At 38.0% G+C, this 72,089-nt stretch overlaps 1 protein-coding gene and 1 pseudogene across 5 annotated transcripts in view; one reads left to right on the top strand and one right to left on the bottom strand.

Annotated features, from left to right (window-relative positions):
- Positions 1–23,366: 23,366 nt before the first annotated feature.
- Positions 23,367–53,166, bottom strand: LOC126077128 (UDP-glucuronosyltransferase 2B31-like; annotated as a pseudogene).
- A 12,153-nt stretch (positions 53,167–65,319) lies between these two features.
- LOC126077110 (UDP-glucuronosyltransferase 2B31-like) overlaps positions 65,320–72,089 on the top strand; it is a 10,415-nt gene continuing 3,645 nt past the window's right edge. The window contains exons 1-3 of one of the 5 annotated variants that reach the window (XM_049886117.1): positions 65,323–65,655; positions 66,001–66,046; positions 67,325–67,473. In XM_049886117.1, coding sequence (XP_049742074.1) covers positions 65,323–65,655; positions 66,001–66,046; positions 67,325–67,473 — 528 coding nt within the window. Of the gene's footprint in view, positions 66,051–67,324; positions 67,474–72,089 lie in introns of all 5 variants that reach the window. The other 4 variants (XM_049886118.1, XM_049886114.1, XM_049886115.1 and 1 more) reach the window with 4 other exon arrangements.

Below are 72,089 nucleotides of genomic sequence, written 5' to 3' on the forward strand. Positions count from 1 at the left end.
TGATCCTTGTCTTTTGTTTTATTTATCTGGTGGATTACATTAATTGTTTTTCTAATGTTGAACCATCCAAATCCCACTTGGTCATGGTGAATTATTTTTTTGATATGTTGTTGAATTCTACTGGCTAGAATTTTGTTGAGGATTTTTGCCTCTACATTCATGAGGGATATAGATCTATAATTTTCTCCTCTTGTGGGGTCTTTACCTGGTTTTGGTATCAGGGATATGGTGGCTTCATAGAATGAGTTAGGTAGTATTCCATCCTTTTCTATGCTTTGAAATACCTTTAGTAGTAGTGGTGTTAACTCTTCTCTGAAAGTTTGGTAGAACTCTCCAGTGAAGCTGTCTGGACCAGGGCTTTTTGGGGGGGGAGTTTTTTGATTACCTTTACAATCTCTTCTTTTGTTATGGGTCTATTTAGTTGTTCTACCTCTGTTTGTGTTAGTTTAGGTAGGTAGTGTGTTTTTAGGAATTCATTCACTTCTTCAAGGTTTTCAAATTTGAGTAGAGTTTTTCGTAGAAATCTGATATGATTCTTTTAATTTCAGTTGGGTCTGTTGTAATATCACACCTCTCATTTCTTATTCGGGTTATTTGCTTCCTCTCCTGTTTTTCCTTTGTCAATTTTGCCAGTGGTTTATCAATTTTGTTGATTTTTTTTCAAAAAACCGGCTGTTGTTCTTGTTAATTCTTTCAAGTGTTTTTCTGTTTTCTATTTCATTTAGTTCAGCTCTAATTTTTATTATTTCGTTTCTTCTGGTGCCTGTGGGTTTCTTTTGTTGTTCTCTTTTATTTGTTCAAGTTGTAGGGATAATTCTTTGATTTTGGCCTTTTCTCCTTTTTGGATGTGTGCATTTATTGATATAAATTGGCCTCTGAGCACCGCTTTTGCTGTGTCCCAAAGGTTCTGATAGGAAGTGTTTTCATTCTCATTGGATTCTCTGAATTTCTTTATTCCATCCTTAATGTCTTCTCTAATCCAGTCTTTTTTGAGCAGGGTATTGTTCAGTTTCCAAGTGTTTGATTTCTTTTCCCTGCTTTTCCTGTGATTGATTTCCACTTTTATGGCCTTATGGTCAGAGAAGATGCTTTGTAATATTTCAGTGTTTTGGATTCTGCTAAGGCTTGCTTTATGACCTAATCCGTGGTCTATTCTAGAGAATGTTCCATGTGCACTAGAAAAGAAAGTACACTTGGTTGCTGTTGGGTGGAGTGTTCTGTATATGTCTATGAGGTCAAGTTGGTTAACTGCAGCATTTAGCTCTTCTGTGTCTTTATTGAGTTTCTTTCTGGATGTCCTGTCCTGTCCTTCACCAAAAGTGGTGTGTTGAAGTCTCCTTCTATAATTGTGGAGCTATCTCACTGTTAATGCTGAGAGTGTTTGTTTTATGTATCTTGTGGCCCTGTAATTGGTTGAATAAATATTTAATATTTTTTTTATTATTATATTTTCTGGGTGTACTGTCCCTTTAATCATTATATAGTGTCCTCCTAATCCGTTGTGGTGGATTTAATTTTTAAAGTCTATTTGTCAGCAATTAATATTGCCACTCCTGCTCTTTTTTGATTGTTGTTTGCTTGATATATCTTTTTCCATCCTTTGAGTTTTAGTTTGTTTCTGTCTCTAAGTCTAAGGTGTGTCTCTTTTAGGCAGCATATAGACTGATCTTGTTTTTTAATCCATTCTGCCACTCTCTGTCTCTTTATCGGTGCATTTAGTCAGTTTACATTCAGCGTAATTATGTATAGGTATGAATTTAGTGCTATCATTTTGATGTCTTTTTTTTGTGTTGACAGTTTCTTTTTCCCACTTGATTTTATGTGCTGAGTAGATTTTCTTTATATATTGTCCTTTCATCATATTTGTTGTCATTGATTTTATTTCTGCTGAGTCTGTATTTTTCCCTTGTATTTTATTTTGATGAGTAGAATACTTTGTCTCCTTTGTGCTTACCTTATTATTTACCCCTATTTTTCTAAATTTAAAACTAACTTTTATTTCTTTGTATCACTATATCTTCCTCTCCATTTGGAAGGTGTATGATTACATTTCTTAGTTCCTCTTTATTATTTTAATGTTGTCTTCTTTTATATACTAACATCGCTGTTACCCTGCTTGAGGCTTTTTTTTTTTTTAATCTTTCCTTGTGTTTTTTGTATTTCCCTGTCTGGGTTGATTTCTGGTTGCTCTGCCTAGGGCTCTAGCCTTGGGTTGATACCTGATATTATTGATTTTCTAACCAAAGAACTCCCTTAAGTATTTCTTGTAGTTTTGGTATGGTTTTTATGAATTCCCTCAACTTTTGTTTATCTGGAAATGTCTTAATTTCACCCTCATATTTCAGAGACACTTTTGCTGGATATATGATTCTTGGCAGGCAATTTTTTTCCTTCAATTTTTTTAAATATGTCATAGCATTGCCTTCTTGCCTGCATGGTTTCTGCCGAGTAGTCCAGGCTTATTCTATTGGCTCCCCTTTGTAGGTGACTTTTCATTTATCCCTCTCTGCTCTTATAATTCTCTCTTTATCTTTGGTTTTTGCAAGTTTGAGTATAATATGTCTTGGTGATTTTCCTTTAAGATCTTCCTTATGTGGAGTTCAGTGAGCATCTTGGATAGATATATTCTCATCTTTCACAATATCAGGGAAATTCTCTGCAACAAATCTTCAGCAATTCTCTCTCTGTTTTCTGTTATCCTTCCCTGTTCTGGTACATCAATCAGTTGTAATTTATTTCTCTTGGTAGAGTCCCATATAATTCTTAAGTTTTCTTCATTTTTTTAAATTCTTTTATCTGATTTTTCTTCAAATATATTAGTGCCAAGCGATTTATCTTCGAGTTCAGAAATTCTAGCTTCTGCTTGCTCAATTCTGCTCCTCTGACTTTCTATTGAGTTGTAATTTTATTGTTAATCCCCTGAATTTCTAATTGCTGTCTGTCTATGGACTTTTCCAGCTTATTAAACTTTCATTATGTTCCTGAATAATCTTTCTAATTTCTTCAATGCTTTATCTGTGTGTTCCTTGGCTTGTTCTGTGTATTGCCTCATTTCCATCCTGATGTCTTGAAGGGTTCTGTATATTAAACTTTTGTATTTTGCATCTGGTAATTCCAGGAATACTCTTTCATCTAGAAGATATCTGGATTCTTTGTTTTGAGAGCCCATTGAGGTGATACTGGTCTGTTTCTTTATGTGACTTGATACTGACTGTTGTCTCCGAGTCATCTATAAGTTATTGTATTAGTTTATGCTTGCTTACTGTGTCGTAGCTGCTTGCTTTGTTTTGTTTTGGTATACCCTTACAGGTTGCTTGAGTGAGCTAGCTTGATTATTTTTGCCATTGGAGCTCTGGCGTCCTGTCTCCAGCTGGCTAGACCTGTTATCAGGTATATCAGCCTAGGAGTTCACTCATTTCCCCTGTATGAATTCAGCTTAGGTTTCTAGGTAGCTGATAATCAAGTGTGTGGTACAGGCTCTGTCGTACAGTCTTAGAGGGGCAGGGGTGATTGGCATACAGACCGGCATCTGATTGTAGCAGGGGGTCCTGCTCTGAACAAGGCAGGGGGCTGAGAACCAACCCCCAAGTGTCTCTGAGGGAAATATGTCCCAGTTCCCTAGAGCATACTGGGGGGTGAGTTCTGTGGAGGGACCATGGGCACCCAAAGTTTTTGGTTGTAAGGACTGGGAGGTACCAGTTATCTATGGAGCCCTGTTGTGGGTGGCTGGGTGACCTGAGTGGAGCTACCAGTCCTTAGGTCCCTGATGTGGGTAGCTGGGGACCTTGTTTAATAGGTAAAGCAATGCCAAACGTTAAACACCCACCCTTCCAACACACAGATGAAATGGTTGGAGTCTGCAACAAGGGCCTATTCTCCCAAAATACCCCCACACAGATCCATGCAGAAGGGAAAGGTGCTCAAGGTCCAGAGACAGTTTATGCCTGGACAGGAGCCACTTCTCTCCTGAGCTTCCCTAGCTATTGGAGATAGCAAATTATCTTTTCCCCCCATTTGCAAATTTTTTCCTTCCCCAAGGCTGGGAGGATGGCTCTAAATGCTCACCAGGGTCTATCTCAGACCCAGGGATTCAGCCACTCAAGGTGGCTTGGGGGTGGGGAGGGCGCAGTAAAGTATATGCAAGTACTTAGTTCTTCCAATAGCGCCATTCTCCTCAGGTTCCAGAGGTGTGAATAGGCTGTGTGGCTCGCTGCTTCTCCCCAAGAAAACTGCAGCTGAACGCTAGTACCAGCCCACTGCTGCAGCCACCACTCCAGGAGCGGTGCCTGAGGGCTCCCTGTGATTCAGGTCCATTAACTCCTCTCCACTTCTGAATGGTTTCTTCCTCCCCCTGTCCCTCAGTTCATTGTCTAAGCTTGCCTTTGATGCTCAGGGTTCCCAGCTTGTCACAAATATAATGGTTTTACTTGTTTTTAAGGGTCTTTGTTGTAAACAGAGCTTGCTGGAAGCATCTGTCTGTTCTGCCACCTTGGCTCCACCTCTGAAATGTGTCTTAATTTAAAGGAAGGTTTGAAGTTCTATTTATTTCCAAAGTTTCCACAAAAGGCTTTCCTTGGTTTGTAACTGAGCCAGTTACTGCCCTTGTATTCTACAGCTTCATGTCCCCCAAAATACCCTTTGTATTTAGGTCTCTGTGTACTCAGTGTGCTCAAGTCCAATTTTTCTTAAGATGAGGTCACAGTGTCCTAGAAATAACATTAGTTATGTAGATTTCAATATTTTATTCTCCTTATTTCTCCCCATTTTCAATGTCAGAAATATTGTCTTAATTATTTGTACATTCTGGTACAACAGTGAGTTCCCCAAAAGATGGTTTTCAAAAGGATCTATAGGTGGCTTACGGCTATTCCATGATCTATGCTTTTACAAACAAGTGGGAAAATATTGAGCAATTCCGAGGCAGCCAGATGAAATCATGATAGCCACTTATCCCAAATGAGGTGAGTTTACTGGACTGACAAATGCAGGCCTGACTTCCTCTATTGTTCCCTGGTAATGGAAACCTCCATCACCGTCATTCTAAGGGAAGTAAATATTCAGTGGAGTCATCTACTTCTAGTATACTGAAGTGGACATTTGGGACAAACAAAAAGAGGTTCTGTAGAATTCAGTGTTAATTAGAATGTATTAAGATGGTGAGCTTCCAATTGGAATTTTTCCCTGCATATGTGGATGATGGTTATAAAAAAAGTTTCTTCTGCCACAGGTACCACCTAGATTAGGGAAATTGTGGACATGATTCTAAATGATGGAGGTGTTGAAAAATGTAATCAAGATATTATCTCTGCTAACGTTCCACGCATGAAGAAAGCAAAAACTCATTAAAAAGATAAGAAAGAAAGAAAAGACCAAAATGGGTGTCAGAAAAGGCTCTGAAACTTGCTCTTGAACATCAAGCAGCTAAAGCAAAAGGAAGAAATAATGAGGTAAAAACTCAAGAGAAGATTTCAAAGGGTTGCTCCGGAAGACAAGGTAAAGTATTATAATGACATGTGCAAAGAGCTGGAGATAGAAAACCAAAAGGGAAGAACACGTTCAGCATCTCTCAAGCTGAAAGAGCTGAAGAAAAAATTCAAGCCCTATCAGCTGCTGTATGCAGAAGAGATGAGAGGGCAGAGGGGTCAGAAGCTGGCAGAATGGACACAAAAATAGAGAGTGAATGGGAGGATTGTGCTGTCTCTTTAGAGGGACAGCAACAAGGACCATATAGCAAGATGTATACAAGTTTTTGTGTGAGAGACTGACTTGTTTTGTAAACTTTCACTTAAAACACAATAAAAATTAAAAAAAAAAAAAAAGAATGTTGCTGATGTAACTTGCATGAACTTCCTACTTATAAATGCCTTACCCTCAAGGACCACTCTTGGTACCTACAGCACTGTCTTCTTTCCTTGTGCAACAAAATAGAAGTACCTTTCCACTCTTGAAAAAAATTCAACCTTGAGTTGCCATAGTGAAGGATTCTATGGGCAAAACATTAAATAATGCAGGAAGCATGAAAAAAAGATGGACGAAACACAGAGATTCATTATACCAAAAAGAATTGGTGGACGTTCAACCATTTCAAGAGGTGTTAATGCCAGCCTTGTTGGGGTGAGATGGTATCACTTTGTAGTTTTGACTTGTATTTCTCTAATGGCTAATTGTCTTAGTCATCTAGTGCTGCTATAACAGAAATACCACAAGTGGATGGTTTTAACAAAAAGTTTATTCTCTGACAGTGCAGTAGACTAGAAGTCCAAATTCAGGTTGCCAACTAGGGGAAGGCTTTCTCTCTCTTTTGGCTCCGGAGGAAGGTCCCTGTCACCAATCTCGCCTTGGCCTGAGAGCATCTCAGTGCAGGAACCTCAGGCCCAAAGGACGTGCTCTGCTCCTGGCACTGCTTTCTTGGTGGTATGAGGTTCCCTTATCTCTCTGCTCACTTCTCTCTTTATGTCTCAAAATTGATTGGCTTAAGCCATATCTAATCTTGTAGACCTCATCAATATAACTGTTGCTAATCCATCTTATTACATCATAGTGATGGGATTTACAACACGTAGAAAAATCACATCAGAAGACAAAATGACAAAGAAGAGAATCATGACCCAGCCAAGTTGACCAATATTTTGGGGGGACACAATTCAATCCATGACACTAATGGTCATGTGCATTTCCTCATGTATGTGATAGCCACCTGAGTGTCTTCTTTGAAGTGTCTGTTCACATCCTTTGCCCATTTTTAATTGGGTTATTTGTCTTTTTGTTGTTGAGTTTGTGCAGTGTCATGTAGATTTTAGAGATCAAATGCTGCTCAGAATTGTCAAAGCCAAAATCTTTTTCCGAGTCTGTAGGTTGCCTTTTTACTCTTTTGGTGAAGTCTTTGGATGAGCATAGGTGTTTGATTTTTAGGCACTCTCAGTTATCTAGTCTCTCTTCTGGTGTTTGTGTATTGTTAGTAATGTTTAATGTACTGTTTATGCCATGTATTAGGGCTCCTAGCATTGTCCCTATTTATTCTTCCATGATCTTTATAATTTTAGCTTGTATGTTTAGGTTTTTGATCCATTTTGAGTTAGTTTTTGTGCATGGTGTGAGGTATGCACACCATGGTATGCACACCAGGCCACAGGTGACAGGAAGGAGGAGAGATTAAGAAGGGAGGAGAAAGCAGAGGCACAGGGGACTTACTGAGGAGGGCAAAAATGTGGGTTTGTACTCCTCTTCCCAGCAGTCATGGTTGCCGGGGTCGGACAGTTGCAGCTGGTGTTCACCAGAGGGGTAAGAGTTGTAGGAACATTCTCCTGGAGGAGTCTGAGCTCTTCGTTGAGGTGCAGCCAGTAAATGTGGTCTTACTTAGCCCTGGATGTGTCTGCACTGTACCTTTTCCCCTACAGGGAGTTCTGTAGAGGTGCCTTTCTGTGTGCAGGATTCTTGGTTTTATTCCGAGACAACCATACTGAGACATGCCTCTTGGCCAGGAAAGTCCACTCTGTATCTCTATTTCTTCCCTGGTATCTCTTTCTTCTCCTCAGTGACTTCTGAACTTATACTTTATCCCTTCATTTAAGGTTCAGGGTTCCAGGATTGACATCTGTATCTGTTTTACTCGGTGCTTTGGGTCTCTATTGCAGTGGGATGTCTTAGCACGTCTGACTAGTATGTCATCTTGGCTCTACCTCAAAAACTGTGGTTTTTGAGTGGGACTCAGAACAAGAGAAGGCTCTGCAACAGGTTCAGGCTGCCATGCAAGCCACCCTGCCCCTTAGGTCACATGATCTGGCTGATCCAGTGGGAATTGATGAGTTAGTGGCAGATAGAGATACATTTTGTAGTTTTTCAGGCCTCTATTGGTGAATCACAGTGCAGACCCTTAGGATTTTGGAGCAAATCCCCACCATCCTCTGCAGAAAACTGTTCTCCTTTTTAGAAATAGCTTTTAGCTTTTTACAGTGCCTTAGTACAACCTGAATGCCTAACCATGGGCTACGAAGTCACCACGCTGTCTATCATCAATTGGGTGTTGTCTGACCCAGGAACTGCCTATCATGAACTGGGTATTGTCTCACCCATGAAGTGATAATGTCGGATGTGTACAGGAGCACTCCATCATGAAATGGAAGTGGTATACATGAGACTGGGCTCTAGCAGGACCTGAAGGCACAAGAAAGTTGCATTAAGAAGTGGCTTAAATTCTCATGGTCCCCATTTCTGTCACGTTACCTTCCTTCCCCTCCCCCCAGTCTGCAAGAAAGGACTGATGGGGAGTTCATTATGATCAGTTGACTGAGGAAGAGAATACTTGTACCTGGTTTACAGATAGTTCTACATGATATGCAAGGACCACTGAAATATGTCTAGTGGCAGCACTGGAGCCCCTATCTGGGACCTCCCTGAAGGACGGTGGTGAAGGGAAATCCTTCCAATGGCAAGAACTTCGAATACTGCACCTGGTTGTTCACTTTGCTTGGAAGGAGACATGGCCAGACCTGAGATTGTGTGCTGATTTCATGGGCAATGGCCAAAGATTAGAATGGTCAGAGACTTGGGAAGAACATGATTGGAAAATTAGTGGCAAACAGCTATGGAAAAGAAATATTTGGATAGACCTCTCTGAAAGAGCCAAAGAAGTGAAAATATTTGTATCTTATATGAATGATCACCAAAGGGTTACCTCGCAGAGGATGACTTTAACAATCAATTGGATTAGATCATGCCTTCTGGGGAAACCAGTTGTTCACTTTCCCCAGCCACTCCTATCATTGCCCATAAGCTAATGTACAATGTGGTTATGGTGGCTGGGATGGAGGTTGTGCATGGGCTCAGCAACATGTGTATCCACTCACCAAGATACTTGGCTACAACCAATGCTGAGTCCCCAATCTACCAGCAGCAGAAACCAACACTGAGTCCCTGATAAGGCACTATTTCTTGAGGCAATCAGCCCACAATCTGGTGGCATGTTCGTTATATTAGACCTCTTCCATCTTGAAAAGGGCAGCGTTTCTTTCCTACTGGGATAGACACTTACTCCGGATACAGAATTGCCTTTTCTGTATGCAATGATTCTGCCAAACTGTGTGTGGACTCACAGAATGTCTTAACCACCATCATGGTATCCCATACAGCATTGCTTTGGATCAAGGGACTCATTTCACAGCAAATGAAGTGTGGCTCATTGAATTCACTAGTCTTACCATGTTCACTATTATTCTGAAGCAGCTGGCTTCATAGAAGGATATAAAGACCTCTTAAGGACACAATTATGGTGCTAAGTAGTTGGTAACACTTTGCAGGTTTGTGCCATTGCTCTCTGAGGGGCTGTATATGCTCTAAACCAGTGTTCAATATACAGTGTTCTTTCTTCCATAACCAAGACTTACAAGTCCAGGAATGCAGGGGTGGAAATGGAAGTGTCACCACTCATTATTATCCCAAGTGACCCACTCACAGGATATTTGCTTCTTGTCCCAGTGACCTTATGTGCTACAGGTCCAGTGGTCGTCATCCCAAAGGTAGAAATGCTCCTAGTAGGAAACACAAAACTGATTCCATTTAGCTAGAAGAATGCCACCTGGCTACTTTGGGCTTCTCATGCCTCTGGATCAACAAGCAAAGAAGGGAGATACTATTTCGGGTGGTGTGAATGATCCTGATTTCCAAGAGGAGAAGGAATAAGTATTACACAATGGTGGTAAAAAGGAATACGTCTGGAATACAGGAGATCACTTAGGCTGTCTCTTAGTGCTAATATGCACTGCTATTGAAGGCAATGGAAAGATACAGCCACCCAATTCTGACATGACTAATAATGGTCCAGACTGTCCAGGAATGAAGGTGTGGCTCACCCCTCCAGGCATGTGGAAGTTATTGAACAATACCAGTAATATCACACGCAAGTAAAAATTTGATGAAAATAATTCAAAAACAGCTGCAGCAGTATATCCACAGGTAAGTGCCAAAATTCAAACCAGATTCAGAAGAGTATGTGTAGACCAAGGAATATCATTGTTGATGTCAGATGGATCCTGGGTGAAAGCAGAGACTATCAGAAAGATGTTTACCTGTGTTTTATTGACTATGCAAAGGCATTCGACTGTGTGGATCATAACAAATTATGGAAAACATTGAGAAGAATGAGAATTCCAGAACAATTAATCATACTCATGCTGAACCTGTACATAGATCAAGAGGTAATCATTCAAACAGAACAAGGGGATACTACACAGCTTAGTTAGGAAAGTTGTGTGTCAGGGTTTTATCCTTTCACCATACATACTCAATCTGTATGCTGAGAAAATAATTTGAGGAACTGGACTATATGAAGAAGAACATGGCATCAGGATAGGAGGAAGACTCTAAAAACCTTTGATATGCAGATGACACAAGCCTCCTTGCTGAAAATGAAGAGGACTTGAAGAACCTAGTGATTTAAATCAAAGACTATAGCCTCAAGTATGCGTCACACCTCTACATAAAGAAAATAATCCTCACAACTGTACCAGTAAGCGTCATTATGATAAATGTAAAATATGAAGTTGTCAAGGACTTCAGTCTACTTGGATTCACAATCAATACCCAAAGAAGGAAAAAAAAAAAATTTTTTTTTTTTTTTTTAGCAGTCAACAAATCAAAGGACGCATTGCATTAGGCAAATTTGCTGCAAGAGACCTCTTTAAAGTGTTAAAATGCAAAGTTGTCGCCTTGAAGACTAATGCACACCTGAACCAAGCCATGGTGTTGTCAATCGCCTCATACGCATGTGAAAGCTAGATGATGAATACGGAAGACTGAAGTAGAATTGAATTATGGTGTTGCTGGAGAATATTGGAATATACTATGAACTGCCAAGTGAACGAACAAATCTGTCTTGGAAGAAATATACCTAGAGTGCTCCTTAGAAGCAAGGATGGCTAGACTTTGTCTTAAATACTTAAGACAATTATCAGGAGGGATCAGTTCCTGGAGAAGGCCATCATGTTTGGTAAAGTAGGTCAGTGAAAAAGAGGTACACCCTTGATTATATTGACATGGTGGCTACAACAATGGGCTTAAGCATAACAATTGTGAGGTTGGCTCAGGACCAGACAGTGTTTTGTTCTTTTGTGTACAGGTTAACTAAAGTAAGTTGGAATAGGCTTGATGGCACCTAACAACAACCCCACAACATGCACAGCATTTTGTTTACTCTAGGTATATAGTGGTGAAAGAAATGTGCATCATGCCTGTCCTTGTGTGCTTACAACTTAATGGAATAGCATTAACCTCATTAGGAGTGTTCTGAAGAAAAATTTACCTGATACCTGTAGCTGTTTGCATACCTGACGAAAAACCCAAACTCATTGTAGCCGAGTGGATTCCTACTCATAGTGACCCCCACAGAGCAGAATAGAACTGCCTCTATAGAGTTTCCAAAAAATGGCTGGTGGATTCAAACTGCTGACATTTTGGTTAGCAACCTGACCTCTTAACCACTGCACCCCCCAGTCTCCAAGGATAGCATACCCATTGCCCCTTGCTGTGGAGTCAATTCCGATTTATAGTGGCCCTGTAGGACAGAATAGAAGTGCCCCATAGAGTTTCCAGGGATCACCTGGAGTATTTGAACTCCTGATATTTTCGTTAGCAGCCATAGCACTTAACATCTATGCCACCAGGGTTTCTAAAAGTTAGCAGAGTGTCTGCTGATACATGTAAAAATATCTCTGAATTTAAAGTAAGCTTAATTAAGTTCTGGTTTTTCCTAATTATTATTTCCTTTCTTTAAGAAAATGGAATGTTCTTAGAGTATATATACATCAAAAAAAAAAAGAAAACAAACCAAACCCGTTGCCGTGGAGTCAATTCTGCCTCATAGCGACCCTATAGGACAGAGTAGAACTGCCCCATACAGTTTCCAAGGAGTACCTGGTGGATTCGAACTGACAGCCTTTGGGCTAGCAGCCCTAGCACCTAACCATTAGGCAAGTGTGGTTTCCATATATACGTATACACACATATATATGTATTTGATTCCCCTGCACCTTAAAAAAAAAAAATTTTTTGTGCATGTTAGGTGAAGGTTCATAGAGCGAATTTGCTTCCCATTTGATAGTTTGTACATAAGTGTTCCATGACATTGATTTCATTCCCCACAATGTGTCAGCCCCCTCCCCATTTCCGTCCATGTTTCCCCGTTTCTTTTTGTTTTGATGTTCAACCCTTCCTGCCTTTTCATCTTTGCTTTTGATCTCCCATAGATCCTTCTAAGGAGCTCTTCCCTCTTGGGTATTATTGTTTACTTTACAGGCTTAACTATGATTTGGCTGATAGGTGGTCTCTGGGAACGGTTTCAGTTCTAGTTCAAAAGGGTGTCCATCTCAGAGGCATAGTCTCTGGGATTCCTGCAGTCTCGGTTGGACCAGTAATCTGGTCTTTTTTGTAAATGTGATTTTTTTACAATTTTTTTCCACTTCTTTCCGGAACCCTGTGTTATAGTCCCTGTCAGAACAGTAGGTGGTGGTAGGCAGGCACCATCTCCCTCTTCTGGTCTCAGGGTCCTGTAGGTTGTGGTTCGTGTGGTCCATTAGTCTTTTAGATTAATTGCTCTCTTGAGTCTCAGGTTTTCTTCCCTCTCCTTCTCTCAGGACAGTAAGAGACCAATGGTTGTATCTAAGATGGCTACTCACAAGCTTTTAAGACCTCAAAAGCTTCTCACCAAAGCAGAATGCAGAACTTTGTCTTCATGAGTTATGTTATGCCAATTGACATAGATGTCCCCTGAGCCTATATTTCTTCACCTTTCAGCCTAGGGACTTCATCCCACAACATGTTTGGTTATGTCTAAGAAGGTGCCCCAACTGTGGCCCTTGTGTGTTCTACAGTTATGTATGTAGAAATAAAAAAAAAAAATTTTTTTTTTTTTTTATGTAGAAATAAAATCCACCACCAAACCTATATCTGCAGGTAGATGTGTTCCCTTATAACCTCCCACACCTCTTGACGTATCTATCTACCTAAATATCAATTTGTAAATTAGTATTCGTTAATACTATTGCTGCAGGATTCTCTATGCTATAGTAATTACCAGTTACTGTTGTTGCTCTTTGTACCTGCATTCCTCTCAGTGTCCTCCTATGCCTTAGTCATATTTTTCTGACTTCCTCCATACTGTGTATTGCCTTTTCCCTCACCAATGCTATTACGTTTCATTTATCTGTCTGGTAATTTTCCCTCCCTGTCTGTCCCATTCCGGGTAACCATCAAAGAATTTGTTTGTTTTTCTTCTGTGTAAACGTTTTCTTGTTTCTTTACAATAGTGGTCTCATACAATATTTGTCCTTTTGTGATTGACTTATTTCACTTAGCATAAAAATTAAAATAAGAAAAACCCCATTGCTGTCAAGTCGATTCCGACTCATAGCAACCCTATAATCCCCTCCAAATACAACCATGTTGTGAGATGTTTTATAGATTTGTCATTATTCTTTATTGGTTTGTAGTATTCCATTGTTGTGTACATACCACAGCTTGTTAATTCATTCACGTTGATGTGTGCTTATTTGTTTCCATCTTTTTACTATTGTGAATAATGTTGCGGTGAACATGGGTATACATCTATCTCTTCGTGTAATGGCTCTTATTTCTCCTGGGTATATTCCTAGGAGTGGAATTGCTGGATCATATGGTATTTCTTATTTCTAGCTTCTTGAGGAAGCACCATAATATTTTCCATAGTGGTTATACCATTTTATATTCCCACCACCAGTGTATAAGATTTCCAATATCCCCACAATCTCTTCAACATTTGTCAATTTCTGTTTTTTGATTAGTGTCAGTAACATTGGGGTGACATGTTTTCTCACTGTAGTATTGATTTGTATCTCTTTCGAGGGTTGATATGATATGAGTTGGAACCGACTCCAAGGCAACAGGTTAGGTTATTTTTTGTTTTAATGGCTAACGGTTGGGAGCATTTCTTCATGTGCTTGTCAGCAGCCTGAATGCATTCTTTGGTGAAGTGTCTGTTCCTATTCTTTACCCATTTTTTAATTGGATTGTTTGTCTTTTTGTCTTTGAGTTGTTGAAGTTTTCTATAAATTTTAGAGATTTGATTCTGGTCAGATATGTCATAGCAAACATTTATTTCTCCAGTTTGTGGGTACTCTTTTTACTCTTTTGGAGAAGTCTCTTGACAAGTGTGTTTAATTTTTAGGACGTCTCATTTATCTAGTTCATCTTCTGCTTTTTGTGCATTTTTAGTTACGTTTTGTATTTTCTTTATGCCATATATTAGGGTCCTTAGCGTTATCCCTACTGTTTCTTTCATGATCTTTATAGTTTTAGGTTTTATAGTTAGGGTTTTGATCCACTTTGAGTTAGTTTTTGTGTATAGTGTGAGGTATGGGTATTGTTTTATTTTTTTACAAATGGACATCCAATTTTGCCAGCACCGTTTGTTAGAGATTGTCTTTTCCCTGTTAATGGACTTTGACCCTTTGTCAAAGATCAGTTGTCCATAGGTAGATGGATTTACATCTGGGTTCTAAATTCTATTTCGTTTGTCTCTTGTTGTACAAGTACCAGGCTTTCATGACTACCATGACTGTATAGTAGCTTCTGAGATCACGTAGTGTGAGGATTCTTACTTTGTTCTTCTTCAATAATGCTTTAGTTCTCTGGAGTGTCCTTCCTTTCCATATAAAATCAGTGATTAGTTTTTCCATCTCATTAAAAAATGCTGTTGGAATTTGGATTGGGATTGCATTAGAGCTGTACTTCATTTAGGGTAGTATTGTCATTTTCATAATGTTGTGTCTTGCTGTCCATGAGCATGGTATGTTTTTCCATTTTTGTTTGTCCCTTGGTTTCTTGGAGTAGTATTTTGTAGTTTTCATTGTATAGGTCTTTTATATCTTGGTTAGATTTATTCCTAAGTATTTTATCTTTGAGGGGCTATAGTTAATTTTGGAAACCCTGGTGGCGTAGTGGTTAATAGCTACAACTGCTAACCAAAAGGTCAGCAGCTCGAATCCTCCAGACACTCCTTGGAAACCCTATGGGGCAGTTCTACTCTGTCCTTTAGGGTCGCTATGGGTCAGAATTGACTAGACAGCAGTGGGTTATTATAGTTAATGGTGCTGTTTTTCTAACACCTTTTATGAAATTTTCTTTGTTGGTATAGAAGTACTCATGCAACTTTTGTATATTGATCTTGCTCTGTTAGAAGGAATTCCTCTTGGTCAATGTACAGGTTCCTCATGAGCACAATTAAATGTTCTGGATTTCCCATTGTTTCCAATGTTACCATTAATTTGTTATGATCCACACAGCCAAATGCATTTGCATAGTCAATAAAACACATGTAAACAACTTTCTGGTATTCTCTGCTTTTAGCCAGGATCCAACTGACATCAGCAATGATATCTCTTGTTCCAAGTCCTCTTCTGAATCTGGTTTGAATTTCTGATAGTTTCCTGTCCATGTACTGCTGCAGCTGTTTTTGAATGATCTTCAGCAAAATTTTACCTGTGTGTTGTGTTAATGATATTGGTCTAAAATTTCAGCAGTCTGTTGGATCACCTTTCTTTTAAATGGGTAAAAATATGGATCTCTTCTAGCCTGTTGTCCAGGTAGCTGTCTTTCAAATTTCCTGACAGTGCTGCATCTGTTTGCTGAAACATCTCAAATGGTAGTCCATCAATTTCTGAAGCCTTGTTTTTTGCCAACGTCTTCAGCGCAGCTTGGGCCTCTTCCTTGAGTACCATTGGTTCTTGATCATATGCTACCTCTTGAAATGGGTAAATGTTCACCAATTCTTTTTGGTATGGTAACTTTGTGTATTCCTTCCACCTTCTTTTGCTGTTTCCTGTGTCATTTAATATTTTCCCTGTGGAGTCCTTCAGTATACAACTCAAAGCTTTGATTTTTTCTTCAGTTCCTTCAACTTGAGAAATGCCTAGGTGTTTTCTCAAATTTCATTCCTATTTCCAGGTCTTTGCACATTTCATAGTAATACTTTACTTTATCTTCTCGAGCCACTACTTGAAATCTTTTGCTCAGCTCTTTTACGTCATCACTTCTTCATTTTGCTTCAGGTACTGTATATTCAGGAGCAAATTTCAGAGTCCCTTTTGACATTCCTTAGGCCTTTTCTTTCTTTCTTGTCTTTTTAATGACCTCTTACTTTCTTCATGTATAATGTCCTTGATGTCATTCCACAACTTCTCTCGTCCTCAGTCACTAGTATTCAATACATCAAATTTATTCTTGAGATGGTCCCTAAATTCAGGTGGGATAAGCTCATGTTCATAATTTGAATCTCATAGAGTTCTAATTTTCTTCAATTTGAACTTGCATATGAGCAATTGATGGTCTCTTCCACAGTCGGTCCTTGGCTGACTGGTGATATTGAGCTTTTCTACTGTCTCTTTCCACAGTGTAGTTGGTTTGATTCCTGTGTATTCCATCTGGCATGGTTCATATGTATAGTCACTGTTTTTGTTGAAAAACCGTATTTGCAATGAAGAAGTTGTTGGTCTTTCAAAACTCTGTCATGTGATCTTTGGCTTTGTTTCTATCGCCCAAGCCATATTTTCCAACTACTGATCCTTCTTCTTTTTTTCCAACTTTCGCATTCCAATCACCATAATTATCAATGCATCTTGCTTACATGTTTGATCAATTTCAAATGGAACAAGTTGGTAAATATCTTCAATTTGTTCTTATTTGACCTTCATGTTTGATACATGAATTTGAACAAGGGTCATATTAACTGGTCTTCCTTGTAGGTGTATGGATATTATACTATCACTGACAGTGTTGTACTTCAGGATATATCTTGAAATGTCCTTTTTGACCGTGAGTGCAACACTATTGCTCTTCAATTTGTCATTCCTGGCATACTAGGCGGTACGATTGTTTCATTCAAAATGGCCAATCCAACCAGTCCATTTCAGCTCACGAAGTCCTGGGATATTGGTCTTTATGCATTTCACTTCATTTTTGAGGTCTTCCAATTTTCCTAGGTTCACACTTCCCACATTCCATGTTCCAGTTATTAACGGATATTTGTAGCTCTTTTTTCACATTTTGCAAAATGCCACATCAGCAAATGAAGGTCCTGAAGGTTTGAATTCATCCTTGTCATTAAGGCCAACTCTACTTTGAGGGGACAGCTCTTCCCTAGGTGTGTTTTGAGCTCCTTCCAGCCTGAGGGGTTCATCTGCCAGCATTATATCAGATAATGTTCTGCTGCTATTCGTAAGGTTTTCACTGGCCACTTTTTTCAGAAGTAGCCTGCCAGGTCCTTCTTCCAAGTCTATTTTAGTCTAGAAGCTCTGCTGAAACCTATTCACTTAGAATGACCCTGCCGGTATTTGTAATATGGGTGGCAAAGCATCCAGAATCACAGCAACTAGCAAGCCACCACAGTATGACAAATTGACAGACACATGGTGACCTTACCAATTTGGATGCCCATTATTTCTTTTCCTTACCTTATTGCTCTAGCTAGGACTTGCAGCACAATGTGTAACAAGAGTGGTAATAAAAGGCATCCTTGTCTGATTCCTATTCTCAAGGAGAATGTTTTCAGCCACTTATAGTATATTTTAAGGTATTGGTGATAGTCAAAGTATTAATTTCCAAGAAATAAAAACTCAAGTTTAAGAAGTTACATTGAAAGGTAATATAAGAAACTTAGGAGTTAGTGAGTTTATATTAAGAAGCCCTGGTGGTTCAGTGGGTTAAGTGTTTGGCTGCTAACCAAAAGATGGGTTGTTCAAACTCGCCAGTTGCTCTGTGTGAGAAAGGTGTGGCAGCCTGCTTCAGTAAAGATTGCTATTGTTTTAGGTGCTCTTGAGTTGTTTCTGACTCACAGCAACCCAGTATACTACAGAACAAAACACTTCTTGGTTCTGCACCATCCTCACAATGGTTGTTAAGCTTGAGCCCATCATTTTAATCACTGTGTCCATCTATCTCCCAGAGGGTCTTCCTCTCTTTGGTGACCTTCCACTTAATGAGTATGATGTCTTTCTCCAGGGACTGGTCCCTTCTGTTAATATTCAAAGTATGTCAGACCAAATCTTGCCAGTCTTGCATTTAAGGAGCATGCTGGCTGTGCTTCTTCCAAGATAGATTTGTTTGTTCTTCTGACAGTCCACAGTACATTCAATATTCTTCACCAACACATCATAATTCAGAGGCATCATTCTTCTTCAGTCTTCCTTATTCATTGTCCTGCTTTTGCATGCATAAGACACTATTGAAATACCATGGTTCTGGGGTTTTGGTAAGGTGCACCTTGGTCTTCAAAGTGACATCTTTGCTTTTTAACACTTAAAAGAGGTCTTCTGCAGCAGGGTTGCTCAATGCAATATGCTATTTGATGTCTTCACTGCTGCTTCCATGGGTGTTGGTTGTGGATCTAAGTGAAATGAAATCCTTGACAACGTCAATGTTTTCTCCATTTACCATGATGTTGCTTATTGTTCAGTAAAGATTACACTCTTGAAAACTATGGGTTGGTTCTACCCTGTCTTGTAGGGTAGCTATGATTCAGGATCAACCTGACAGCATTGGAGGGGATCTATGTTAATGGGGGAGTGTCTTAGGTATCTGGTGCTGCTATAACAGAAATGCCACAAGTGGATGACTTAAACAAAGAAAAATTAATTTTTTCACAGTCTTGTAGGCTAAAAGTCCAACTTTAGGATGTCAGCTCCAGGGTAGGGCTTTATCTCTCTGTCATCTCTGGACAAAGGCCCTTCTAATCAATCTTCCCCTGGACTCGGAGATTTCCCACACAGGAACTCCAGGTACAAGCAATGCTCTCTGCTCCTATCAGTGCTTTTTTGGTAGCATGAAGTACCCAAGTCTCTCTGGTTGTTCGCCTCTTTTATATCCCGAAAGATACTGGCTGAAGGCACAATACTATCCTGCAGATAGAGTCCTGCCTCATCAACAAAACTGCTGCCCATCCCTCCTCATTAACATCATAGAGGCAGGATTTACAAAACAGAGGGAAATCATATCAGATGACATAATGTTGCACAGTCACAGTACCGGAAATCATGGCCCAGCCAAATTGATACATACACATTTGGGAGACACAATTCAATCCATGACAGGAAGGAACAAAGTGGAAAAGGAGAGTGAGAATAGTTGCACAACTTGAAGAAAGTGATCAGTGTCACCGAATTGTAGCTGTAGGAACTGTTGAAATGGTGCACAGTTGTGTCTATTTCAAACAACAACAAAAAAATATATTTTGGAAAAAGTGAATATGTACATGCAGATATTTAATTTTACATAAACAAAGTATCATAATTATATAAAATGCACTTTTTAAAAAATTACCTACTCTTTTGGCTTACCTCCAATTTCTTCCCCCCCATCCAACCAGCATGCAGCAGCACCTTCCAGTGACTGGTGTTCATTACCTCATGTGCATCCTTTCATTTCTTTCTCCATGGACAAAGACATATGTATATGTAAGGGAGGTTATCATGATTTAACTAAAGTGTATGATGTGATCAACATCAGAATCAAAACTAAAATGATTGAATAAGCCTGATGTCAGAGGGAGATATGTGTTTTCAACCAAAAATACACACATACTAATTGATCTGTTTAAGCACATGTATGAATTACTTAAAATTTGCTGAGGTTTGTTCTTTTTCCTAGTGACTTATTATCATGAAAGTCAGGAACGTGACAACAGTGTTTAATTTTCAGACTTACTATTCGGTATCATATTGAAAGTACTGGCCAATTCAAAAGTCAAGAAAAATATGAGAAAAGAATAAAATCAAGAACACAGGAGAAGAATTTGTCATCACTTGCAGATAATATGGTTGCCTATTGAGAAAATTTAAAAGTAGCAACTGAAAAATTATAATACTCTATCAAAAGTTTTGTAAGAAGTTCAAATACAATAATATTGGAAGTCAATGGATTTCCTACATGTCAGCAAAAATTAATCACAAAATATTATAGATTTTTTCACAATAGCAACAGACATCCTAAAATAACCAATCTTAATGAGAAATATTTAAATCCTATAGAAAAAAAATTAACATATACAAAAAGGTGCTCAACCAAGTTAATAATGAGGGATTTGGCAATTGAATCTAGCGATACATTTTCATATACTTTGAACTGGAAAAACTAATACCACCATACAAAAAACCCACTGCTGTCCTGTGAATTCCAACTCATAGTATCCTCTAAGACAGAGTAGAACTGCTCCATAGAGCTTCCAGAGAGCAGCTGGTGGATTCAAACTGCCAACCTTTTCATTGGCAGCTGAACTCTTAACCACTATGCCACCAGGGCTCCACCCACCATAGGGATGGCACCAAACCATTGGTCACTCTAGCTCTGGTTTGCTAGGTGTACAAACAGAGTGGTGATGGGATGGTATGAACAGAATGTACTCTCATGGACCAAGACTGATCTAGCTACTAATGTCACCCAAACGCCAACCTATTATTATTCTGATTATACATTTGGGGACCACAGGTGGGACTGAAGACCCATGAACCTACTATCAGTTGACCTTTGTCAGGAATCTATTACTTGATCTCTATATACCCCACTTTCACACACTTTGTTTTCAAAGGGAAGCTATGCTTCTCACTCATCTGAAACTCACCATAATGCTGTGACCAAAGGCACAAATGTTTCTAAGATGACTGAACATGAGAAAAATTTAAATATTGTCTGCTGTGCCAGTTTTGGGGTTATTCTGTCTCAGCTCCAAATTCATCTTTATGTTGTTTAATTTGGACCCTCGAAACATTTCTCTTTGCCAGCTTATTGAATGTTAAGCTTTAGCAAGAGAAAGCACTGGAATGACATATTCTGCCAAGTTCCCTCCCTTCTTTATTATTGTTATTGAATGATTACTGATATTATTGTTGGCTTTTAAGAATAAATATGAAACTTGTGATTAGTAAGTTTGTATGACATATCCTTTAATATTGCATTTTAGATAGAAATTATCAGAAACTCTTGATCATACTGTCATTCTCCAACATAGACTCAGTTTCCTGTATTCTCTTGAAGATTAAGTGCATAATCATTGATTTTTGTCTCTAACCACTGTGATGCTTGCATATTCCTGTCTTTAAACAACAGATTTGAAATAAATAATACTAGCCCAGAGATGGTAAAAGTGATGAAAGTTACCTTCATTCTGTGATTCTAGGTGACTACTTGAAGTTTGTATTTGCATTAAAATTGTTTTGACTGCTGAGAAATTTGAAAGCTGTTGGAACAATCCTGAGGAAACAACTGCATGGAAAATATTGTAATTTGTGGTATTTAATATACTGTGGGATTTTTATGACTTTCTGCCAAATGTACCTTCATGTTTATGGCTTTTCCTAACTATATGTATGCTGCCTTATGCGAAAAAAACTGTCAAAATTAAGATGGATAAAAGGACACTTTAATCATCCTTGAGTAGATATAGGGTGATATAGATGGTATGTGGTCTAAGAAGTGCAAAGACAATCAATGTGGGCAGAGTCATTAACAAATGTGCACAAGTTACTTCTTGAAAGCAGAAATAGATAGGAATTTAGCACAGGTAGTATGCGTTGAGCTACATTATTGTCTCAGACTAATGTGTAGGGATAAGGTATCCTCCCACTTAAAAACAAAAAAGAAACCAGCATTAATGTAATGAAAAATCATTAGCCCATTACTTTTTTCACTTTTGTAATCTGATACTTATTTTTTTCTTTGTAATGGCATGATTCAAGTTTAATAAAAGAGATAAGTTTAATAAAAGGAAATATTCATTGGCCATTATTATCATAATCAATTTCATTTTCTGTCCACTATTTTATCATAATTAATTTCACTTACTATTGTTACGAAAAATATCTTTGTTATATAGAAACCAAAACCCAAACCAAACTAGTTGCTGCAGAGTAGAATACAACTCATTGAGGCCCCAAATATGCAGAGTACTCCACAGAGTTTTCAAGGCTGTGGTCTTTCAGAAACATATTGCCAAATCCTTCCTCCGGGGGACATCTGCATGGGTTCAAGCCACAAACTTTTAGTTAGTGCTCAAGTGCTTAACTGTTTGTGCCATCCAGGGAACCCTAGCTTGTCATAGAAGAATTTTATAAAAATTTCCAGGTATCAAAAATGCTAAATATGCCTTTTTTCCACCCAAATGTTTAAAATTCTCTTATATGGCAGAAGAAATCACAAAGAAAAAATTTTTTTTTTCTTCTCTGTGGTTTGTTCTGCCTCCAAAGGCTCTGATTATCGATATTCAAAGACAAGTTTGGAGACCTTTTTTGCCATTTCAAATACTTTCTACTACAAAGGTTGTAAAAATTGTTGCACGTAACAAAATGTGGCTCTTTATTCTATCTGCAATTTACTTTTTCAATGCATTTGAGGGAAGAATCTATATAAAAGATTTGTATAGAGTTCTGGTTTTTGTCTCCTAAGTGTCCTGGTTATTAAAGTATGTGAATTGACAAATTAAGGCCAAAAATAAAAGACCTTATGACAGGATCTTTTAACATTATAATACAGAGGCATTGGACTAAACATTTTGGCCCCACCTATGATTCCCAATAAACTGAACTACTCTCTCCTCTTATTTTGTGCCTTACTATCCAACTACACAGGGTCATTCAATAAAGGGAGAACAATTACTCAAATTATTTAAGACTGGTGGGGAAAATATCTTCAGACTTTCTAACTAAAGACATTACAAAATTGCACAATTTTGGGTAGGAAGCCAGTTGAAACCACTCAGGGCTTCTGAAAGAAAGAAAATTTCATGAAGAAATGTTTTATGGTTCATGAAGGATACATGTATTTCATATGAATGCACAGTATATATGTAGAAAATATTTCTGAAAATTCAAGGTGAAAACATCAGGCTTCCTGATCTTTTCAAATCAATAAGTTGAGGCTCAAGTGAGTTTTAGTTTGTGTTCCAGGTATGAAATTATATATAGGACATCGCCAAAGTAGAATTTTTTCTGGATTTAAAAAATGAAAATAATACCTTGAATATAATCTAACTGATGAATGGAACTGTCCATTTCAAGAGGAACATTGAGGAGGAATTCATCAAAGAACACACAGGATTATTTCTCCGTAGGGAAGAATGTTTTAGCTAACATCTTAACAATTGCTCAACGGTAAAATTTCTGAGGAATGCCAAAAAGGCTCAGCTTTGGCAAAATGTGGGGAAGAATCTTTCCACGAGTTGAACCGCAATGGTTGAATTAAATGTAATGCTCTCACTTATCATCCCTATTAGTCTTAGGACTTAAAGAGGCCTACTCCTTCTTTTTCTTCTTTTCTGTCTTAAAAAAACTTTTGATAACCAAACAAGCAACATTTTATGACAAGAAAAGTAACAATTGCCACACTGCCAGTTGAATCCCAGCCACATCTAAAGAGTGGTACTGGCACCAAATGAGGCTGAGGGCGGCTGGACAAAGATGCTTGGCTCCTTTGTGGCATATGAAAAAGTCGATCCAGAAGACACCTCGGTCCAGGGGCTTAACAGGCTGATCATGATGAATGGTTGATAACCTCATAGCATTTTCTTTATAGCTGAAGAAAAGTCAAATAGGCATCAAATTAGAGAATAAATCAGAAAAGATAAATAAGTGAAATATTCATGCCGGTGGTAAAAATGTGTGCCACATTAGACTGGAAGAAATATATATTATTTTCCTCTGAGATGATTTTAGGCATTTTAGTTTACAGGCTAGAATTTGCTAAGTATATAAGATTTCAATGTGTCAAGAAATATAGAAGTTTGGGGAGGATATGTATTTTTGGGAAAGAGATTTGAAAGAGCTAAGTTTAAAGCAAAAAATGAAAAAGAAAAGAAAAGCCAAAGACCATCATTTGAGAGTGGAGGGTTTTAATCGTCCAGTAAAAAATTGTTAACGGACCAGGTGTACAAGATTAAAAATAACACCATTATCCAGAAATAGGAGGCAGACCTATCATGAGGTCCAGGCATGTGTCCAGGAAGGGCTGATCAGGAGTTAGTGTTGGCCAGGAATTGGTATTGACCTTATGTCAATGTTTGAATAGTTAAATAAGTGAAAGTGGGTTGTCTTGGTTTGAATCTTGATTCTGACACTCACTTGCTCCCTGTTTTGTTCAAGTTATTTACTCTCTCTGTGCCTCAGTTGTCTCTTTGTTTAAATGGAATAGGTGGGAACAGCGCCTCTTTTATCTGATTATTGTGAAGAATAATAGATTCTTAGAATACTTAGAACTGTTTCTACCATGTAGTAGAATCTCAGTAAATGTTTGCTATTACTATTTTTGTTTTTCTTGTTAGTATTGTTATTTTACATGTTGGATAGTGCTCAACATCTCACTTCGATGCACTGCAGTTGTAGTCGGTTGTTTCTCTGTTGAAAATCATTATGATCAAGGGAGAAGTGTGAATAAACGCATATGGTTTCTGAATCCCAAAGTTCTATGACATGACACTGTAGAAACAGCAATAGAGGTAACTTGCAAAAGCCACCCACCTGTATGCTTTAGGGAACAGGGATGTGCTTTCCTCAGAGATGCTGGGGAGATGGTTCTCAGCCCCCTGCCTTGTTCAGAGCTTGACCCCCAGCTTCAACCAGATACTGGTGCCTACACCAAACACCCTTGCCCCTCTAAGACTGTAGGACAGAGCCTGTACCACACACTTGATGACCAGCTACCTGCACACCTGAGCTGAATCCACACAAGAAAAGTGAATGGACTCATAAGCTCACATACCTGATAACAGCTCTAGCCATCTGGTGACAGGATGTCACAGCTCTAAAGATGAAAATAAGCTCGTTCACTCAGGCAACCCATTTGGGCATATCAAAACAAAACAAAGTAAGAAACTATGATACAGAAAGCAAATATAAAATAAACTAATACAATAACTTCTGGATGGCTCAGAGACAACAGTCAATATCAAATCACATAAAGAAACAGACCATGATTGCTTCAACAAGCTCTCAAAAAAGAGGATCAAAGGATCTCCTGGATGAAGGTGCCTTCCTGGAATTACTGGATGCAGAATTCAATAGTTTAATATACAGAACTCTTCAAGACATTGGGAAGGAGATCACGCAATACACAGAACAAGCCAAGGAACATACAGATAGAACAGTTGAAACAATTAAAAATGTTATTCGAGAACATAATGAAAAAGTTAATGAGGTACAAGAATCCATGGAGAGATAGCAGTGAGAAATTCAGAAGATTAACTATAAAATTACAGAATTAGACAATTCAATAGAAAGTCACAGGAGCAGAATCAAGCAAGTGGAAGGCAGAATTTCTGAACTTGAAGATAAAACACTTGCCGCTAATATATTTGAAGAAAAATCAGAAAAAAGAATTTAAAAAATGAAGAAACCTTAAGAATCATGTGGGACTCTATCAATAGAAATAACCTAAGAGTGATTGGAGTACCAGAACAGGAAGGGATAACAGAAAATACAGAGAGAATTGTTGAAGATATGCTGGCAGAAAACTTCCCTGGTATCATGAAAGATGAGAACATATCTATCCAAGATGCTCGTTGAACTCCACATGAGGTAGATGTTAAAAGAAAGTCACCAAGACATATTATAATCAAACTTTCCAAAACCAAGCATAAAGAGAGAATTTTAAGACTAGCTGGGGTAAACGAAAAGTCATCTGCAAAAGAGATTCAGTAAAAATAAGCTTGGACTACTTGGTGGAAACCGTGTAGGCAAGAAGACAATGGGATGACTTATACAAAAAAGTGAAGGAAAAAATTGAGAGCCAAGAATCTTATATCCAGCAAAACTGGCTCTCAAATATGAAGGTGAAATTAGGACATTTCCAGATAAACAGAATATTAGGGAATTCGTGATAATGAAACCAAAACTATAAAACATACTAAAGGGAGTTCTTTGGTTAGAAAATCAATAAAATCAGGTATCCAAGATTCAAACACTGGACAGTACAATCAGACATTAACCCAGACAGGGAAATTACAATTTAAATCAAGAAAATAAAGTGTTCAAAACAGGGAAACAACAATGTCACTATGAGAAAGAAGACAACATTAAAATAATAAAGAAGGACTAAGAAATGTAGTCATAGATCTCTAATATGGAGATGAAGACAAGGCCATATAAAGAAATAACAATTCAGTTGAAACTTAGAAAAATGGGGTAAATATTAAGGTAACCACATAGGAGACGAGCTATCCTACTCATAAAAATAAAATATAAGAAAAATATAGAGACTCAGCAGAAAGAAAAAAAAATGAGTAAGAGAAAAAGACAATACACAAAGATAAACTACTCAGCACAAAAAATTAAGTGGGAAAAACAAACTGTCAACAACACCCAAAAGAAGACATCAAAATGACAGCATGAAACTCATACCTATCCATAATTATGCTGAATGTTAATGGACTAAATGCACTGATAAAGAGACAGAGAGTGGGAGAATGGATTAAAAAAATGATCCGTCTATATGCTGCCTACAAGAGACATACCTTAGACTTAGAGGCACAAACAAACTAAAACTCAAAGGATGTAAAAAATATATCAAACAAACAACAATCAAAAAAGAGCAGGAGTGGCAATATTAATTTCTGACAAAATAGACTTTAAGTTTAAATCCACCACAAAGGATAAGGAAGGACACTATATAATGATTAAAGGGACAATATACCAGGAGAATATAACCATATTAAATATTTATGAACCCAATGCCATGGTTGCAAGATACCTAAAACAAACTCTAACAACATCAAAAAGTGAGACAGACACCTCCACAATTATAGTAGGAAGCGTCAACACATCATTTTCGGTAAAGGACAGGACATCCAGATAGAAGCTCAATAAAGACACGGAAGATCTAAATGACATGATCAAACATCTCGACCTTGTAGACATGTACAGAACACTCCACCCAACAGCAGCCAAAGTATACTTTCTTTTCTAGTACACATGGAGCATTTTGTAGAATAGACCACATATTAGGTCATAAAGCAAGCCTTAGCAGAGTACAAAACTTTGAAATATTACAAAGCATCTTCTCTGACTATAAGGCCATAAAAGTATAAAGCAAAAACCGAAAAAGTAGGGAAAAGAAATCAAACACTTGGAGACTGAACAATACTCTGCTCAAAAAAGACTGGATTATACAAGACATTAAGGATGGGATAAAGAAATTCATAGAATCCAATGAGAATGAAAATACTTCCTATCAGAACCTTTGGGACACAGTGAAAGCAATGCTCAGAGGTGAATTTATATCAATAAATGTACACATACAAAAAGAAGAAAGGGCCAAAAGCAAAGAATTATCCCTACAACTTGAGCAAATAGAAAAAGAGCAACAAAAGAAACCCTCAGGCACCAAAAGAGAACAAATCATAAAAATTAGAGAACTTAATGAAATAGAAAAGAGAAATAAAATTGAAAGAGTTAACAAGACCAAAAGGTGGTTCTTTGAAAAAGATTAACAAAATTGGTAAACCATTTGCCAAACTGACAAAAGAAAAAACAGGAGAGGGAGCAAATAACCTGAATAAGAAATGAGATGGGTGATGTTAAAACAGACCTAACTGAAATTAAAAGAATCATATCAGATTACTACAAAAAAACTGTACTCTAATGAATTGTAAACCTAGAAGAAACGGACGAATTCCTAGAAACACACTACCTACCTAAAGTAACACAAACAGAGGTAGAACAACTAAATAGATGCATAACAAAAGAAGAAATGGAAAAGTTAATCAAAAAACTCTCAACAAAAAAAGCCCTGGCCCTGATGGCATCCCTGCAGAATTCTACCAAACATTCAGAGAAAAATAAACACTACTACTACTAAAGGTATTTCAGAACATAAAAAAGAACAGAATACTCCCAAACTCAGCATATAAAGCCAGCATATCCTTGATAGCAAAACCCGGTAAAGACAACAAAAAAAAAAAAAAAAAAAGAAAGAAAGAAAATTATAGATCTATATCCATTATGAATTTAGATGCACAAATCCTAAATGGAGAGAGTTAGAAAGCATTCCTCTTGAGAAAGAGAACCAGACAAGGATGCCCTTTATCACCGTTCTTAAACAACATTGTCCTGGAGGTCAAAGCCAGAGCAATTAGGCCAGATAAAGAAATAAAGGGCATCCAGAATGGTAAGGAAGGAGTAAAAGCATCTTTATTTAGAGATAACATGATGTTGTACACAGAAAACCCTAAAGAATCCTCCAGAAAACTATTGAACCTAAGAGTTGAGCAGTGTATCAAGATGCACGATAAACATACAAAAAATAAGTTGGATTCCTCTACACCAACAAAAAGAACAGCAAAGAGGAAATCACCAAATCAATATCATTTACAGTAGCACCCAAAAAGATAAAATACTTAGGAATAAATCTTAGCAGAGTTGTAAAAGATGAATACAAAGAAAACTACAAGACACTACTAAAAGAAACCTGCGTAAGTGGAAAAACATACCTTGCTCATGGATAGGAAGACTTAACATTGTAAAAATTTCTATTCTACTAAAAACCATCTATAAATACAATAAATCCCAATCCAAATTCCAACGACATTTTTTACTGAGTTGGGGAAACAAATCACCAACTTCATATGGAAGGGAAAGAGGCCCTGGATAAGTAAATCATTACTGAAAAAGAAGAAGAAAGTGGGAAGCCTCACTCTACCTGATTTTAGTACCTATAATACCACCACAGTAGTCAAAACAGCCTGGTACTGGTACAACAACAGATACATAGACCAAGGGAACAAAACCGAGAATCCAGACATAAATCCATTTACCTACGAGCAGCTGATCTTTGGCAAAGGCCCCAAAACAGTTAAATGGGGAAAAAGACAGTCTTTTTAACAAATAGTGCTGGCATAGCTGGATATCCATCTGCAAAAAAATAAAACAAGACCCATACCTCACACCATGCACAAAAACTAACTCAAAATGGATCAAAGACCTAAATATAAATCGAAAACAATAAAGATCATGAAAGAAAAAAAGCGACAACATTAGGAGCCCTAAAGCATGGCATAAACAGTATACAAAACATTACTAACAATGCAGAAGAGAAACCAGATAACTGGGAATTCCTAAAAATCAAACACCTATGCTCACCCAAACACATCACCAAAAGAGTAAAAAGATTACCCACAGAATGGGAAAAAGTTTTTAGCTATGAAATTTCCAATTAGCATCTGATCTCTAAAATCTACATGATACTGCAAAAACTCAACTATGAAAAGACAACCCAATTAAAAAATGGGCAATGGATATGACAGACCATTCAGCAAAGAAGACATTCGGGTAGCTAACACATACATGAGGAAATATCATTAGCCATTAGAGAAATGCACATCAAAACTGCAGTGAGGGAGGGGACCAAAATGGCTGACTAGGGAGACGCTACCTCGGATCCCTCTTGCAACAAAGACTCGGAAAAACAATTGAATCGATCACATACATGACAATCTACGAACCCTGACCATCAAACACAGATCTAAAGAGTTGATCTGAGTGACAGGGGAGTGAAAAGCTGTGCCCTGAACCAGCGACTGCTTCTGGAACCCACGACCCACCCCACAGCCTTCAGCCCCCGCAGTTCCCTGGTGCTGAGTGGTGGAGCTGATTGCAGCTTGCTGAGACGGGCAGGCAGGGGACACAGCCCTAACCCCTAGCCCCCTGGGGTAACCTCCGTAGAGACTCAGCCAGCGCAAGCAGGCTGCACACTGACGGGGCTAACGCGAGAACGAACAACCACGGGGAAGCAGCGACTGTTTTCGGAGCCTGGAACCAGTGTCCCGGTCAGAAAATCTTGGCACCAGACTTTGGACTGGGTGCAGGGGAACTGAGCATTGTATCCTGAAAAGGTGCAAACACGGGGCGCGGCCCTAGCCCCCTGAAGTGAGCTCGGGGGAAGCCCGGTCAGTCCACGCAGGCCGTGCAGGGACACGGCTGACAGGAGGAGAAGTCTCTGGGAGGCAGTGACTGGTTTTGGAGCCGGGAGTGCGGTGTCCCAACCGGGGAACCTTGGCTCTGGGCCTTGTACTGGGAGCAGAGGAACTGACCACGGCTTCTGAGACAGCACAAGCACAGGATGCGGACCTGACCCGAGGGGTCGATCTCTACCCAGCCAGTGCACACAGTCGACATGCCCCTCGGGAATCTCAGATAAAACAGTCATCCCAAGCAAGATAAGTAACTTTGTCTATATTCCTGGGTGCTACTCTCTCCTATCTATCTGATCCCTCCCCTCCCCTTCCCAGGCGGCTTCATTAACATTGGAGTTTCCTGGGACAGAGAGTGAAGTGCTCTGTGGTTTTTTTTTCTTTGTTTGTTGGTTTTGTCTTTTCCTAACCCATTCTCCTGGCCTGAGAGAAGCAGCTACAAAAAACCCAGGGATCAAGAATCCTTCCCTGACTTCCCGAAATTGGACTAAAAATACAGAACCAGCTCCAGCCAAGCATTTGTGATCCACAGTCTTGGGCTTTCATCCCTACAGGGAACAAGGTGGCTACTACTATGCAAAGGCAATTCTGATAGGGATCTGACTGTAATTGTTTTAGCAGATTACTGGAAAGACAAGTTTCCCAGGTCTGATATCTGTACCTATTAAACAGAGCCCTCAGTGGCCCACAAGGGGGAACTGAGGGCTGAAGCTCCACCCAAGCCACCTAACCTTCTGCTGTAGGGGTCAGAGGGTAGTGACATCTACAATCTGTAGAGGTACATGCATTGGGTGCCTAAGGTACAGCTGCAGAGCCCACCCACCAAATAGAGACACACCTACCTCACCGGCACTTGGGGGAAGCCTGTCAGCATCCTGCCCCCCCTGGAATGTGATCCCCTGCTGCTACTAGAATCTGGTCCACACAGCTATCACCAATACTCCTCTAAGCGAATAGGTGACTGTCTACCCCACACACTTGGTGACCCAAAATCAGATTCTACTCAAGAATAGTTAATGGACTCTTAGGCTTATATTTCTGGTAACAGCCCAAACCAGCTGGTAAGAGGACATAAGTGATTCAAAGCCTACAACAATCCAGTCTAATCTAGTAGCCCATCTAAGTATAATGAAAGAAAACAAAACAAGATAAGACTCAGTGAGCAAATATAAAATAAATCATTACAATATCTTATAGATGGCTTGGAGACAACGGTCGATATCAAACCACATAAAGAAGTAGACCATGATTGCTTCTACACCTTCCCAAATTAATGAATCAAAATCTTTGCCAAATGAAGATACAATCCTGGAATTGCCAGATGCAGAACATTAAAAACTAATTTACAGAATGCTTCAAGACATCAGGGATGACCTCAAAAATGAAATAAGACAATCTACAGAAAAAGCCAAGGAACACACTGATAAAGCAGTTGAAGAAATCAAAAAGATTATTCAAGAACATGGTGGAAAAATTAATAAGCTGCAAGAATCCATAGAGAGACAGCATTCAGAAATCCAAAAGATTAACAGTAAAATTATAGAATTAGACACCTCAATAGGAAGTCAGAGGAGCAGAATCAAGCAACTGGAATGCAGAGTGGGGGAGGTGGAGGATAAGGCAATTGACACCAATATAGCTGAAGAAAAATCAGATAAAATAATTAAAAAAAAAATGAAGAAAACCTATGAATCATGTGGGACTCTATCAAGAATAACTTGCATGTGATTGGAGTTCCAGAACAAGGAGAGATAACAGAAAACACAGAGAGAACTGCTGAAGATCTGTTGGCCGAAAACTTCCCTGACATCATGAAAGACAAAAGGATATCTATCCAAGATGCTCATCGAACCCCGTATCAGATCGATCCAAAAAGAAAATCACCAAGACATATTATCATCAAACTTGCCAAAACCAAAGATAAAGAGAAAAATTTTAAAGCAGCCAGGGAAAAAAGAAAGGTCTCCTACAAAGGAGAATCAATAAGAATAAGTTCAGACTATTCAGCAGAAACCCTGCAGTCAAGAAGGCAATGGGATGACATATATAGAGCACTGAAGGAGAAAAACTGTCAGCCAAGGATCATTTATCCAGCAAAACTCTCTCAAATATGAAGGCGAAATTAAAACATTTAGAGATAAACACAAGCTTAGAGAATTTGCAGAAACCAAACCAAAGCTACAAGAAATACTAAAGGAAATTCTTTGGTCAGAAAATTAATAACATCAGATAACAACACAACACAAGGTCACAGAAGAGAATATCCTGATATGAATTCAAATAAGGAAATCACAAAAACAAAATAAGATTAATTTTAAAAAGAAAAAAATGCTCAAAACAGGGAATCATTGAAGTAATTACGTAAAAGATCACAATAATCCAAAAGTGGGACTAAATACAGGAGGCATAGAAATGCCATATGGAGAGGAAAACAAGGCAATATAGGACAATTCAAGTTAAGTTTTTACTTAGAAAAATAGGGGCAAATATTAAGGTAACCACAAAGAGGTCTAACAATTCCATAACTCAAAATAAAAACCAAGAAAAACACAACAACTCAGCAAACATAAATTCAACTACTATGAAAATGAGGAACACACAATTTACAAAGAAAAACATCTCAGCACAAAAAAGTAAGAGGAAAAATGAAATTGTCAACAACACACATAAAAAGACATCAAAATGATAGCACTAAACACATTCTTATCTATAATTACACTGAATGTAAATGGACTAAATGCACCAATAAAGAGACAGAGAGCCTCAGACTGGATAAAGAAACATGATCTGTCTATATGCTGCCTACAAGAGACACACCTTAGACTTAGAGACACAAACAAACTAAATCTCAAAGGTTGGAAAAAAATATATCCAGCAAACAACAATCAAAAAAAGAGCAGGAGTAGCAATATTAATTTCTGACAAAATGGACTTCAAAGTTGAATCCCCCACAAAGGATAAAGAAGGACACTACATAATGATTAAAGGGACAAATGACCAGGGAGATATAACCATATTAAATATTTATGCACCCAATGACAGGGGTGCAAGATACATAAAACAAACTTTGACAGAACTGAAAAGTGAGATAGACACCTCCACAATTATAGTAGAAGACTTCAACACATCGCTTTCGGAGAAGGATAGGACTTCCAGTAAGAAGCTCAATAGAGACATGGAAGACCTAATTGCTACAATCAACCAACTTGACCGCAAAGACCGATAGAGGACACTCCACTCAACAGCTGCAAAATATACTTTTTTTGTAGTGCACATGGAACATTCTCTAGAATAGACCACATATTAGGTCATAAAACAAACCTTTGCAGAATCCAAAACATCAAAATATTACAAAGCATCTTCTCAGACCACAAGGCCATAAAAGTGGAAATCAATAACGGAAAAACTAGGGAAAAGAAATCAAACACTAGGAAAATGAACAACACCCTGCTGAAAAAGCACTGGGTTATAGAAGACATTAAGAAGGAAATAAAGAAATTCACAGAATGTAACAAGAATGAAAACACTTCCTATCAAAACCTCTGGGACACAGCAAAAGCAGTGTTCAGAGGTCAATTTATATTGATAAATGCACACATACATAAAGAAGAAAGAGCCAAAACCACAGAACTGTCCCTACAACTTGAACAAATAGAAAGCGAGCAACAAAAGAATCCATCAGGCACCAGAAGAAAACAAATAATAAAAATTAGAGCTGAACTAAATGAAATAGAAAAAAGAAAAACAATTGAAAAAATTAACAAAGTCAAAAGTTGTTTTTTTGAAAAAATTAACAAAATTGATAAACCATTGGCCAGACTGACTAAAGAAATACAAGAAAGGAAACAAATAACCCGAATGAGAAATGAGATGGGCCACATCACAACAGACCCAACTGAAATTAAAAGAATCATATCAGATTATTACGAAAAATTGTACTCTAACAAATTTGCAAACCTAGAAGAAATGGATGAATTCCTAGAAAAACACTACCTACCTAAACTAATACAATCAGAAGTAGAACAACTGAAGACCCATAACAAAAAAAGAGATTGATACGGTAATCAAAAAACTCCCAACAAAAAAAAAGCCCTGGCCCGGTGACTTCACTATCCCTCATGAACATAGATGCAAAAATCCTCAACAAAATTCCAGCCAATAGAATTCAACAACACATCAAAAAAATAATCCACCACGACCAAGTGCAATTTATACCAGGTATGGAAGGTTGGTTTAATATTAGAAAAACCATTAACGTAATCCACCATATAAATAAAACAAAAGACAAAAACCACATGATCTTATCAATTGATGCAGAAAAGGCATTTGACATAGTCCAACACTCATTCATGATAAAAACTCTCGGCAAAATAGGAAGTGAAGGAAAATTCCTCAACATAATAAAGGGCATCTATACAAAGCCAACAGCCAACATCATTCTAAATGGAGAGAGCCTGAAAGCATTTCCCTTGAGAATGGGAACCAGACAAGGATGCCCTTTATCACCGCTCTTATTCAACATTGTGCTAGAGGTCCTAGCCAGAGCAATTGGGCTAGAAAAAGAAATAAAGGGCATCCGGATTGGCAGGGAAGAAGTAATATTATCTCTGTTTGCAGATGACATGATCTTATAGACAGAAAACCCTAAGGAGTCCTCCAGAAAACTACAGAAACTAATAGACGAGTTCAGCAGAGTCTCAGGTTAGAAGATAAACATATAAAATTCACTTGGATTCCTCTACATCAACAAAAAGAACATTGAAGAGGAAATCACCAAATCAATACCATTCACAGTAGCCCCCAAGAAGATAAAATACTTAGGCATAAATCCTACCGAAGATGTAAAAGACCTATACAAAGAAAACTACGAAGTACTAGTGCAAGAAACTAAAAGGGACCTACATAAGTGGAAAAACAGACCTTGCTCATGGATAGGAAGACTTCACATAGTAAAAATGTCTATTCTACCAAAAGCCATTTATACATATAATGCACTTTCGACCCAGATCCCAATGACATTTTTTAAAGTGATGGAGAAACAAATTACCAATTTCATATGGAAGGGAAAGAAACTCTGGGTAAGTAAAACATTACTGAAAAAGAAGAAGAAAGTGGAAGGCCTCACTGTACCTGATTTCAGAACATACCATACAGCCACAGTAGCCAAAACAGCCTGGTACTGGTACAACAACAGGCACATAGACCAATGGGACAGAATTGAGAACCCAGACATAAATCCATCCACATATGAGCAGCTGATATTTGACAAAGGCCCAGTGTCAGTTAATTGGAGAAAAGATAGTCTTTTTAACAAATGGTGCTGGCATAACTGGATATCCATTTGCAAAAAAATGAAACAGGACCCACACCCCACACCATGCACAAAAACTAACTCCAAGTGGATCAAAGACCTAAATCTAAAGACTAAAACGATAAAGATCATGGAAGAAAAAATAGGGACAACGTTAGGAGCCCTAATACAAGGCATAAACAGAATACAAAACTTTACTGAAAAAGACGAACAGAAACTAGATAACTGGGAGCTCCTAAAAATCAAATACCTATGTTCATCTAAAGACTTCACCAAAAGACTAAAAAGACCATCTACAGGTTGGAAAAAAATTTTTAACTGCGACATCTCGGACCAGCACCTGATCTTAAAATCTATATGCTTCTGTTAAAACTCAACCACAAAAAGACAAACAACCCAATCAAAATTGGGCCAAGGATATGAACACGTACTTCACTAAAGAAGATATTCAGGCGGCTAACAGACACATGAGAAAATGCTCTCGATCATTAGCCATTACAGAAATGCAAATAAAACTACGATGAGATTCCATCTCACTCCAGAAAGGCTGGCATTAATCCAAAAAAACACAAAATAATAAATGTCGGAGAGGCTGCGGAGAGATTGGAACTCTTATACACTGCTGGTGGGAATGTAAAATGGTACAAGCACTTTGGAAATCTATCAGGCATTTTCTTAAAAAGTTAGAAATAGAACTACCATACAACCCAGAAATCCAACTCCTTAGAATATACCCTAGAGAAATAAGAGCCTTTACAATGAACAGAAATTTGCACACCCATGTTTATTGCAGCACTGTTTACAATAGCAAAACACTGGAAGCAATGAAGCTGTCCATCAATAGATGAATGGTTAAATAAATCATGGTACATTCACACAATGGTATACTACGCATTGATAAAGAAGAGTGATGAATCTGAAACATTTCATAACATGGAGGAACCTGGAAGGCATTATGCTGAGTGAAATTAGTCACATGCAAAAGGACAAATATTCCATGAGACCACTAGTATAAGTTCTTAAGAAATAGTATAAACTGAGAAGAACACATTCTTTTGTGGTTACGAGAGGAGGGAGGGAGGGAGGGCGGGAGAAGGTTATTTACTGATTAGTTAGTAGATGAGAACTACTTTAGGTGAAGGGAAGGACAATGCTCAATACATGGAAGGGCAGCTCAACTGGACTGGACCAAAAGCAAAGAAGTTTCCAGGATAAACTGAATGCTTCGAAGGTCAGCGGAGCAAGGGCGGGGGTTTGGGGACTATGGCTTAAGGGGACTTCTAAGTCAATTGGCAAAATAAACCCTATTATGAAAACATTCTGCATCCCACTTTGAGGTGTGGCTTCTGGGGTCTTAAATGCTAACAAGCTGCCATCTAAGATGCATCAATTGGTCTGAACCCATCTGGATCAAAGGAGAATGAAAAACACTAAGGTCACAAGATAACTATAAGCCCAAGACACAGAAAGGGCCACATGAACCAGAGACTTACATCATCCTGAGACCAGAAGAACTAGATGGTGCCCGGCCACAACCGATGACTGCCCTGACAGGGAACACAACAGAGAACTCCTGAGGGAGCTGGAGAATAGTGGGACGCAGAACCCAAATTCTCATAAGAAGACCAGACGTAATGGTCTGACGAAGACTAGAAGAATCCCAGTGGTCATAGTCCCCAAACCTTCAGTTGGCCCAGGACAGGAACCATTCTCGAAGACAACTCCTCAGACATGGAAGGGACTGGACAATGGGCTGGAGAGAGATCCTGATGAAGAGCGAGCTACTTGTATCAGGTGGACGCTTGAGACTGTATTGACATCTCCTGTCTGGAGGGGAGATGGGAGGGTAGAGAGGGTTAGAAACTGACAAAACGGTCATGAAAGGAGAGACTGAAGGAAGGGAGCGGGCTGACTCATTAGGGAGAGAGTGAATGGGAGTGTGTAGTAAGGTGTATATAAGCTTATATGTGACAGACTGACTTGATTTGTAAACTTTCACTTAAAGCACAATAAAAATTATTAAAAAAAAAAAAAACTGCAATGAGATTCCATCTCCCTCCAACAAGGCTGGAATTAATCCAAAAAACACAAAATAGCAAATGTTGGAGAAGTTGTGCACAGACTAGAACATTTATACACTGCTGTTAGGTGGGAATATAAAATGATAGAACAATTTTGGAAATTGGTTTGGTGCTTCCTTAAAAAGCCAGAAATAGATCTACCATACAATCCATCAGTTCTAGTCCTTGGAATATAACCTAGAGATATAAGAGCCCTTACACCAACAGATACATGCACACCCATGTTTATTGCAGCACTGTTTACAATAGCAAAAATATAGAGGCAACCAAGGTGCCCATCAACACAGGAATGGATAAATTATGGTAAATTAATGCAATGAAATATTATGCACTGATAAAGAAGAATGATGAATCTGTGAAACATTTTGTAACATGGAGGGATCTGGAAGGCATTACACTGAGTGAAATTAGTCAGTTGCAAAAGGAAAAATACTGTATAATACCACCATTGTAAGAACTCAACAAATAGTTTAAAAAGAGAAGAGAATATTCTTTGATGGTTACTAGAGGGGAGAAGGGAGGGAAGGAGAGAAAGAGGTTTTCACTAATTAGATAGTAGATAAGAACTATTTTAGGTGAAGGGAAAGACAGCACACAATACAGGAGAGGTCAGCACAACTGGGTTAAACCAAAAGCAAAGAAGTTTCCTGAATATACTGAACATTTTGAAGGCCAGCATAGCAGGGGTGGTGGTTTGAGGACCATGCTTTCAGGTGACATCTAAGTAAATTGGCATAATAAAATCTAGTAGGAGAACATTCTGCATCCCGCTTTGGAGAGTGGTGTCTGGGTTCTTAGAAGCTAGCGAGCAGCCATCTAAGATGCATCAATTGGTCTCAACCTACCTGGAGCAAAGGAGAATGAAGAACATCAAAGATACAAGGTAATTATGAGCCCAAGGGGCAGAAAGGGCCACATAAAGCAGAGACTACATTAGCCTGAGACCAGAAGAACTATATGGTGCCCGGCTATAACCGATGACTGTCCTGACAGGGAACACAACAGAGAACCCCTGAGGGAGCAGGGAAACAGTGGGACGCAGACACCAAATTCTTGTAAAAAGACCAGACTTAATGGTCTGACAGAGACTAGAACGACCCCATTTATCATGGTCTCCAGACCTTCTGTTAGCCCAAGACAGGATCCATTCCCAAAGCCAACTTTTCAGACAACGATTGGACTGGACTATGGGATAGACAGTGATACTGGTAAAGAACGAGCTTCTTGGATCAAGTAGACATGAGAAACTATGTTGGCATCTCCTGTCTGAAGGGGAGATGAGAGGGTAGAGGGGGTCAGAAGCTGGCCAAACGGACATGAGAAGAGAGAGTGGAGGGAAAGAGTGTGCTGTCTCTTTAGGGGAAGAGCATATACCAAAGCATTTATAAATTTTTGTATGAGAGTCCGACTTGATTTGTAAACTTTCACTTAAATCACAATAAAGATTAAAAAAATAATAATAAACCAAGTAATGTATTGCACTGTGTGAATTTGTTGTAAAAGGTCTCTTTAAAGTGTTGAAGAACAAAGACATCAACTTGAAGACTAAGTTGTGCCTCACCCAAGCCATGGTATTTTCAATTGCCTCATATGCATGCAAAAACTATGCAATGAGTAAGGAAGACCGAATAAAGAATTGATGCCTTTGATTTATGGTATTGGCAAAGAATATTGAATATACCGTGGACTGCCAGAAGAACAAACAAATCTGTCTTGGAAGAAGTACAGCCAGCATGCTCCTTAGCAGTGTGTATGGTGAGATTTCATCTCATATTCTTTGGACAGGTTATCAGGAGGGGTCAGTCCCTGGAAAAGGGCATCATGCTTGGTAAAAAAGAGGGTCTGTGAAAAATAGCAATAACCTCAATGAGATGGACTGACTCAGCGACTGCAACATTGGGCTCCAACATAGCAATGATTGTGAGGATGGAGCAGGATCCAGCAGTGTTTCCTTCCGTTGTGCAAAGCATAGCTATGAGTTGGAAATGACTCTACAAAAGCTGATAACAACAATTCCAATATGTGTCTTTCAAGTCAATCAATTTTTCATTTTACAATTCTTCCAAATAAGACAAAAATAATCATAAACAGAAGAACTAAGGATTTGCATACCTTCATGGTGGCAATGGTTTTGGTTTCTGTCTTAGTCATCTAGTGCTGCTGTAACAGAAATACCACAAGTGGATGGCTTTAACAAAGAGAAATTTATCCTCTTACAGTCTAGGATGTTACAAGTTCAAATTCAGGACGTCACCTCCAGGGAATGGCTTTCTCTGTCTGTCGGCACTGGAGGAAGGTTTCCTTGTCATAAATCTTCCCCTGATTGAGGAGCTTCCCAGGCACAGGGACCCCAGGTCTAAAAGACTCGCTCTGCTCTTGGCACCTCTTTCTTTGTGGAATGAGGTCCCCACTTTCTGTTAGCTTAGAGATAAAAGATGCTCCAAGCCACACCCAGAGAAACACCCTTTACAGTGGATCAAGAATGTGACCTGGTAAGGGCGTTACGATCCCAACCTAGTCCTCTTCTTTTTTTTTTTAAGTTTACATTTTACTTATTTTTTTTTTTTATTTAGTTTTTTTTTACTAATTTTTTTTGCGCTTTAAGTGAATGTTTACAAATCAAGTCAGTTTGTCACATATAAGCTTATATACACCTTTCTACACACTACCATTCACTGTCCCCGTAATGAGTCAGCCCGCTCCCTTCCTCCAGTCTCTCCTTTCGTGACGGTTTTGTCAGTTTCTAACCTTCTCTACCCTGCAATAAACATGGGTATGCATATATCCGTTCATGTAAAGGCTCTTATTTCTCTAGGGTATATTCCAAGGAGTGGGATTTCTGGATTGTATGGTAGTTTTATTTATAACTTTATAAGAAAACGCCAGATAGATTTCCAAGGTGGTTGTACCATTTTACATTCCCACCAGCAGTGTATAAGAGTTCCAATCTCTCCGCAGCCTCTCCAACATTTCTTATTTTGTGTTTTTTGGATTAATGCCAGCCTTGTTGGAGTGAGATGGATTCTTACGATAGTTTTAATTTGCATTTCTCTAATGGCTAGTGATCGAGAGCATTTTCTCACGTATCTGTTAGCTGACTGAATATCTTCTTTAGTGAAGTGCGTGTTCATATCCTTGGCCCACTTTTTGATTGGGTTGTTTGTCTTTTTGTGGTTGAGTTTTAACAGAATCATATAGATTTTAGAGATCAGGCGCTGGTCGGAGATGTCATAGCTGAAAATTCTTTCCCAATCTGTAGGTGGTCTTTTTACTCTTTTGGTGAAGTCCTTATGTGAGCATAGGTGTTTGATTTTTAGGAGCTCCCAGTTATCTGGTTTCTCTTCGTAATTTTTACTAACGGTCATGGCCCCTACTTCAAATTTCTTCTCATCTCATAATTCTTCCATTTCCAACGAGAGTGATTCCTCTCATTTTCCTTATTGGTTGTTTCAAATCTCTCCATTATCCTCAAACTCTGACATATCATTCCCCCAACATCATCAAAAAACAAATAAACATAGAAAACTTATTATAACCATTCATGATGTATCGGTGATGACTGTCTTCAAAGCACTGAGCAAATGCATACTCGTCATTTTGTTCATGTCCAGGCTCACTGCTGTCCCCTTGGCCTTCATGTGAGCAACATTATCAGGTTGATCAGCAAACAAGGGAATGCCCACCATAGGGATCCCATGGTAGATAGCCTCATAGATGCCATTGGTTCCACCATGAGTTATAAAAGCTTTGGTCTTTGGCTGACCTAGGAAAGGGTGAAATTTAGCAAAATTATTCATTATAATTCTTAAAAATAAAATGGGGAATACAAGGAACTCAATAAGACAGTGATTTCTAGGAAACAGATTATCTTGCCCATAAAATTATATTTAAATTGTTTTTAGATCTCTGAGCAGCAAGCAAGCAGGTCTACTGGAGCAATAAGTGAGGGATTCAGGGGAGAAATGATCTGTGCCTGGAGACTTGAAAAATGAATAGAAGATTGCCAGGTGGATAAATTGAAGGACAATATTTTAGATATAAGTAACAACATGTGAAAAGAAAAGAGGGACACATCAGAGCATATTCTCTTAGAGAAACAGTGAGAAAAAGACTGAGTCTGATATGTAGGGTGTCCAAGGCAGGAGGAAGTGTGATGATGGTGGTACTGGCCTCAGAAGAAGGGAAGACAATCCTTTATCATGAAAAGTTTTGTCATTTCATCATGAAAATTTTGGATATTTTCCTACAGGAAATGGAGAGTCATTGGATCTAAGGGAGGGGCTGTTAATGTTTGTCTCCATTTGAACTCTCTCTGTAGCTGTGGAGAGCATAGGTATGAGGTGGGAGTATTAGGGGACAGAGCGATGATCCAGAAGGCTATTAAAAAATTCCAAACAAGAGGTGATTACTCCTGAAGTAACAGATACCATGCTTCTGGACTGAAGGATTATGACTGTATATAATAAAATGCCAGTTATTATATTTCATATTTTTTTCCATCAGAACAAGAAAATAAATATAAAAAACTTATGCTTCATTTTTGAGTCTTTGTATAATGAATGCTGAAAACTTAGTTTTCTCTTGAACTATGATCCCTCTGACTGTTACTCCTATTTTCCGTATTTGTTCTCTGATCTTACCAAGGAGGTCATTCTGAGAGATCCACTGATAGAGTCGGGTATTGTGTCCTAAATTATCTGGTTTCTTGCCATCAAATCGCCACAGCACCTATTAAGATAAAATACTCCATGAATAGAAATTCAAAATTATATTGTTGCTGTTGTTAGATGCCGTCCAGTTGGTTCCAACTCTTAGCAACTCTATGTACAGCAGAGCAAGACAATGCCCTGTCCTGTGCTACCTTCACAATCCTTGTTATTCCAGAGCCCATTGTTGCACCCATTGTGTCAATCCATCTCATTGAAGCTCTTCCTCTTTCTCATTGACCCTCGACTTTACCAAGCATGACGTCTTTCTCCAGGGGTTGATCCATCCTGACAACATGTCCAAAGTATGTGAGACATAGTCTTATTATCCTTGCTTCTAAGGAGTCTTCTGGTTGTATTTCTTCCAAGCAGATCTTGTCCTTCTTTTGGCAGTTCATGCTATATTCAATATTCTTTGCCGACACCACAATTCAAAGGCATCAATTCTTCTTTGCTCTTCCTTATTCATTGTCAAGGTTTTACATGCATATGAGGTGATTGAAAACATCATGGCTTGAGTCAGGTGCACCTTAGTCTTCAAGGTGACATCTTTGCTTTTCAACACTTTAAAGAGGTCTTTTGCAGCAAATTTGCCCAACACAATGCATCTTTCTTTTTCCTTTTTTTTTTATTGTGCTTTAGGTGGATGTTTAGAGTTCAAGTTAATTTCTCATACAGAAATTAATACATGTATTGTTATGTTACAATAGTTGCAATCTCTATAATTTCATGGTACACTCCCCCATTCCACCCAAGATTTTCCGTGTCCATCCAACCAGCTTTTGTCCCTTCCTGCTTTCTCATCCTGCCTCCGGACAGGAGCCATCCATTTGGTCTCTTGTATCTGCTTGAACTAAGAAGTGCACTGTTCACCAGTATTATTTTATTTTTTTTTAGTCCAGTCTAACCTTTGTCCTAAGAGTGGGCTTTGGGAATGGTTTTAGTTCTGGATTAACAGAGTGTCTGGGGGCCATGGCTTCAAGGGTTCCTCCAGTCTCAGTAAGACCCTTAAGTTGTCTATTTACATGAATTCGAATTCTGTTCTATACATTTTTCCTGCTCCTTCAGGGACTCTCTGCTATGTTCCCAGTCAGGGTGGTTGTGGGTGGTAGCTGGGCACCACCTAGTTCTTCTGGTCTCAGGCTGATGAAGTCTCTGGTTTATGTGGCTCTTTTTTCTGTTGGGCTGTTTTCCTTGCATCTTTGGTGTTCTTCACTCTCCCTTGCCCCAGTGGGCTGGGATCTATTGCATCTTAGATGGTTGCTCGCAAGCTTTTAAGACCCCAATTGCAATCAACAAAGTAGGATATAGACCATTTTCTTTATAAACTGTCTTATGCCAATTGAGCTAGATGTCACCCGAGACTATGGTACCCAGCCCTCAACCCAGTAATTCAGTGCTCCAGGGAGTTTGGTTGTGTCTATAAAGCTTCCATGACTTTGACTTGGTCAAGTTGTGCAGACCCCCCTGGTATTGGGTACTGTCGTACCCTTCACCAAAGTTACCACTTATCTATTTTCTAGTTAGTGTTTTTCACCTCCCTTTCCTTCCCTACACCTTAACCATCAGAGATTGTTTCTTTTTCTATGTAAACCTTTCCACGTGTTTGTATAATAGTTACCTCAAATAGTATTTGTCTTCTTGTGATTGTCTTATTTCTTTCAGCATAATGTCTTCCTGATTCGTACATGTTGTGAGATCTTTTGCAGACTTATTATTGTTCTTTGTTGCTGCATAACATTCCATTGTGTGTATGTACCCTAGTTTGTTCATCCATTCATCTATTAATGGGTACATACATGGTGATGCTGCAATGAACATGGGTGTGCATATGTCTATTCATGTGACAGGACTTATTTCTGTAGGATAGTGGGGTTGTTCGATGGTATGGTATTTGTATTTCTAGCTCTTTAAGAAAGCTCCGTATAGTTTTCCAAAATAGTTGTATCATTTTACATTGCCACCAGCAGTGCATAAGAGTTCAAATTCAGTGGATTACAGTTTTTCATGGTACTTTTATATTCCCTTTTATTTCAGTTGGGTCTGTTTTAGTGTCCCCCATTTCATTTCTTAGTTGGGCTGTTTGCTTCCTCTCATTTTTCTTTTGTCAGCTTGGCCAATGGTTTGTTGATTTTGCTGACCCTTTCAAAGAACCAGTTTTTGGTTTTGTTGATTCTTTGTTCTTTCTATTCTCTATATCAATTATTTCTGCTCTGATCTTTATTATTTCCTTTCTTCTGGTGGCTCTGGGCTTCTTTTGCTGTTTTCTTTCTATTTGTTAAAGTTGTATAGCTAATGTTTTGATTTTTCCATTTCTACTTTTTTCATGCGTGCAGTTGCTCCTATAAATTGACCTCTGAGCAGTGCCTTTGCTGTGTCCCAAAATTTTTGCTATGATCTGTTTTCATTCTCGTTTGATTCAAGGAATTTTTTGATTCCATCTTTGTTTTCTTCTATTATCCAGTGTTTTTTTCAGCAAGATGTTATTCAGTTTCCTTGTATGTGATTTTTTTCCCTGGCTCTCCCTGTTATTAATTTCTGCTTTTATGGTGTTGTGATCAGAAAAGATGATTTGTATTATCTCAATGTTTTGCAACTTGTTGAAGGTTGCTTTGTGGTCTAAGATATGGTCAAATCTGTAGAATGTTCCACGTGCATTGGAAAACAATGTGCACTTTGCTGATGTTGGATGGAGTGTTCTATATATGTCTACAAAGTCCAGTTGTTTGATTGTGGCCTTTAGATTTTCTGTATCTTTGTTCAGTTTATTTCTAGATTTTCTTTTACCGAGAGTGGTGTGTTGAAGTCTCCTACTATTATTTTGAAACTGTCATTTTCTCTTTTTAGTATGTTAGAGTCTGTTTTATGTATTTTGAAGCCCTATTGTTGGGTGTGTAGATATTTATTTTTTGCTTCTATCCTTAAGGTAGATTGTCTCTGTCAACATTATATAACATCCTTTCTTGTCTTTTATGATGGCTTTTGTTTTAAACACTATTTTTAACTGAGATTAAGATTGTCACAGCTACTCTTTTTTGGTTGCTGTTTGCTTTGCTTTATATATATATATATTTAGCCTTTGATTATTAATATATTTATGTCTTTGTTTTTAAGGTATGTGTCTTATAGTCAGTGTTTTCCTGGGTCACGTTTTTTAATCCATTCTTTCACTCTCTGTCTCTTTACCAGTGCATTTAAGCCATTTATATTTAGTGTGATTATCGACAGGTGTGAGTTTATTGCTATCATTTTATCGGGCCTTTTTTTTTTTTTGTGGTGCTAATGTTTTCTTTGTTCCTTTTACTGTCCTAGGCTGAATTCCTTTTTTTCTGGATTTTTCTTTTATTTCTCTAGTTTTTGTAGATTTTGTTTTTACTAAGACTTCACGTTTTTCTGCTTTATTTTTATGAGCAGATTTCTTAACTTTCTTTGTGGTTATTTTCAAATTTACTCCTACCTTCCTAAGTTTAAACCAGTCTTTTATTTCTTGAATTGCCTTGACTTCCTCTGCATTTGAAAGTTCTACACATACACTGCTTGTTCTCTTTCTCATTGTTCTGATGTTGTTGTCAATTACAGATTGACCACTCTAGTTCCATGTTGTAAATATTTTAGTTTTGTTGTATTCTTGACAGTTTATTACCTAGGTTGCTATCTGACTGATACTGTCTTGTGTCCTAGATTCAAGCTGTTGTCTGCTGTTGTTGATTCTCTAACTGAAGGAGCCCCTTTAACATTTCTTGTAAGTTTCGTTTTTACATATTCCCTTAATTTCTGTTTTACTGGAATTATCCTAAATTTGCCATCAGCAGGGTCAGTCACTCACCTATAGTATAACAGGGCAGATTCAGCAGGTGAATCTGGGGGGAGGGGGATGAGTCATTTATGGGTTAGAGCCCAAGGTCCAGGTGAATATGCTGATGTCTACAGGTGCACAGTGCTCAGCACACAGTGTAGATAGGCAGCAAAGAAGGGAGAGCATATGAGGTGGGGAGTTAAGTGTGTGGCAAAAAGAAGAGAGAGAGACAGAAGCAAAAAAGTAAATAAAATGGAGTTGTGGAAAGATTTGGTGCATGGGGTAGGGCATACCTGGGAGGACTGTGTGTCAGTGGCTCTCTAGCTGAGTGGTGTAGCTTGGACTGTCATGAAGGGGTGTGGGTGGTGTACAGTGTAGGTGGGCAGGAGAAAGGAAAGGAAAAAAGAGAAAGAGAGACAAGAAACAAGAAAATAAAACCTAATAATGCAAATGCAACAACAACAAAAATAAATATGGTACCGGGGCAGTTGGCCACTGGAGGTTTCATGGAATTGGACGGTAGTTCTCTGAAGTCTCTCTCACTGGGCATTGTGACATGGTCCTTCAGGAAGAGGTGGGGGCAGCACAAGGCCTAGGTGAAAGAGAGAAGGAAAAGAAAACAATTAAAAAAAATATATATATATATATGATGCTGAGGGACCTGGCCTGTGGGAGAGGCACAGGCCCATGGAGGTCATGTGCCAGAGGTTCTCTAACTGAGTGATTCAGCATAGCCCATCAAGAAGGGGGGCAGTGCTCAGGGCTAGACGGATGGGAGAAAGGAAAGGAAAGGAGGAAGAGAGAGAGAGAAAAGAAACAAAAACCAACAAACAAAACAAAATACAGTAGTAAGGGAGCTGGCTATTGGGGCGAGAATGGACCTGGGGAGTTAGTGTGCCAAAGGCTCTCTAGCCAAGTGGTGCAACATTGCCTGTTAAGAAGGGGCAGTGCACAGGGTTAAGTGGGAAGGAGAAAGTAAAGGAAGGAAGAGAGAGAGAAGAAACTGAAAAAAAAAAAATGTAGCTGAGAGACCGGCTGGTGAAGCTGGCATAGAACTGGAGAGACCTGGTTGGTGGTTCTCTGGCTGAACGGTGTGGTACAGCCCTTACAGAAGTGACAGGGACTGTACACAGGGCCAGAGGGCCAGAAGAAGGGAAAGGAAGGAAGGGCGAGAGAAAAAACAAACAAAGAAAGCTAAAAACAACAACAAAAGAAATGGTGCTGAAGGTGCTGACCTGTTCAGGGTGGGGTGGACTTGGGGGGCAGTGAGGGGATGTTTCTCTGGTTGAGTAACAGTGGCTTGTAGAAAAGCTGTAGAGGCCAACTAGAAGGAAGAAGTGTGGAGGTGGATGCTCGTATCCCTCGTTACCAGGTGCTCTGTCTCCTGGTAGTAACTCTATGAACTTGCCTTTCAAACTCCCAGTCTGTATTCCTTGGTGGCTGTAGTTCAAGGTGACAAATCAGTACCATGTTAGCTGATAGGGGCCCTCCACTCCTTAACTCTCATCATTCTCTGTTCTCTGTCAGTTTCTTATTGCATTTGGTGCTTGATCAAGTTCTTTATCTTGTCTTCAATGCTCAGGGCTTCAGGATTGATGTTTGTATCTGTTTTACTTAGGTTTTTTCAGGTTTTTGCTGCAAAGGAATGGCATGGTGCTTCTGTCTAGAGTGTCATGTTCCCCAGACTTTCTTGTTTTGTGAAATATTTTTTACTTTTATATCTGACCTAGTATTCTAATCACCAAATTAAAATTCTACTCTTTTCTGATAAATGTCTACAGTAAGCATAGCGACCTCAGGAATCCTGCAAGAAAGAGGAGCAAATGACAGGACAGAATTCAGTGATTCCTGTATACTGGCTACAACATCATTATAATGACAAAACTTCACACTGCAACTATGAAACATATGTATTTCTTGTTACAATGTTATTGCTAAAGTAATTATCAGTTTAAAAGACATCATATTAACATCTAACACCAAAATTTTTGTTTTCAGGCTAAAATTTGAGATAAATTGTTGTTATCATGATAGTTTACCTTCCTGCAGAAAATTTCTATAATCAGAGCCTTTATAGAGTTGAACAGACTAGGGAAGTACTTGCTCACCATTAAGATACTTTATCTACCTTTTGTGGAATCTGCGCAAGGGCTGATGCAATCGTGCAGGCCATTTCTTCTGTAATGTGACTGACCACTGACCCAAGAGTAAACAGCACAACACCGTATTCTCCAGAGCTCTGGACAAACTCTTCTATCTCCTATGAAGAAAGAAATTGCTTCATCATGAAACAGCAACAAAATATTGAACAATTGTTGACAAAAACTTAAGAGAAAAAATCCAGCAGTAACAACCAAAACCAAACCTGTTGCTGTGAAGCCAATTCCGACTCATGACAACCCGATGTGTTACAGGTAGAACTGAGTGCCATCAGATATTTTGGCTGTAATCTTCATGGAAGCAGATCTCTGGACCTTTCTTCTGAGTGCCATTGGTAGGGTGGAACTGCCAAACTTTTGTTTTGTAGGTTTGTGTCACACAGGGAACTTCAAGTATTGATTGAAATTATCAGAATAGTGGCTGCTTTTTAACAAAATTAATTAGTTCCTTTGGAAGGAGATGTGTGATATGCAATCTATGGCCTCTATGGTGTATATTTGTGTAAATTTGTTTATGTATGTGCCTTGTGGAAGCTAGAAATGAATTTAAGCTATTACACAGTAGTGAGAGGAATACTCACTCTTCATTTACAGTTATTAATTGCTAATATACATTCTTGAAAGGAGGGATCACAGCAGAGTCTTAATTCAGTTTTAATTCCATACAGTTATATTTCCACTGGAGTCTCAGCACAGTGCAAATGATTACTGTGCTCACCTGCTAACCAAAAGGAGGAAAGTTCAAGTCCACCTAGAGATGCACCAAAAGAAAAGCACAGTGATCTTATTCTGAAAAATCAGCCAAGGAAAACCCTATGGAGCACAGATCTACTCTGATACACATGGGATCACCGTGATTTGGAATCAACATAATGACACCTGTTTGGTCGTAGTTCTAATAAATCACATGTTTTTATTCCAGAAGGTTTTCTGGAGAGTTCTTTCAGTTGGGAGTCGTTAGCATTTTACTTCCTAACTAAGTACACTATGAAAAATTAGTTACGGTGGTGATGATTGTATTTTCATATTTCTCTAAGTTACATAACCCTACTATGTCACACCTTAAACTTTCTCATAGTTACCCATATATTCCTCTAACACACCCCTTAAATATCCAGATGTTAAGAATCTCTATTAATAAAATAAATAAATAAAGCTTTTAGTTTGGAATTTCTGTGAAATAGTCATAAGAGTTCCATTTACAATTCATGAATATACATTTGTAGTTACTATTGGAAAGTCCATCTTTTTTCTGCAATTTAAATAACATTTACAATAAATATTTTAACTATTGTGGCACTATTCATTGTCTTTTTCCTCCTCCTCCTCCTAACACTGTCATTTTCCTTTAATGTGAATAGGAAAATTTTTCCCGAATATGATTCCAAAAAAAAACCAAACCCAGTGCCATCGAGTCGATTCCGACTCATAGCGACCCCATAGGACAGTAGAACTGCCCCACAGAGTTACCAAGGAGCGCCTGGCAGATTCAAACTGCTGACCATTTTGTTAGCAGCTGTAGCACTTAACTCCTATGCCACCAGGGTTTCCCCAATAAGATTAGATTACATAAAATTATCATTAATTATACCACAACTTTTGAACTCTACAAAAGATATTGCATAGAGCTAAACAATTTGCACTCGAAATAAGTTTTGACTTTTAAACCTTGAATAGCATCTCAGTTTTATGTTGCTGCCAATAAGAAGGTAGACAAAATGGACCTCTTAGTAGACTGTATACTAGTGCAATAAAGAATGATTGCTTTTTATTTATGTCTTAAAGTTGTAATATTAATTTAAAATATATTGGTTTCTTCCTTTCCTTCATAAGTTATATTATTCTATATGCTGACAGGATTATTTTGTAATTTCGAACAAAGAGAATTTTCAGAAAAAGTTGATAGGAATAGTTGATCTTTATTATGTACACAGAATTTATTGTCCTTATTAGATGCACGGGATACATTTTCTTTGTTCATTTTGTCAGGCAGCTGTGATATAGCTACCTCTGTTCTCAGGGGGAGCACCGCTGGCACAGTGGTTCAATATTCAGCTGCTAACCAAAAGGTCGGCAGTTCATATCAGTTCCAAGGTCGACCACTCCTTGGAAACCCTGTGGGGCAGTTCTGCCCTGTCCTATAGGGTTGCTATGAGTTGGAATCAACATGAAGGCAACTTTTTTCTTTTTTTTTAATACAGAAACGGAATTTTACTATAGGTTTGATATACAGCAGAAAACACTTCCTTTGATAGATATGCTAAACAATTCCTTTTATTCTCAAAGATGTAAAAACTTGGGTTTTCAAATGTTGAATGGTTTCAATGCTGTAAACCAAGGCACTGAAGAAAAAAACTTTGGGTTGGCTGCAAACATTGTTGGGAGCACCCATTTATGCTCACCCATTCATATTGTTTAGGAATGGTATTCTTCTAGGCTACAATACTGGTGAAAAGCCTAAATCCTTACAACAAAATTTAAGTATTTCATCCAGGCTCATTTGTTTGTGAAAATGTATACATTCTCTTTTAAAAATTCCATAGAATCATTTCAATTGAAAATACAAAACCAACAGTAACAGGTTTAACTTAGGCAAGGGATTGGCGGGTTTGCACTGGAGCCCTCCAACAAAGTCAAAATGTGGCAAAACTGGGCGAGGAAACTCAAAATTCCAGTAAGTTCCAATGAGCCATATTTCAGCTTTCCCCATTGTCTCATATAATGTAGTGGGTCTTCCTGAAAAGAAAAGAGAAACAAAAGGTAGAGGTAACTTGAGAAAATTGTCGCCTGAGTATCAGAGAAATTTTCAGAAGGGAGCTTGGAATAACGGAGCTAAAATTGTTTAAAAGGATGAGAGGAGACTTAGATCTCTAATGTCACATCAGTATATTCACCATCATAAACGGTTATTAAACCTAAGCCACTGCAGAATTAAATATGCATTTGGTTTCTCTAAAGTTGTCTTGGAAGAAATACAACCAGAATGCTCCTTAGGAGTAAGGAAGGCGAGACTACTTTTCAAATACTTTGGACATGTTATCAGGAGGGATCAGTCCTGGAGAAGAATATCATGCTTAGTAGAGAAGAGGGTCAGTGAAAAAGAGGAAGATCCTCAACAAGATGGATTGACATAGTGGCTGCAACAATGCACTCAAGCATAACAAGTGTTTTGTTCTGTTGTACACACAGTCACTATGAGTCAGAACTGACTAGATAGCACCCAACAACAACAACAAAGTTGCAAAGGTAACAGATGCAAAAACACAAACAACTAGAATTTGAGCTCCCCAATCAATCCTACCACAGCCATGGAAACACCTTTCCCAGAAGTACTGTCTAGTTTCTACAATTTAGCAAGTCAGTCCCTTGACACTCAGTTTTCCAACTAAACTGTGAGGTTTTGTATCAACTACTATATTTGGTTCAAGTTAAGAGCTGAATAACATTTTATTAACAAATAAAACTATTTGCAATTAACAACTGGAAAATTTTCAATACAATTATGGAAATAGATGTGATTTTTTTAAAATAGTGAGACAGAGTTTTCAAAGAATACAGATTAATAACTTGTATGTCAACCCTTCAAAAACTTGATAGGCCTGTAAGAAAGATGAGTGGTAAGCACTTATTAAAAATTTTGGTATCGTTAGGGTTCACTAGAAACAAGTTGTGCAGAATTATATTATCTGGATTACAGCTATTTGGCTAGCAGCTTAATAAAATATTGTAAACACAAACTGTAAATTGTTGAATCTGGGATAGAGCCATTATATCTCTCAACGGAGAAGGAATTCTCAGAAGGTAATATGGAAAAATATTTCCATTAATGAATAAGAAAATTGAGCTCTAGAAGAAGTTATTTTTTCAATGCTATGTAGATAGTTTGAGCCCTGGTGGCACAGTGGTTAAGAGCTCTGCTGCTAACCAGAGAAGGTCAGTGGTTGAAATCCACCAGCAGCTCTTTGGAAATACTATGGAGTAGTTCCACTTTGTTCTATAGCATCTCTATGAGTCAACATCGACTCAGTGGCAACGGCTTTTTGCTACATAGACAGTTTTGCTAGAAATAACATGTCACTCTTCAATCTACACGTCTATTATCATCCAGACATTCACTGAGGTTTGTAAATGACTTTTTAAAGATAAAAGTACATTAAAATAGATATGTAATTAATTAAAGAAATTCTAACTGTCTTAATTCTTGAGTTTCGACTTTCAGGTGTCTGTTGTCATTGTGATGGGCCGTCGGGTTCTACTAACTGATTCTATAATAGAAACCTGTCTAAAATACTTGTGAGATTGATAGATTATTTCACCTTTTACTTACAAAAACCAAATTCCTCTCTCTTCTTATTTACACAAACTCAAATTCAAAGACACAAGGAAAGTCAAGACTTCATTCTATCAACTAAAAACATGACTTACCTAGTACTTCACTGTAAAACAGATCCCACTTCTTCTCATTAAATGTCTGGAACCAAAAGTCAAAATAAACCACATATATCATATTTTTCACCCTCTCCAAGAATGTCATTTGATCATGCAATTCTGACAGAAAAATAGGTACATAGGAAGGAGGGGTTAAAAGTCCTCCACTATACTTTTCAACTGAATAGCCAAAAGTGAACCGGACAATATACACAAAGGGTATTTTAAGTAGCTCAGCCAAAAGCTCACCACAAGGACCAATGGCATCTGCAAGAATGACATCAAACCTTGATTGTTGTAATTTGATCATTAGTTTCTTTTTGAAAACTACATCTTTACAGAGTCTTTTAATACAATCAGAATATTCCCCAGCGATTTCTTGTACTACTGAAAAATATGGCCAAAATGTATATTTTGGCAGATCATTGGATGATTTCCTGATCCATTTCATGAAAAGCAACTCAAAATCATCTTTAGCAAGAGATGTTGGATAAACTTCAAATTTAATAGCAGATGGTGTGTTGGGATCAATAAGAATGGAAGCTGAAAATGTTAGAAAGTCACCTCGTGACCCCTCTGAATAAGTTCATCCACTATTGTCTTTATATTGATCCGATGGCTATATTCTGTTGGCCACACCAGCAATTTTCCACAAGTTCCACAGCTAAAGTAACAACTCAGTTGTATCAGCAGAAGTGAAATCCATTTCATAGACATCCTGTTTAAACGAATTCTTCTTTTCAAATCAATCAAGTAGTTAAAATACAACTCTTACAGGGCAAACTAAACACATTATATGAATAGCCAGAGCATACCAAGTTAAAAAAAAGCAGAGCAGAGATGACCTTGTATATTATGAGGGTACTTAACATCCCTTTCATCATAAGTGCTATCACACAGCTAAGAGTCGAGGATGTAACATTTGGGTGTCATCTGTGTTACATAATACATTCTATAATGTTGTTAAGAACTGTGACTATTTGAAGGCACTTGTGACTGTAGTCTTCTTGACACAAGAATTAAAGAAAAAATAATTATACGGCTGCATTAATATATTTTTGGATATCATGGTTCAAGGCTTTTTGTACCTGGTGAAATCTTTATGGACATATAATTCATATATCATACAATTCATCAATTTAAACTGTACAATTCAACGGTTGTTAGTATATGGACAGAGTTGTACAAACACCACCATGATTAATTTTAGAATATTTTAGTCCTTTCAAAAAGGAATCCTGTGTCCCTTACTCATCGGAATCAACTCAACGGCAGTGGGTTTTTAGTCCTTCCTAAAAAGGAATCCTGTGTCCCTTACCCATAGTGTCTTAGTCTTCCCACCCTCCTTCTCCCCCTAGCCCTAGAAAATTGCTAATCTACTTTCTGTCTCTATAGATTTTTCTACTTTGGACATTTCATATAAATGGAATCATACATTTTTCTTTCGCTTACCATAATATTTTAAGATTTTTCTATGTTATATATATTGTTGTCATTGTTGTTAGATACCATCAAGTCAGTTCCCACTCACAGCGACCCTATGTACCAAGAATGAAACACTGCCCAATCCTGCGCCATGCTCACAATTGTTGTTATGCTTGAACCCATTGTTGCAGCCAGTGTGTCAATCCATCTCTTTGAGGGTCTTCCTCTTTTCCAGCCACCCTGTACTTTATCAAACATAATGTCTTTCTCCAGGGACTAATCCCTCCTGACAACATGTCCAAAGTATGTAATACACAGTCTCCCCATCCTTGCTTCTAGAAGCAGTCTAGTTGTACTCTTCCAAGGCAGATTTGTTTGTTCTTCTGGCAGTCGATGGTACATGCAATATCCTTCATCAACACAACAATTCAAAGGCGTCAATTCTTCGATCTTCCTTATTCATTTTCCAGCTTTCACGTCCACATGATGCGATTGAAAATACCATGGCTTGAATAAGGTGCACCTTAAACTTCAAGGTGACATCTTTACTTTTCACGTGGTTGACTATAATCAAGACAGATAATGAAAAGTGTTGTCAAGTATGTGGAGAATCTAAGTGAATGGTGGTGAAATAATTTGGGGAGAGATAGTGAAATAATGACACAATGTGAAGAATGTAATCAAGGTCACTGGAATGTAAAGTAGAAATTGTTGAATGAGGGTATGTTTTTTTGTGTCTATATTTTCAGCAAAAACAAACCTTTTTAAAAAGAATTGGTATTACAAAAAAAAGAATGTGGAGAAATTGGAACACTTATACATACCATTTTGGAAAACAGTCTGGCATAAAGTTGAACATAAAGTTACCATATGATCCACCAATTCTACTTCTATGTATTTTCCCAAGAGAAATGAATACATGCATCTGCACAAACCTTGAAAAAGAATGCTCATAAACAGCATTATTCATGATCAGCATAAACATCAAAAAGTGGAAAAAACCCAAATGCCTATCAACTGATTAATGAATAGGCAAAAGTGGTATATCCATACAATGGGTATTATCTGACAATAATAAAAAATATGTCCAGTATTTATATAACATAAAACTTATTATAAGATTTGAGTTACAATCTTTCTGACCAATAAATACAGTTAGGTTTTTCTCAACCTAGACCACTTTGATCCTATTGCATTTCCCTGATGTGTAAACTTCAGGGGAACTTGTGGTTTGTTTTACCTATTTTCTATAAAATTTTTAATTTGTGTATTCTTTGTGCTGTTACAGATTAAACTCAGTCATTGTTTGCCTAGGTTTAAAAGAAAAACATTATTTTATTATTTTCACCTCTGCCAAAGGATGTAAGCTTTCCACACCAGGAGTGTAAGAAGGATAGGACAATGGGTTTTTGAAGAGAGAAAGAATATGATCATCTCAAGTGTTATTATTAAGAATGATAATCCTAATTTCAATCTGTGTTCAACAAACATTGAATTTCACAACATATCTGTAAGGCAGCTAAGTGATGCTGTGTCTTGTTTTGAAAGAACAGGTGCATTTATTATACTGGTTCAATATTAGCATAACCTAAACTGAGACAGAGCTTTCATTATCAAAAGGTTAAAATGAGAGTGAAATTAAACAGTGGAGCCTTTTCAAAGGGTCATGAAGAAAAGAGAATTAGCTAGTGAATTTAAAGAATTTCCCAATACCTCAATTTTATAGTAGGAAGCAAGTAGGAACTATTATATTTCTTTGCTCTTGTGTCAATTCTGATTCATGATGACCCCATGTGTGCAGAGTAGAACTTCTCTATAGAGTTTTCAAGGTTGTGACCTTTCAGGAGCAGATTGCCAGGCCTGTCTTTCGAAGCGCCTCTGGGTGGGTGTGAACTGCCAACCTTTCAGCTAGTAATGCAGTGCTTAACGCTCGCACCAATAAATTCCACATAAGTTCTACTTGGAAAGACTTAAACTTGAAAAAGGCGAATGTCTTTTAAGATAGAAACAATGCTGAAGCTGATTGCACAATAGGGTTTTGTGGGTTGGATTGTGTCCCTCTGAAAAATATATTCAAGTCTTAAAATTTTTTATCTTGAATATGGCCTCATTTGTAAATAATGTCTTTGCAGATATAACCAACTTACAATGAGGTCTGTGATGATTAATGTCATCTATCAACTTGACCAGACCATGATTCTCAGTATTATGTAATCATCCTCCATTCTATGATTTGATGTAATTATCCTTCTTTTTGCAATTTCCCATAAGTAATACACTGTAATCAACTCCATGATGTGATCTGATCTAATCAGCCTATCAGTTGTAAGGAAAGTTTCCTTGGGGGTGTGTCCTACACCCTATATATATATATATATATATTTATATATAGGTGTTCTGGCAAAGTTGGTTTACTTGCTCTAGATCCTGTTTCCAGCTTGTCATCATTAGAGCTCTGATTCTTGGGATTTGAGCCAGCAGCTTGTCTTCTGACCTTCCAGATTTGGGACTCAACACCTACCACAGCCCTGTGGGCCAGCAGCCCAAGATCTGACCTGCCAATTCTTAGTTTGTCAGCCCCTGCACTCACTGAGACAGGAAAATCTTCCAGCAGACACCTGACCCATGAACTTTGGAATTGTAAGCCTCCACAAATATGTGAGCCATTTCCTTGAGATAAATCTCTACTCTCTCTCTCTCTCTCTATCTATATGCTTTGCTTGTTTTGCTTATCTAGAGAATCTATCCAAAGTCATTTGGTACCGAGAATGGTTCTAGAGAAACAAAAACATGAGGATGAGTTTTCTAAATTGGGTCACAAGTCTGACTTGACTTAAAATAAAAACAGTTGCCAATGAGTCAACTCCTACTCATGGTAAGACCATTGTGTCAGTCCAAGTAGAACTGTGCTCCACAGGATTTTCAATGGCTGGTTTTTCAGAAGTAGATTGCCAGACCTTTCTTCCAAGGAACCTGTGAGTGGACTTGAACTGCCACTCTTTCAGTTTGCAGTTGAGCACATTAACCATTTGCACCAGCAGTTTAACTACTGGTTATTTTTCTTTTTAGAAACGTTGTGTTTGCCTTAAGTCTCTGAGAATTTAAAAAACTCTGGTCTGTGCCCGACTCTAGTTTTTCCATATGCTCTATCTCCTTGAGAGTAAGGTTTTCCATCTGTTGAATTTGATACCTCTTGTGGTTTTGAATTTTCTCCATATTTTGTGGTTTTCGTTCTGTGCTTATCTTGGGGCTATCTTCTTCACTGCTTCCCGTATTTGTGCTGGGAGAGAGGAATGGAAGAGCACTCTGCAGTAAGAGCTTCTATGTCCCAGCACATAATGGTTTCAACACTTCCAAGAGAAAATATGAATGGTGTAGGGAGCAAAGAAGCCCACTAGCCACTAGCCACTCTGTGGGAGAAATACGTGGCATTGCAGCCTGAGAAACCTGCTGGGGCAGTTCTACACTATGCTATAGGGTTAAGAGTTGGAGTGACCTGATGGCAGAGGCTATTTTTTTTTTTCAGTCGAGGTAGGTACAAAGAAACATACACTTTCTAAAATATAAACCATTAATCATTCTTTTTTTCAAAACTTACACCAAGCAGTGTATTTACCATGGATCCTTGTCCAATCAGACACTTCCTCAGGCTGATATTGGATGGAGACGAAATAAGGGCCAGTATTTGCAATGTTGCAGAGTTCAGGAAGGGAGGAATGATGGGCTAAAGGTCAGGGGTAATGAAGGACAAATTACATACTAATAGAAACTATCATTTTTACTTTTTGACGAGGCAGCTCATGAGGTCACAGTCCAAAGGCAAACTCCGTAAGACAACATTTTTTTCTTTCGAAGGAAATGGGAATCACAGGCAAAAGTATGGGCAGTAGAAGCAACAATACTCCTTTCCCAAAACTACTAAAGGGAAGAAAAACCCAACTTGCATCTCCACCTGCTTCTTCACCCACTTCAGCATAAAGAAAAGGGACGGTCTCACACCTCTAGCCCGTTAACTCTAATGGTGACCAGGAATGGGTCTCCCTCCCTGTATTTTTGTGAGTCACAGTATGTGTGTTGGTCTGGTTCCCAGCAAAGCAACTTCTTATTCTCTTTCGCCACCCAGAAAGGGGTGGTGTGAGTGTGTGTGTGTGCAGGCAACAGACTTTGATGTTTCCTTCTCCAGGGGTAGGATAGAGGCCAAAAAACTGTTCTCAAACAGGCATTGTTTCTTTGGCAGGTAAGAAAATAAGGCACTCCTGTAACACCACAAAGGTCCCGGGATGGCAGAAATGGTTTGAGCTCAGTGACTAATCAGAAGATTGGTGGTTCAAACTCACCTAGTGGCACTTTGAAAGGTCTGACAATCTGCTTCCATAAACATTACAGCCAAGAATACCCTTTGGAACTCAGTTTTACTTTGTAACACATGGGATCATTGTGAGTCAGAACCGACTCCATAGCAATGGATTTTTTGTGGGTTTGTTTGTTTGTTTTTGATAGCACCCAAGGCTACTCCAATTTTGGTGCAAAGTCTATCACTGTCTATTATTCAGTAAGGAAAAAAGAGAACACGTACCCATGCCTTCAGCCCCAAGAACCTTGCCTTACCTAAACAAAAAACCTCCCTTCCTTGAGGAAGAAAACACCAACGTTTTTGGTAGATGGTGGTTATATATGAAGGGGCCCTAGTGGCACAGTGGTTAAAGTGCTCGGCTGCTAACCCAAAGATCAGTGAATCGAAGCCACAAGCTGCTCCATGGCAGAAAGGTGTGGCAGTCTGATTCCATAAAGCTTTACAGTCATGGAAACCTTATGGGGCAGTTCTACTGGGTCTTATTAGGGTTGCTCTGAGCTGGAGTTGACTCTGGCAGTGAGTTTCATTTGGTTATACATGAGACTTTAGTATTCATGCTCATTTTGGCATTAGTAGTGTTTACTCAATGAATAAGTTGGAGAACCTGAATTTGAACTCAGATGTGTTTTCCTGACAGTGAAGTTCACGATATCACCACTTTACATGTTCCTGTTGAAGGCTGATCACCTGGACTTTGGTTCAAGTAATGATTATGAGCTATGAGTTTGTGAGATTAATTGTGTGCTAGCTAGTGCTTATCAGGGAAGGAGTCCTGGTGCTGCAATGGTTAAGCACTTGACTGCTAATCAAAAGGTTGGCAGTTTGAACCCACTCAGCCACTCTGGGGGAAAAGGCCTGGCAAAATACTTCATAAAGATTATAGACTAGGAAACACTATGGGGCAGTTCTACTCTGTCACAGGGGTCACTGTGACTCAAAATCGACTTGACAGCATCTAATAGCACTTGTCAGGCACACCTGACTAAACAAAATTCATCTGTTTTCTATATTTACGACTAAAAATGCCTATTAATACATCTTATTAACATAAAGCTCAAAACCTTTTATGCATCACAACTTTACTCAGTGCATTCTAAGGGCTAAACTCAGTGCTAGTCTACAGCACCAGCAGGTACAGTTGTACATGTTGTACACTTTACAATCCCAATAGGTGCCATTCACACGCGTTACAAGAAAAAAAAAAAAAAACCACCAGTGTCCTTAAGTAGAACTTTTCAAGGCATTAACTTTATGCAAAAGAATAAGTCAAAGCTTATGCCATCAAGGGATTTTGAATTAGTTTTGAGCAAGATTTCTTTGCTCATGAAGATACCTAAGGAAGGAAGGAATATCCAGATTCTGTTCACCAACTTTTGGATATTTCCATTTAATTCCTTATATCAAGAATTTTTATTTCTTTCAGATATTACTTTATCCAGTCATGCCCCCTCACTGTTAGCATCCTTTTTCTTAATTCTAGAGGTATTCTAGAATGTCAATTCAGATAAGGGACTTCTCCAAATCTGAAGACGGAAATGAGGGGAAAAAAAAAATCACAGAGCCCCGAACCTCCGCAGAAGAAAATCATATTGAAATTAATGTAATGGGTTCCAATGGTCTCCAGATTTGTGTGTCTGATGCATTTATAAGGATTATGGCTCCCCCATGTCATTGTTTCTCATTGCAATTGAGTCTGTTCATAACAACCGTAAGTATAACAAAACGAAATGCTGCCCGTTCCTGCACCCTTTTCATGATCATTGGTCTATTTGAGTTCTTGTTTCAGCTATTGTGTCAATGGCCCCCCCTTAATCACAACTAAATACAACTATGCCAGGTTCACTTAAATATTTTTTCCTTTGTAGTCTCTCTCTTACACACCCTCCTAAAAATTTATTAGTGAAACCAATGGTCTAAGAGGATGTACTAGCTTTCCCCTTGGCTTTCTGACTTCCACAGGCCTGCACAGGTATAATCCCCTGGTTTAGGGTTTGTGGTTGTAGTTGTACCTCAATTTGAGACATGTGTCCTTGGCAAAAGGATTGATTCCAGCAACTGGGCCCTAAGAGAATCTGACAGGGTCATGAGGTAGTGGGACTGGAGGTTAGGGGGTGTTTTCTGGGCTAGCTCTTCTCCTCCCACCCATCTGTAGCGTCTTTACTCCAACTCCACGTATATGTGACTCCCCATAAAACAAGCCGAGAGGTGTGGAAATGATTAGGTTGACAGAGCACCGACCCTGCAAGCTCTTTCCAATATGCACTTCTCTCAGATCCTCTGAAACTTGTGGAAATCCTAAAGTAAAGAAATCTGTGGCTGCCACCCTAATCCGTTTCCTTCTCAGAGTTTTCTGGCTCTACCAGGTGTTAAAACAGTAGGGCCTGACTCTGTGTATGTGAGTGTGCGTTTCAAACTTTTTATATCTTAACTGTAAGATCCCGAACTTTTTATACCTAACTGTAAAGTCATTAACTACAAAGTTCAGATCTACTCCTTAACTTGTCTTTTCCAGCCACAGAGGTAAGCCTGTCTGAATGCCCATTGTCCTGCCCTTCTGGTATTAGTGCTGGTTCCTGGGTTCCTTTCAGCTGTAACACTGATGACTAAAAAAAAAAGATGGAAGAAGGGAATTAAGCTGTGAGGTAAAATTTGTTTGTTTGTTTGTTTTTAACCCGTTTTCTGGAAGTTTCTGTCTTGCATCCACAGAGTCTTATACTTCTTATAATCATGTCTGTGTTGAAAAAAATGTTTGTAATTTAAATGTCTTTTGCATTATTACAATTTTACCTCAGGAAATTCAGTGTTATTCTTTATACCATACACAATCTGTCAGAATTTCAGTGATTGCTTTCACTTTGTCTCATTTCAAAAGAAGCCTTTAGGATTGGGGGTCTTCTTAAGAAAGTGTAAGCCACATAAGGAAAGAAGGTCGCTGTCATAAGTCCTCACTTTTCTGATTCTATCCTCCCTCCACCCCTACATAAGCACGTACACACACACAGACACACACACACAGGCACACGCAAACACACGTGCAGTGTATTCAAAAGCACATAACACCCTAAGGCACTTTCCAGAATGTAGAATGTCTTACTACATGTATTTTAGTAGCTGGACTCCAAAGTGGGCCAGATAGAGCTGGACATCATTGGAGTGGGACAAATGGAAGAAATAGCCTTTTCACTTTAAAAAAAAAATCAGTTTTAAAGTCAGATGACTCAGCTAATTCTTCCTAAGAGGGGCATTGTTTATCATTTTTATCTTCTGTTTCATTAGCCTTCTTTAAAGTCAATTTTAGACATTTTAAATTTCAGCCTGTGGTTCATTGGTTTCACCACAACTTGGATGGGGAACTCAAGTTGTTATATAAACTAAAATTTATAACCATATAAAATTGCTTGTTTCTTTCCTGTGTAGTTTTAAAGGCTTTTATGCACTAATCTTTATATTTTCAGGTGAATATAATTGTTAAATCACGTCTCAGTGTACCCAGTACATTGGTTATCTTAAGTCCTTCATCCCATCCCCACCCCATAGCCCTGTTCTCATAGACTTCTACAGTGGTCATCACACACTGGTTACAAGGAGAAATGCTAATTTAGGACTAATACCCTGCTTATTCCTGAATTGGTTACATCCACTTACGTGGTGTAACTAGTCTGTATTTATAAGCAACTGCATTATTTTCATTTTGTTTCTCACTCCATCCCTCTCTGATGACATTTTTCTAGCATGAGGAACTTGAGATTTTTACAAGATGTTTCCTTAAAGAAAAATTTTCTTACAAACTCTAAACTGTCTTATTTGAATAAGATAAATTATGGACATTTTTTGACTTCGGGTCTGGCCCACAGTGGATTTTCTCTATAGCCAAATGAGTAGAGTTGGGCAAACTGAGGCCTATTCCACTGTTGCCAGTCACTTGCTCTGTGTCTTTGAATAGACCTTCACCTGAATCTTAATCCCAATCTACAAAATTAAAGTAAGGTTTATTTATTTTCAGGGTTGGCAATGATTAGCTTATTGGTCCAGTTGTGAGGATTTTTGTTTTCTTTATGTTGAGGGGCAATCTATACTGCAGGCTGTGGTCTTTGATCTTCATGATTAAGTGCTTCAAGTCCTCTTCACTTTCAGCAAGGAAGGTTGTGTCGTTTGTATAACGCAGTTTGTTAATGACTCTTCCTCCAATGCTGATGCCCTGACCTTCTTCAAATAGTCCAGCTTTTGGGATTATTTGCTAAACATACAGGTTGAATAGGTATGGTGAAAGGACACAATCCTAATCCACACTTTTCCTGACTTTCAACCATGCAGTATCTTCTTGTTCTGCTCGAAAAACTGCCTCTTGGTCTATGTACAGGTTCCTAATGAGCACAATTAAGTGTTCTGGAATTCTCATTCTTCACAATGTTAGTCATAATTTGTTATGATCCACAGAGTCGAATGCCTTTGAATAGTCAGTAAAATGCAGGTAAACATTTTTCTGGTATTCTCTGCTTTCAGCCAGAATCTATCTGATATCAGTGATGACATCCCTAGTTCCAAGTTCTCCTCTGTATCTGGCCTGAATTTCTCGAAGTTTTCTTTTGATATGCTGCTGTAGCCACTTTTGAATGATCTTCAGCAAAATTTTACTTGCATGTGATATTAATGATACTGTTCAATAATATCCACATATGGTGGGATCACTTTTCTTGGGAATAGGCATAAATACAGATTTCTTCTAGTTAGTTGACTATGTAGCTGTCTTCCACTTTTCTTGGTGTAGACTGAGTGAGTACTTTCAACACTGCTTCCATTTGTCGAAACATCTCAAATGGCATTTCATCCATTCCTGGAGCCTTGTTTTTCTCCAATGCCTTCAGTGCAGCTTGGAATTCTTCCTTCAGTACCATTGATTCCTGCTCATGTGGTGCCTCCTGAAAAGGTTTAATGTTGACCAATTCTTTTTGGTGTAGTGACTCTACGTATTCCTTTCATCTTCTGTTGGTGCTTCCTGAGTCATGTAATATTTTCCCTATAAAATCCTCCAATATTACAACTCGAGGCTTGAATTTTTTCTTTAGTTCTTCCAGCTTGAGAAATGCCTAGTGTGTTCTTCCCTTTTGGTTTTCCAACCCTAATAACTAGGGAAATGAAAATTAAGACAATAAACTAATTTGGCACAGATTTGTGAAACAAGAATCTGATAAAACTGTGTTTGAAGGAGTATAACATGGAATAATCAATCCAAATGAAATCAGCTTGACCCAGTAATTACACATGTAGAAACTTGTGCTGCAGAAATACTTGAACATGAGTATATATGAGGTGTTTGGCAAGATGCTCCCTACAGTAACTAAAGGGGTGTCAATCAGAGAACACACTTACCTCTAATGAAAGGGACAAAGTATCTAGTCCTTAAAGAAAACAGACAGGTTGGTTACAGGCAATAACGCTGAATGTTGTCTAGGTCACATTGCTTTGTAAAAAAGAGTTTCAGAAATATTTTAAATAATACTGTGATAATCTTTTCTTTGAAAAAAATGAAATGTATGTAAACTTGTATAAACATATAGAAATTGAAGGGATCCAAAATGGCCAGAATAACCTTGAACAGAAAAAACAAAGTTGAAAGTGTTACATTTTCTAATTTTAAAACCTACAAATCTACAGTTATTAATCAAGGTACAGGCATACAGACAGATGTGCAGATTATGAACTAGAACAGAGAATGCAGAAACACAGCCACACTTTTATGGTCAATTGTTTCTTCAACAAGCGTACCAAAATAATTCAATAGTGGAAAAACAGTCTATTTAACAAAGGGGATTAGAAAAACTGAATATCTACTTGCAAAATAATGAAGCTGGACTGCCTATCTCAACCCATATATCAAAATTAAACATGTTGCTTCAAAGAGTAAAATCAAGAAAGTGAAAACACACCCCTTCAAAATGGGAGAAAATATTGGCAAATCATATATCTGATAAGGGACTTGTGACAAGAATATATAACGAGTTCTTACAACTCGATAATAAAGACAAATAGCCCAAAGAAAAAATGGACAAATAATCTGTCTAGACATTTCTCCAAAGAAAGCCTACAAGTGGACAAAGAGCACATGAAATAGAATCAATACCATTCGCCATCAAAGATGTGTAAGTAAAATCATTAGGAAATACAACTTCACACTCACCTAGTTGACTATAATCAAGACAAATAATGAAAAGTGTTGTCAAGAAAGTGAAAAATCTAAGTTAATGGTGGTGAATTAATTTGGGTAGAGATAGCAAGAGCGATGACACAGTGTAAAAATGTAACCAAGATCATCGAACTGTACATGTATAAGTTGTGAATGTGTGTATGTTTTGCTGTGTCTATATTTTCTCTGGAAGCCCTGGTGGTGAAGTGGAAAAAAAATATCTTAAAAAGAGTTAGAAAAAAAAAAAGAATGTGGAGAAAATGGAACCTTCATGAATGAACACATGCGGAGAGAGAGGATGTAAGAGTGAGGGATGATGGGTAAGGGTCACAGGATTTCTTTCTAGAGTGATTAAAATAAAATATTCTAACATTAATCATGGTGATGGTTGTACAACTCTGTGCATGCACTAACAACCACAGAATGGTACACATTAAATTGAAGAAATGTTTGTTTTGTGAATTATGTGTCAATCAAGATTTTACCAGACACAAAAAGCCTTGAATCATGATATCCAAAAAAAGTTGATGCAAATGTGTACGTACTTTGTCTTTAGTTCTTGTGTCAAAGAGATTGCAATCACAAGTGGCCTCACACTCTCCAGTGTTCTTAACACTATTCTAAAATCTATTATATAACACGGGTGACTCTGAAATATCAGGTCATCGATTCTTATCTGTGTAACAACACTGATGATAAAAGGGACATTAAGTACACTCAGGCAACTACAAGGTCATCTACCCTTAGCTTTTTCTACTTGGCATCCACATGCTCTGACTATTCACATAATGTGTTTACTTTGTTGAGTACGAGTTATATTTTAACTTCTTGAGAGATTTCCCCTAGGATATAAGTATGAGCAGTGCATTAAGGGAACAGATTTTTGAAAGAAAGATATCCTTTAACCAAGATGTCTATGAAATGGGTTTCAGTTCTTCTGCTGATACAACTGAGTTGTTGCTTTAGCTGTGGAACTTGTGGAAACGTGCTGGTGTGGCCACCAGATTATAGCCTTTGGATAAATATGAAGGCAATACTGGATGAACTTATTCAAAGGGGTCATGAGGTGACTGTTCTAACATCTTCAGCTTCCGTTCTTATTGATCCCAACAAACCATCTGCTATTAAATTTGAGGTTTATCCTGCATCTTTTACTAAAGATGAGTTTGAGTTTCTTCTCATGAAGTTGGTCAGAAAATGGACATACGATATGCCGAAAGATACATTTTGGACATATTTTTCAGTATTACAAGAAATCCTTTGGGAATCTTCTGGCTGCCTTGAAAGGCTTTGTAAAGATGTAGTTTTTAACAAGAAACTGATGATGAAACTACAAGAATCAAGGTTTGATGTCGTTCTTGCAGATGCTGTTTTCCCTTGTGGTGAGCTGTTGGCGGAGCTACTTAAAATACCCCTTGTGTATAGTGTCCGGTTCACTATGGGCTATACAGCTGAAAAGCACAGCGGAGGACTTTCGACCCCTCCTTCTTACGTACCTATTGTAATGTCAGAATTACCTGATCGAATGACATTCATGGAGAGGGTAAAAAATATGATATATGTGCTTTATTTCGATTTTTGGTTCCAGGCATATAATGAGAAGAAGTGGAATCAGTTTTACAGTGAAGTACTAGGTAAGTTATGTTTTTAGTTGGTAGAAGGAAGTCCTAGCTTTTCTTGTGCCTTTGAAGGTGAGTTTGTGTAAAAAAATGCAGAGGAAATTTTTTTTTGTAAGTAAAAAGTGAAATGAAAATATGAAATAATCTATCTCACGAATGTTATAGAGAGGCTTCTATTACAGAATCAGTTAGAAGAACCTGGTAGCTAATCACTAGGACGGGGGACTCCCAAGAATCAGAAACCCCAAAATTAAGACAATTGGAATTTCTTTAATCAATTACATTTCCATTTTATTGTAGTTTTTACCTTTAAAAAAAGTCATTTCATATTTCCATGAACGTCTGGATGAATATAGACATGCGGATTGAAGAGTGATACATATTCCTAGCATAACTATGTTGGTAGCATTGGGAAAAATACTTGTGTAGCAGTTTTATTATTTATTAAATAGAATATTTTTCCACAGTACTTTCTCAGGATTCCTTTACAGTTGAAAGATATACTGGCTTTATGCCAGATTCAAAAATTATACTTTGTATCTACAATATTTATTAATCTGCTAGCCAAACAGCCATAATCAAATAATACAATTCTACATAACTTGTGCCTAGTGGACCCTGAGGTTTCTAATGATTCCACATTTCTTCACCAAGTGCTTACAAATCACCTGTCTTACAAGTATACAATGCTGTGGAGGGGTTGACATATAAGTTATTAGTCTGAATTTTTTGTAACTGTCTCTCTGTTTAAAAAAATTCACAGTGGGCACGTTTATCTCCATAATTTTTTGAAAATTTACAGCATTTAGTTCCATATAGTTTTATTTAATAATGAAATATTATTCAGCTCCTCACTTGAACTGAATGCTGTAGTTGGTACAAGGAATTGAGCCATACTCACAAAAACCTCAAATTTTAGTTGGGAAACTGAATGTCAAAAATTGGCTTGCTAAATGGTAGAAACTAGACTGAGTACTTCTGGGAAAGGTGTTTCCATGGCTGTGGCAGGCTTAATTGATTGGGGAGCTCAAATTCCAGTTGTTTCCATTCGTGGATCTGTTATTTTTGCAACTTTAGATAAAGTAAATGCATATTTAATTCTACAGTGGCTTAGATTTAATAACTGTTTATGATGGTGGAAGTACTGATGTGACATTAGAGATGTAAGGCTCCTCTCACACTTTTAAACATCTTTAGCCAACTATTGCAAGCTTCCCTCAGAAGATTACTTGGACATTCAGATGTCAATTTTTTCCAGTTTCCCCTACTTTTTGTTTTCTCTTTTCTTTGCAGGAAGACCAACTACATTACGTGAGACAATGGGGAAAGCTGATATATGGCTCGTTCGAAACTATTGGGATTTTGAATTTCCGCGCCCTTTCTTGCCACATTTTCACTTTGTTGGTGGGTTCCACTGCAAACCTGCCAATCCCTTGCCTAAGGTAAACTTATTTCAGTTGGTTTAGTATTTTCAAATGAAATCATTCTACTTTCTTCATTCAGAATGTTTGACTAAGTAAGAAGGATGTGGGAAGTGGGCTAAAGTGACCTGCAAAATAGAAATTCACATATTTCCATGCCACCAGAAGTATCTTAATATCATTACAATGAAAGAAATAAGTGGGATACCTGTGAGACTTTGACAATAGTCTAATAAATTAAAGCCTTCATTATTCAGCACATAAGAAAATATCTCTCATTCATTCGGAGATTATTTTTAGAGTGACTACCATATTCCAGGTAAACTAGTGCTGGTTGGATATACAGACACACTAAACAGACATTGTCCCTGCACCCTCCCATACCCCACTTCATGCACACACATTGTATATTCCAGTTGGAAGAATAGAACAGAAGCAAGTAGTAAACATACAGTGTGAAAAGTATTAGATTAAGGAAAGACCACAGTGCTAAGGGAACACCCAGCAGGGATCATAGAAAGTAACACAGAGTCATTGATAATTAAGGTAAAGGGCGTGCAGGAATAGGTAGAGAAGGTAGGGGAAAAAGGAAGACAAAATGAAAGCAGTTATAGTAGTAACGGCACTCCCGAAGATCTCCTAGCTACCAGGAAGAGGAGATGTAAAGAGGCAGATGATGTGGAAGAACTTAGCTGGATCCAGAAGGAGTTTGAAACATCCATTAAGGGGATTGGGGAGCCAGTGGAAAGAATTAAGCAAGGGAGAGATATGAGCAGGTTTCTTTCACAAAAGAGCCCTCAAGATGCAGTAACTGGATTGGATTGTGAAGGAGCAAGACGAGAATGGTAGACCTTCTAGGAGATTGTGTCAGGAGATCAGGCACCAGATGATGGGAAACTAGAATGGCCATAGAGTGAACACTATTGCTATAATACTACCAACCTCATATGATTGTTGTAAGAAAATATTTGTTAATATATATAAAACGCTCCAAATGCCTCTGGCACAAAGTAATCTAAAAGTGATATTAAACCCCAAGCAAACCAGTGCTGTCGAGTCGATTCCGACTCAAAGCGACCCTATAGGATAAAGTAGAACTGCCCCACAGAGTTTCAAAGCAGCACCTGGCAGATTTGCACTGCTGAGCCTTTGGTTAGCAGCCGTAGCACTTAACCACTACGCCACCAGGGTTTCCAAAAGTGATATTAGCTACTGTAATTGTTGCTGTTTTTGTTACTATTACTAATGCTATTAATCATTTCATATGTGTCAGACACTTTAAATATACTTCTTATGTAGTAGGAATTGGTTTTCCAGTAGATCAAAATTATATTCTCTAGCAAAGTCCTAAAGAACAGATATCCTGAGAAGTTTTTAAAAGTGAATGCATATGTTTTAGCAAAGAGATGAGCAGGTTAAAATGCTTAAATTTTGTTGTAAGGATTTAGGCTCTTCATCTGTTTTATAGCTAAGGGGAAGACCATTCCTAACCATTATAAACTGGTGAATAAAAATGGGTGTTCCCAACAATTTTTGCATCCAAAGCCCAGTGTGCTTGCTTGCAGCCTTAGTTTACAGCATTGAAACCATTCATCATTTGAAGCCTCACAGTTTTACATCTTTGAGAATAAAAGGGATGGTTTAGCCTATCAGAGGAAGTGTTTTCTACCATATACCAAGCCTACAGGAATCCTTAGTAAAACTCCCTTTGAGTATAAAAACAAACAAACAAACAAACCAAACTCACTCTGCAGGATTTCCCAGGATGGGCTGGTGGATTCCAACTGCTGATCTTTTGTTTAGCAACCATACATTTAACCACTGCACCACCACAGCTCCCCTTTGAGTATGTGCTTATGTATAGCATAGCTGCACGATAGAACGAACACAGAAAATGTATCCTGTGCATATAATGAGTACAAAAAAATTCTGTACACGTAATCAAGACTAAAGAATTTCTACCACTTATATCTGAAAATTTCTATTAGTTTGAACTTACAAAATAAATCTGTCAGCATATAGGATAATATCCGTTATGAAGGACAGCAAGAATCTATTTTAAATTACTACTACAACTTTGAGACATAAATAAAAAGCAAGCATTGTTTATGGCACTAGTATATAATCTATTAAAAGATCTGTTTTGTCTCTCTTCTTATTGGCAGCAACATAAAACTGAAATCCTCTTCAAGGATTAAAACTCAATAGTTACTTTGAGTGTAAAATTATATATGTATGTCTTTCAAAGGGTGTAAATGCTGTGGTAAGATTAATGACCCTTTCTGCAATCTAACCTTATTCGTGAAAGATTTTCCCGTTCACATTAAAAGAAAATGACAGTCTTAGTAGGAGGAGGAAAGAGGGGAGGGAAGAGAGGATGAATAATAGTGTAAAATAAATAATATATTTACAGTAGTTGTTATTTACATTGCATAAGCAAGATTTGAATCCAAGTCAATGATGTGAAGACTCTTATGCATTGTTATAAAAAGTGATTGTTCCCCCCACATTACTTGCTTTTCCATTATTTCTTAGACTCAGATTATTTGACTTTTTTTTTTAAAAAAAGCATTTGGCAAAATGCTTCAAAAGACTTAAAAATAATTATAGCCTTTGACCTCATTATATGCTTACATGAACCTACGCAGACAAAAAAAAAAAAAGTGTTGCAGAATCAATCTTATGGCAGTGTTATTTATAAAAGTGAACATTGAGAGTAATTTAAATTACAACATTTATGAGAGGTTAAATAACTTATGTGTATCCACACTATTGCAATCATTTCATCAAAGAATGCTTGATTACACAAAATCAATCATTATATAAGATTAGTTGGAAACCAAGAGGCAAATTGTTAAATAAATTACAATGCCAAATTTATTGTAGAAAAAAGGTATATACAGTGGATATTACAGTTTTCTAAATATATGTCATATATATACATCAGAAACCCTAGTGGCATAGCGGTTAAGAGCTATGGCTGCTAACCAAAAGATTGGCAGTTTGAATCCATTAGGTGCTCTCTGGAAACTCTATGGGGCAGTTCTACTCTGTCCTATATGGTCGCTATGAGTGGAATTAACTTTATGGCAACAGTTGTTTTTTTGTAATATACATTTCTGCGTATGGATAACATAAACACTAGAATGAATGGTTACAGAGTTTAAACACTTCCAGGATGGAATTTATGGGTAAAACTTACTTTCTCCTTTACATTTTTCATACTTATCCAAAATTTTTTACAATGTGTTTGTGTCATTTTTATTAAGATGTCACAGAATTTGGAATGAACCAGTCCAAGTAAGTGATTAATCTTTAAAGAAAGGTTGTATTACTATAATACTATCAGAATCCGTCTTGCACAGCAAAAGGAACACAAGTCAGAATAATTCTCAAACAATTCCAGATGAACATGTCTTTACCAGAAACTCTATGTAGTTTCAAGTGAACTTCTCAAGAGGGTGACCAGATCCCTCCTGGAGAAAGGCCAGGCGTACTTCTCCCACTGGGGAGAGAGTGCTCTCCCCAGGAAGCGGGGGGCGAGGGGGGGGGAGTAATGAAGGTCTCTTTTACCCAGAGTTGTGCATAGCACATTCCACAGGTACATCAGTTTCATAATATGACTTCAGGTCAAGAAAGAAGCCAAGAAATAGGGACATTCTCATATGTAATTACAAATGTGTATTTATGGATTAAAAATGGAAATTTTATGACTATTTCACAGAAATTCTAAACTCAAAGTTTTTTTGAACGTTAGAGAATCTTAACATTTGGACATTAAATATTAGAGGAATATTTGGGAAACTATGAGAAAGTTTAAGGTGTGACATAAAGGATTATGTAAATGAGAGAAATATCAAATCACCCCGTACCAGAACTTATTTTTCATTAGGGTTCATAGTCATGAAGTAAAATATTCCCAACTGACAGATATCTCCAGAAAACCTGCCGGAATAAACACATATGATTTGGGTAGAACTATAACCAAATAGGTGCTGTTGAGTTGATTCCAACTCATGGTGACCTTATGTGTATCAGAGTACAGTTTTCATTAGCCGATTTTTCAAAAATAGATCACCTTGACTTTCTTTTGGGGCACCTCTAGTTGGACTTGAACTTCCAAACTTTAGCTGGCAGCCAAGCACAGCAATTATTTGTACTGATCTTGTATTCCAGTAGAAATAGAACTATATAGAATTAAAGCTGAGTTAAGATGCTGCTATTGGGTCTCCTTCCTAGAAAAAAAAAAAAATATATATATACTAGTAATTAATAACTCTAAATGAAGAGTGAGTGTCCTTCTCGCTACTGTGTAACTGCTTAATTTTGTTTCTAGCTTATACCACACTCCCATCCTCCCACACACATTTACACAATTGTACATACTGAAGGCCATAGATCTCATATCATGCATCTCCTTCCAAAGGAACTGACTGATCAGTGCTCTTAAAAAAACAGCCACTATTCCAATACTTTGTCTCTGTCAACGAAAATCCCTGGGTGGCACAAATGGCTCAACCTTGTGTACTAATCAAAAGATTCATGGCTCCAATCTACTCAATAGCACCACGGAAGAACGGCCTGGAGATCTGCGTCCTTAAATGTTACCGTGGAAATAGAAACCTGTGGAGATTTGT

This window comes from Elephas maximus, chromosome 5 (genome assembly GCF_024166365.1).
Source record: "Elephas maximus indicus isolate mEleMax1 chromosome 5, mEleMax1 primary haplotype, whole genome shotgun sequence".
Lineage (NCBI taxonomy): Eukaryota > Metazoa > Chordata > Mammalia > Proboscidea > Elephantidae > Elephas > Elephas maximus.